Source organism: Chenopodium album, chromosome 14, assembly GCF_948465745.1.
Source record: "Chenopodium album chromosome 14, dcCheAlbu1.1, whole genome shotgun sequence".
Classification (NCBI taxonomy): domain Eukaryota; kingdom Viridiplantae; phylum Streptophyta; class Magnoliopsida; order Caryophyllales; family Amaranthaceae; genus Chenopodium; species Chenopodium album.
Window position 1 is genome coordinate 47,543,039 of NC_137847.1, and position 72,089 is coordinate 47,615,127.

A 72,089-nucleotide genomic window follows, 5' to 3' on the forward strand; every position below is an offset into this window, starting at 1 on the left:
GGTATAAAGGAAGCCCTTTCCAAAGTTCTAAGTCGGACGAAGGGCCAAAATAGAGTCGTACGTGTTAAACCCAGAAGGACTCCTCTTCCAACATACCAGCTCGGACCAAAAAAAAAAATATGTATATATATAATAATAATAATAATAATAATAATAATAATAATAATAATAATAATAATAATAATAATAATAATAAGAAGAAGAAGAAGAAAAGCAGGTAGACGGCCAATACCTCCTTGATCAGTTTGTACAACTGCTGGCGGGCCTTATACCGAGCTAATTCAAGCTCGGACATGTCTACATCCCCCTTTTGCTCTGGGTCTAGCATGGCTAGAGCTTCGTCTGTGCAAGAAAAGGGAAAAAGAGTTAGAAAAGTTATGACATAATTTACTTGTAGGTGGCTAAGGTACGAGTCTCCACCTTGGGGAATGTTTTGGTAAATGCCGCATGCCGACATAAATACCGCATCCCTGAGCCAGCTAGACAAAGGAATCTAGTTCTTAGGCACGGCCACCGACTTGCCGCCCCTAGTTACCCTCCTGACACCAAAGTAGTCAATTTGGTATGCGTAGTCAGGATGGATGGGTGGCTTGTACGTACGGTGCTGCCCTCGACCAAGCTGGATGGGAGCAGCATTGAACCTATTCATCCGCAAATTGAACTCCATGTTCTTCGTTTTAATGCGGTTGAAACGGTTCTTCCAGTCACGCCACTTGGATGGCCGGCCCATCACCACTAGATAGTCCTTAGTGGTGCATAATATGAACCAGCCGTTTATCACTTTGTCTAGACGGATCAAGGAGTGCATCTCTCAAAATATTGGGATGTCTGGCTTAAAGCCCTGCGTGATGCACGTCACCAAGTATCCGAATATGTTCAACGAGCTGTTCGGCATCAGCTGGAAGAAGGAAATATTATACTCGTCCAGGAGCTCCTGGACGAACGGGTGAAGAGGGAAGCGGAGTCCCACTTCAAGGGCAGTGCGGTACACGCTAAAGGATTGCCAGCGCGGCCGCTCATCCTTCCAGGCGGCCATAGAATGAGAGCGCTTTGGAGCCTTGAGCTTATATCCCTCTCCCAGCATAAGGAAGCTCTTGAACTCCTCCAGCCCATCATTGAGAAAGCCTAGGGCTGTGTCCCCAACATGACAGGCGTACAGATCTTTAAAATTATCCGCATTCGCCTCCTCACCGGCCTCCTCGGCCTCTTGATTTTCCCCCTCCCCTTCATCAGGGTGGGGGGCGGCCTCAAACTCTGAGGACAACACTATAGTGTCCAATTCTACAGCCTCGGCCGCCCTTGGAGATAGAAACTTCCTCCGGAACTAAGGGTCCTTTGCCCTTATCCTTCCTCTTGGCGTCCGCCTGATTTCCAGGAGGAGGAGCGCTGCGAGATGGCAGGTAGGTCGGTTCAGCAATCACTATGCCAGTCCTAGGCCTGGATGACCTGGTAGTTTGCGAAAAGGGAAGTTCAGAAATTCAAGCGAACGCCCCAACGTCCGCATGAGAAGGAGATGGAGGCTCTTTCAAAGACTGCAACTCGGCCGGATCTATGATCGAGTTGGCAAATTGGGGAAAGCGAAGACCCCGAGTCTGCCCGGACGTTTCCCTACCAGAAGAGACACCTTGCCTCTAACGCTCTTTGAATGAGGCGGTCACCTCGACCGCCGAACATTCGCTGCCACTAACTGTGGCGGTGTTTGTGTTGGTGTTTGTGGTGGTAGCAGTCTCCCCGTCCGTGTTATTCGAATCATAGGGCACCCTTGGGTTTACCAGACTGCCGTCTGGATTTCTAGCGGCGTACTTGTCGTACGTTTGTATGTTTCGAGCCATTTGCGACTGCAGGGACAGAGAAGAATAGGTGGATGTGAGTTGGTACACACTAGAAATGGACCCACTCCATGAGGGAGACGACTCGTCCCCGTCCACTCTATACTCCTCAGTCCCAGGAGAATGACCGGCCTCATGAGGAGAAACGGACGAAGCCGAGTGTTGAGCCAGATTTAAAAACAAAAAAGAAATACAAAGCAAAGTAAAAGAGGAAGAAAAAGGGGCAGGCGGTTACCTTCATCCGTGTAGAAAACTTGGGAAAATCTCGAAGGTTGACCGAAAAATTCAAAGACTCTGACCGGAAAACTCAAACGTACGGCGGAGCTCTTGAAGATTCAGGGAAGAAATCACTTTCTCTCTCTAAAAGCTCTGACTTCTCTCTAGAATTCTCAAATTTCCAAAGTAACAAAATGAAGTAAAACTTCCTATATTTATATGCAAAATTTATGGGGGCAAAACGGTAAATCTATCTTTCCTGCTCAAAAATTCAAACTGTTACTTTTTTAAAAAGTTAACCTAGAATTCAAATGGTTAAAAACCAATTCCGTCACTTTAAATGGAAGGGAAGGCGAACGGGCTGAAGGCACGTCAAAATAGACGACCAGGTCAGTAGAATTCAAACTGTTGTCTCGAAATCCCAAGCAACAGGTGTCCTCCCTAAAAAGATAGTCGTCCTGCTGCGTCCAACTAACCTCAAGACCCAGAAGTGTCCAAATAGAGGAATTACAGGCGAACTGGACTAAGCGTCCGACCCAAGGGAAAAATCCGCAAATAAGACAGACGCTACTGTCCGCATACCAAAGTAATGCTCAAATTCTACAAATACTCAAGGGAGGCAGCCCATAGAGTATGAGCCACCCCCTCTAAGGGGCAAATGTTTGGGGCAAAATTATCCCAAAACGTGGACCAATCCCCTAGTGACATGTGGCCCAATCAAAGGGCGACACGTGTCACTATAAGAAGATACCACGTATGCGAACCCTACTAAGAGCACCTGAAAAAGGGAGAAAAAGGGCTTCCTTACATCAAGAGGCCCAAATCCCGAGAAAACCGCAAAACCGCCCCCCCCCCCCCCCCCCAAGGACAGGTGTCCATGCCTGATTGCGTCGCTATTCTGAAAACGTCATTCTAAGTTAATAACCCTAAAAGGCACAAATCTCCACCCTTATAAATACCCCAATCATTTATGATGGGGGGGGATTATGACATAACATTCAATAGAGCGTTAAAAAACAGCTCCAACTTCTCTCTACTTTCTCTCTCTAGCCTTTCCGATTTCAGGTTACTAACTTAACTGTTGGAGGCAAATATTCCGTTAACGGAATATTCGTGTTTTGCAGGTGTCCGGGCCATCTGTCAGAAGAACGTGACCAGTGTCCCAAGGAAAATCACAAAATCACCCGAAACCTCTTGTATTGGCTGTAAGCTTTCACGAGACCGTTACGTAGCCGAATTATGGTCATATATGGGTCAAAACAATATTGTATGACCCCGAAATGCATCCCGTAATGTTTCGTGAATTTCCGACACCGAGTCCCGACACCTCCTAAGTCGCTCAGATTTCGTGTATTATAGCCTTCATATTTGTCTTCCGTATATCACTTTTCCACCCAGCCAGATTATGCATCTAAGTACTTCCATGGGTTTCCAAAGGATCAGTCATAAATAGTGTTTGAAACCATCTCATTCATCCTTAATCATCATGTCTTAAGACAAAGTCGACATACGTACCCTTAAATGACAAAAAATATTTCTATTGGGGGGGGGGGGCGCTGGGCGCCGGCACATGGAGAGGGGTGGGCTTGTGGATGAGGAGGGGTTGGGTTTTTTTTATATATATATAAATATTTTTGTAATAATTTAATTATTAAAACATATATATATATATATATATATATATATATATATATATATATATATATATATATATATATATATATATATATATATATATATATATAAACTAACTATAGTTATAATTTTTTATATTAAAATGGTTATTATAATTGGTAATCATTAACACAATATTAATAATAAAAAAAGTTGACTTTTTATCAAAGGAAAAAAGATAAATTTGGATTTTTTTTTTTTTTAAAATTTTTTTTTTGGTGGTGTTTAGTGAATCATAATGGCTAGTGCTGTCAAATTTCAAACCGAAACCGTTTAACTGTCCGAAACAAACTGATCCAAATGAGAACCGAACCGATTAAAAACCTTTTTTTAAAACCGAAAACCGACCCGAACCGTACGTGAAAGAATCCGAAATCGAACCGATCTGAATAACGTTACACCTTATAAGAACCGAACCCGTTAATGAACCGAACCAGTTCTAAACCGAACTCAAATCAAACCGAACCGAAAAAGAGCCGAACTGTTTCTAACCCGAAACCGTTTGAACCGGGATAAAAACCGTTTACAACGAACCGTTAACAACCCGCGACCCGTTTGCACCGAACTGTATATAAACCGAACCGTTTATTAACCGAACCGCTTGCAAACCGAATCGTTTTATGAACCGGACAACTTATAAACGAATCGGCTACAAACTAGTAAGATTGGTATGGCTAAACTTGAAACTGAACATGATATGTATTTATAAAATCAATGAGAATTTGTATATAATTTGATGCCTATTTATGAAATGATGAAGTCTCGACTAAATATAAAACTTGTTAACCAACAAAAGGTTAGCATGTACTATCAAATTTCAATCCAAAACCATTTAACTGCCTGAATCCAAACGACTCGATAAACAATCGATTTTTGAAACCGAAAACCGACTCGAACCGTAATTTAGTAAACTCGAAATGGAACCGATCCGAATAACGTTAAACCGTAGAAGAACCGAACCAGTTATAAATTGAATCGAAAAAGAACCGAACTAGTTATAAATTGGACCAAAAAAGAACCGAACTAGTTATAAACTGAACCGAAAAAAAACCGAACTGTTTTTAACCCGAAACCGTTTCCAACCTGAAACTGTTTGAACCGGGATAAAAACCGTTTACACCGAACCGTTAACAAACCGCGACCCGTTTGCACCCGTTTACTACCGAGACTGTTTACAGCCCAAATCGAATTAAAACCGCTCAAGAATAAACCGAAACCGAATCGAACCGATAACTATTTAAACCGAACTGAAACCGACCCGCGAGACACTTAAACCGATTTCAAACCGATCCGATTTAATACCGAACCGATTTCAAACCGAACCGAACCCGAACTGTCAAACCGTTTGACAATACTAATAATGGCGGATGATGAGAATCGATTTTAGGATTCCCTAGAACTGGATAGAAAGTTTTAACCACTTGAGTTATACCTCAGTCTCGCGATTAAATTTGATATTATTAAAGAAAATTTTCCTTTATTTTTTTGGCTTAAATAAAAACAAATGTTACTTTGCACTTCTACAGTGTAATAAATTATTATTTAGGTCTATGTTTATGTATGTTATTCAAGTTGTATAAAAGCTAAAATGTTCCAATTAAATAGGAACATAAGATTGTAAAGAAGAGTTTGAAAAGGCAGAGTTGTTAGTTGTTAGTTGTTACCAACAAATACTCGTAGATACCAATCATCATTTCAATCCTCAACCTTCTCCCACAAATCCCCAATACAATTCCCCAATGGCCTAACCTACTGATCTGCTCTTGCAAATACTTTGTTGGGTGTCGATTGTCCCACAAGTATAGATAAGAGAAAGTTAATATTATGTATTAGGAAAACATATATAAATGAGACAAAGATACGAACGAACAAATAATAAATAAGATGAAGAAAATCGGGCCTAATTTGAGCTTATCTTAACTAAATTTATCATTTTCTCAAAAAAAAAAAAAAAAAAAAAAAAACTAAATTTATCATAATCTATCTAAATTCATTCACTTATTTAGTTATTTTAATTGTAACTAGAACTTGAATAACCCTCATTAACCTATCAAAATCCTTATATTCCCCTTATTTTCACTTAATTTAGAAAAATAAATACATATAAGACTATAAGAGTTAAGAAGTTCAAATAAGATGAGTACGAAAACATATACTTACCTCCGGTTTTTTTTTTTTTTTATACGTAGTTCTTTTTAAGAAGTTTTTATTTTTTTTAGTTGACACATTTCCTTTTAGGGTACTACGTTTTTTACTTCGCATTTACTACCTACCCCATTTACTTTATTATTCTCTCTCACTCCCTCCTCTCCTTAATATATATGCATAAATTGAACGAGTTAACTAAATAAAAATGAAGGAAATATACATTGTGATAAAAATTAATATATGAGAGCTACATAAGGTCATTTTACAACTAAAAAAGTTCTAATAATGTTTAATTATTTCGAACAAGTTCAGATTATCAACCTCAGTTATATACATACTATATATCACATTCCATTTTAAAGAGAGAGTTGATATTTTGAAATCAAGTTAATATTTCCTAATAAATTATACTTCTTTTGTTCTGTTTTTTTTTTTTTTTTTTTTTTTTTTTTTTTTTTTAAATTATGCATTGTTCGCAAACTTGACATGAAAATTTTATATTCTTTACTTTTGTATAATGAATAAATATATGAGTGACAAATAATACATTGACAAGCGTAAAAACAAAAATGTGACAAGTAAAAAAAAAAAAAAAAAACCAAAAAAAAAAAAAGAGAGAGAGAGAAAGTATAACTTAAAACTAAGAAACTTTGTTTGTTCCATTATAATTCAATAGTGACAAAACAATAACGTGTGTATCAGCACGCTTACAATATAGTAGCCTATACTAGTAGGACTACTAGGATATATATATATTTAGAACATAAAGAAGTAACGTTGATAAACCAAGACCATATCAATCACTTGGTTATTATTGTATAAACACTCCAAAATCATACGAAATAGGGGCTCATTCAAAATTTCGACTGAAGCATCTTCACTATGTGTTCATCAAGCTGGAAGGCCTTGCTTAGTACAGCAACATTGATTGGTGGATCAGCCCCGAAAACGGCATTAGCAATGGTGACCGTACCAGGGTTTTGGCTGCTTAATCCAGCAATAGCAATAGCAGGGTATTTTCCAATATTGAATTGAAAATGAATGAGGCCTTGTGGAAAAACAAACACATCACCTTTGTTAAGCACCTTAGCGAATAACTTGTTATCGCCGTTAGCAAGGTTGGAAGTTACAAAGCCTACATAGAGGGTTCCTTCAATGACTGTAAGGATTTCGCTTGCACGAGGATGAGTGTGAGGAGGATTAAGGCCATATGGTGCATAGTCAATCCTAGCCAAGGATATGCCGAGGGTGTTGAGCCCTGGAAGTTGTAATGCAGAGACTAGTGTGACAGCAGATTGTACCCTATTGCTAGTGTTCCCGGGTTTATCTAGCCCATCCTTAAAGAAATCCTCGGGTTTAGCATCCATTGGATTCTTACAAAACAATCCATTCACAAACACTGCAAGCAAATTTATTAAATACTCCTTAATTAGCATCTATTTTAAAAATAAAGTACAAATCAAAATTATAATTAAATAAATTCACAACGTTTGTAATTAAATTGGACAAAAAAACATACGTTCACTATTTGGATCGTTCACCGCAACACAGAAGTCTTGCAGCTGAGTAGGATCGGTCGCATAGGCCATGTAGGAAGACATGGCTAAGAAAGTAAGGTAAACAAGAAAATAAGGAGCTTCCATCTTAGGTTTTTTATGCAATTGGTATGTTAAACTGAATAATGTATGTGAGTATTATTACAAAGTGCAAGTTATAATCTTCTTGCATGCTAAATGATCCCTTTTATAGTTCAAAGACGTGCATAGAATTGGTCATTAATTATCATGAAAATTCTTTTTTAATTGTTTAAATTTTCAATGAGGGTAGTTATTTAGTGGTTTAATTTTTTACTTAGCAGGTAATGACCTTATCAGTCTTGCATTATTGACATAGTCAGATCATGAAATATTATTTAAAATAATTAACTAAATCAACTAATGTTATAAGATTAGGTTAGAGTAGTATGTTTTACTAATGCAATATTCCAAATATTAAGAGTACGTAGGATGTTTTGATAAATGCGAAAAACAGATAAGCACAATCCAAAGTATATACTTCTTACAAGAGTAAGAATCTAAGATGCATGATTTTCTATCTACTACCTTTATTTTTGTAAAATTTTAATCAATTACAAACTCTTAAATGAATTTGGTTCACCTTCATTTGTTTTGTTGTGAACCACTAATACTCTGTATTAGAGACACTATGATTTTATTATTAAAAAAAAAATCACTATATTAACATAAAGATTAATATGTTAAAATAAAAATCATTTTATAAAAGTAATAAGAAATTTTTTAAATGAAAATTTTAATATACTCGTTGATAAATTTAAAGGGAGTAAGATATGCTAACATATTAAGATATACAGTATTTCTCAAAATTTTAATATGTTAGCATATCTTACTTCCTTCATATTTTAAAGTTCGATTCACTTTATGTTGTCATTCATTTTTGTTATTTTTTTACGATAATTTTTTTTTTATTTTTTTATTTTATTTTTCTTACAACAACAGAATGTGATAACTTTATATTCAATCATTTTTTTATCAACTAGTTCAACCTAGTTTGATGGCTCAATTAAATTAAATAAACCTCATACTCTATATCTCTTCTATTTAAAGAAAAAGTTGTCTAATACATGTTCCTTATTTACACTTCTCTTGATTTCTGTAGCTATTAGCGATGATAAGTCCTAGCCGCTGTGCTGTGCGCCTGTGCCTCTCCAATCCGATCCTTTTCTCTCTAGAATTTTCAAAACTCAATTTTTATACGTGAAAAATGGTCAATTAATTTCGAAAGTATAGTAATTTTTTACTCTCTCTTTAAGTAGTGTATGTTCTTGTTTTCTTTTTCAATAAAACTGCATTGTTTAAATATAATGAGCTCCTCATTGGTGGGAATTTAGAACAAGAGTATTAGTTTAGTTAAGTAATGATAGAGTCGGGGCCGTCTCAATGATTATGGAGGCACTGTACGGTTGAAATAAAACTAGGCCCTTTTGTTAATGAAATGATAGAATAAGCTAATGGCTTATAAATATATGTCATCCGATTAAATTTGAGCCCTCGTATAAATGCAACAATTTTGGGTAATAGATACTTTGTATTAGGTAGATGGAACACATCATTGGGTTTTGAGTTATAGGAAAAACGAATGAATGATAGCACTTTTGTAGAGTTTTTTTTTGGTTTATTTTTTTTAACAAAGTAGTACTCAATTAATAGCATTTTTGCTTCAAAAATTGATTAATTGCCTTTTAATTTAAATTTTAAAATAACAAAACAAAAAATAAAATAAAAATTGATTAATTGCCTTTTAATTTAAATTTTAAAATAACAAAACAAAAAATAAAATTAAAATAAACAGGATGTTCTGATGGGATTCAATCTCATGATTTCCTGTAAGCAGAAGAGCTCCTTACACCACTGAACCAAAGTTCATCTACTCATATTTATTTGCTGCAAATACTATATAAAAATACTATCGGACAGCCTCAATACGGCCCGCCTATGACACCCACGGAGTTCGGGAGTGCATATTCTTCGATGGGTCTTTCAAGTCCGGATAATGGGTGGTACATGGACTCGGGTGCTACATCTCATATGACTCATAATTCTGGTAATCTCTTGCCCCTTTTTAATTTAAGCACGAATAATCATATTTTAGTTGGCAATGGTCATCGTATTCCAATTACTGGTTATGGTCACACTACTTTACCCTATAATTCCCTTGCCTTAAAAGATGTCCTCCTAGCCCCTCAAATTATTAAAAATCTAATTTCAGTTCATAAATTTACTTCTGATAATTCGGTTTCTATTGAATTTGACCCTAATGGCTTTTCTGTGAAGGACCTTCGCACGGGGAGGGTAATAACGAGATGTAATAGCACCGGGGAGCTTTATCCAGTCACCTCAAATTCATCAAGCACTTGCCTAGCCACTACTCTCACTGCAGCTACCCCGTGGCATGATCGTTTAGGACATCCCGGGGCTTCCTCTTTAAGTTTTCTTAGGAGCAATAATTTTATTACTTGTAATAAGGAGCATGACTCCACTTTTTGCAATTCATGTCAAATAGGGAAACATGTTAGACTTCCGTTTTATGATTCAAATAATAATACCTTTTCTGTTTTGATATTATTCATGCTGATTTATGGACATCTCCTATTAGAAGTGTTAATGGTCATAAATACTATTTAGTGCTTCTTGATGATTTTACTCATAATGTGTGGGCCATACCCCTAGCTTATAAATCTCAAGCCTACCAATCTTTTCTTCACTTTAGACAATATGTGCAAACACAATTTGAACGTCCTGTTAAATCATTCCAAAGCGATCACGGTCGCGAATTTGACAATGACCTATTCAAAAAATTTTGCCTTGCTAATGGTATGGTTTTTAGATTCTCTTGTCCCCACACGTCCTCCCAAAACGGGAAAGCCGAACGTATGATTCGAACCATAAATAATATCAAACGCACTCTCCTATTTCATGCCTCATTGCCCCCTTCCTATTGGTCACATGCTCTAGAGACGGCCACTTATTCTCAATATTTTGCCCACTAAATCTCTTAAGCACATGACCCCGGCACAGGCTTTGTTTCATAAAAACCCTTCTTATGACCACTTACGGGTTTTCGGTTGTCTTTGTTTCCTTAATTTGTCTGCTACGGCTCCTCATAAGCTTGCCCCTAGATCCACTCCTTGTGTTTTTTAGGGATATCCAACTAATCACCGTGGTTATAAATGTCTTGACCTTGCGACTCGCAAAATCATTATTTCCCGCCACGTTACTTTTGATGAGTCAACATTCCCATTTAAAAACTTGGAGAACTATACACTTAAAGATTACGATTTCTTGGGATTTGATGAAACTTCACCCTTATTGACACATTACTACTTGCGTCACTATGCACCTCAAGCCCAGCCACAACAAGGCCCACTTGTGTCAAGCCCAACCCGTGAACATCATCAACCCATTAACACTCCCCCTGCCTCACCCTCACGTGCCACACCTCACACACAAACCCCTCCTGTCAGCCTACCTCACACGCACACCCCACCTGCCAACTCACAAACCGGCCCATCTACTCTTCACAGCCCACAACCCACTAACACATACACTCCACCTCCTTTAAGGGGCGCACCACCTATTAGGCCCACTCGTCCACCTCCTCCTTCTCCCCCTATAACCCGAAGTCAGAGAGGCATCTATAAGCCTAACCCAAAATACAGTTAATCTGCTTTGGTCACTTCGGGTCCACCTCTTCATAAATCTCCCCTTCCCAACAATTATAAACAGGCCTTAAATGACCATAATTGAAATGCGGCGATGAATGATGAGTATAGTGCTTTAATTAAAACAGGGACTTGGGAGTTGGTGCCTAGGCCTACGGGGGTGAATATTGTTAATTGTATGTGGCTTTTTAAGCATAAATACAAGTCTAATGGTGACCTTGAGAGGCACAAAGCTCGTCTTGTTTGTGATGGCAGGTCGCAGGAAATTGGTGTGGATTGTGATGAGACTTTCAGTCCGGTAGTTAAACCGGCCACTATTCGTACTGTTCTTAGTTTAGCTTTGGCTAAAAAGTGGTCGATACATCAACTAGATGTCAAAAATGCCTTTTTACATGGTGACTTGCAGGAAACTGTTTACATGCATCAACCTCCGGGTTTTGTTGATCGGAGGGCTCCTACTCATGTTTGTCGGCTCCGCAGGGCTCTCTATGGTTTGAAACAAGCTCCCAGAGCTTGGTACCAACGCTTTGCAAATTTTCTCGTCAAATTGGGTTTTGTCATTTCCAAGAGTGACAACTCTCTTTTTACTTTCCGGCAGGGTGATGATATGGCATATTTGCTCTTATATGTTGATGATATTATTTTAGCTACCTCATCTGACAGGTTGCGAACAGGAATTATTTCTCAGTTGCAAACTGAGTTTCCTATGACTGACTTGGGTCCTTTGAGTTATTTTTTGGGGATTGCGGTGACCCGCAAACCCTCTTATATGCTACTTTCACAGGAAAAGTATGCACAGGAAATTTTAGAGCATGCAGGTATGGCCTCTTGTAAGCCTGCAGCTACTCCAGTTGACACTAAGTCCAAACTTAGTGCAGATGCAGGACCACCTTTTCGGGATCCTACTTTGTATCGCAGTTTAGCAGGTGCTCTTCAGTATCTCACATATGCGGTACAACAGGTGTGTCTATTTATGCATGATCCCCAGGAACCTCATTATGAGGCATTGAAATGCATTCTGTGTTATGTTCAGGGTACCATTGATCACGGCTTACATTTATATCCTACTGTTTCTCATCGATTGATTACTTACACTGACGCTGACTGGGGAGGTTGTCCCGATACTCGGCGTTCTACTTCGGGCTATTGTTGTTTCCTTGGGGACAACCTCGTGTCTTGGTCATCTAAGCGTTAACATACTTTGTCTAAATCGAATGCAGAAGCAGAATATCGAGGCGTCGCAAATGTTGTCTCTGAGGCATGTTGGCTTCGTAATTTATTACTTGAGTTACATTGTCCTCTACGGCAGGCTACTATAGTTTATTGTGATAATGTCAGTGCTATCTACCTTTCTGGCAACCCGGTACAACACCAACGCACCAAACATGTGGAGATGGATATTCATTTTGTTCGAGAAAAGGTTGCTTTGGGGGAAGTACGAGTTCTACATGTTCCTACTAGATATCAGTTTGCGGACATTTTCACTAAAGGCCTACCACGAGAATTATTTCTGGAATTTAAGTCCAGTCTTAGCGTACGACCTCCTCCCACTACGACTGCGGGGGTGTGATAGATATTATATTTAGGATAATATTTGTCGCATATTATTAGGATATTAAATGTATATTTTGTATGTTTATCGTATCTAGGATTCCTAACGTGATTAGGCCTAGCATTGTAAACTCTATAGATTTGATCAATGGTACACACTCCAGATTAAGGAGTTTTCCCGAAATCTAACACTGAGGCCCCCAAACAAAGTTGGGTCCCGTGCCACCGCTCACCTTGCAACGGCTAAGGCCCGGGCCTAGATAGAGTACTATAAATTTTGCTTCTTGATAATTTCAACACCAACATAAGAGACGGGTTAGGTAATAATAGAGTTGTCAATTCGGGTAAACGGATCGGGTTTGAGTTCGGTAAGTGTGGGTCGGGTCAACTCGAGTCGGGTCAATTCGGGTTAATGCCGTAACCTATGCGGGTTGGGTTTGGGTTGGATCATGCTTGAGTCGGGTCACGTCTAGTCATACATCTTATCGGGTTTGGGTCGGGTTTAGGTCAGGTTAATAACAGGTCAGGTTATATTCGGGTCGGGTGAATAATAGGTCAGGTTTAATTCGGGTTTTCACGGGTTAGGGTCATTCTCGAGTTTGAGTCCGGGTTTGGTTCAAGTCAATAATTTGCGAGTTATAATCAGGTCGGGTTATTCTCGGGTTTAAGTTGGGTTCGGTTCAAGTTAATAATTTGCGTGATATATTCAGGTCAGGTCATTTCCAAGCAGAGTCATTCTTGGCTTCAAGTCGGGTTTGGTTCAAGTCAATAATTTACGGGTTCAGTTCAAGTAAAGACAAAATACTTTCAATATTAACATAGAGTAGTTTTAGCCTTACGAAGTTATTATGACTTTACAAGTAGATTACAATATATATAGCATATATATTCATCTAGCTAGTCAATATCTAAAATAATAAAGATGTATAAAATAATAGGTCGAGTTGATTTGGGTCCGGTCAATAACAAGTCATGTTGATTTCGGGTCTGGTTTGTAACAAATCGGGTTGAATTTCGAGTCGTGTCAGTGACAGGTCGGGTTGGGTTAAATTCGGGTTTTGACGGGTTAAAACAGGTTAGGGTCAATTTAGGTTCAAGTCGGGTTCGGTTCAGGTCAATAATTTACGGGTTACATTCGAGTCGGGTCATCTTCAGGTCGGTTCATGTTCGAGTTCGGGTCTCAAATACTCGGGTCTAGGTTGGTTTTAGGTCGGGTAAGATCGGGTTCAAGTCACCATTTTTCCGAGTTCAGACAGGTCAGTTAATAATCGGGTTCGGGTCGGTATTTCGGATCGGGTCAGCTTTTGACAGCTCTAGGTGGGTCTAGTGGTTTTGGAGGGTGATGTATGGTGTACGTGGTGTGTTTAGAATGATTTGGGTGGCTAGTGATGGCGGCTAGGTTGGTGGGTGGTGGTGTCGGCGATTGGGTAGGCTAGGTGGTGGTGTCGGTGTCGGCGTCGGTGGCTGGGTTGGCTAGGTTATGGTTTGGTGGTTTTGAGGAGAGAGAAAGTAATTGGAGAAAAAAGGGGAGAAAAAGAAAGGAAGGGTGCCAGCACGCGACCTTCACTTGATGGTTAACGCCGAGAATCCGAGTCAATCCCCCTTAAACCCCCTAAGGTGTGTTCTCGCAGAAAAAATTCTGGTTTTAGGAGTGTTTTAACAAAAAAAAAATTTATAAGGTGTTTTTTCACAACAAAAGGATTATAAAAGGTGTTATTTGACATATTTTCCTAAAAAGAATACAAATTTAATACATTATGAACATTAAAAATAATTCAAAATAAAATAAAAAACTAAATACAGGCCAATCAAATTTCGCCACATCAACAAGTTGTGGTGTCATTTTTTTTATTTTATTTTGTTTTTGAAATATTACGGTGTTAATTTTAAAGTATGACACTAGATTAGGTCCCGTGCCATGCACGATAACTTTCAATAACTATTTTTTCAATTTATATGAAAGATTATATTATTGCAAAATATATATTTTAAAATACTCATGTATGTATATTTATATATATTTCATTAACAAATTTATATCATTTTTTTCTTATTAACCAAAACAATATCTTAACAATACGTATTTGCACACTATTATTCCTTCTCTCTTATGTAGTATTTTTTTTTTTAATAATCAATGGGCTTAAAATATTTTTTCATTTCTTTTTTAGCAAGCTTTCCAAACATAATTAAAGCTAGACACAAATCTTTACAAAAAAATCCTTGTTTTATTAATGATAAAGTAGTATGTAACACTATATATATGTCACAAATTATGGTAAGAATTTGAATTTTTGTATGGTATCAATATATATTTTGGAAGGATACATTAATCTTTTCTAATAAAAAAAAAAAAAAACTAAGAAACACACCAGAAAATGACATGAATCACCAAATTTTTGTACGGTATCACTAAAATGCATGATTTTCAAACTACTACCTCTCATTAAATTTTAATTCGATTTTTTTTTTTTCTATATTCTATGCTTAACCATTTTATGGCAATCTTTTATTTATTACTCGTATTAAAAATTGTCTACTACCATATTTTGTATGTAGGACACTCAAATATATTTTACTCCATATAAAATCGATCTCGTGCTCTCTGCCTCTCTATTTCTTTCCTCTTTATAGTAAAACTACCACATGAGTAATCCCCATTTTTTGTTTTCCAAGATTTCAACTAGTACGTATATAATAATTCAAAAGAAAAAAAAATGGTACAAACTTGTATGTTGTACAGTAACATTTGTGGAATGGATTACTGCGTATTTTTATTTTTGGCAAAATTGCTGCAACATCTAAAAAAAAAAAAAAAAAAAAAAAAAAAAACCTATTTGCGTGTGCACTCAACAACACGACTTTAGTAAGTGGAGCAAAGTACAGCACAACCTTTCGGGGTGGGTGCAATTGTGCAAACGTGTAGTTAATGACATAAATGAATTTCAACAATGTAATTCCACGTGAAGTACGAATTCTTTTATTCCCTTCGTCCATAAATTACATTTCTAGTTCTATCATTTATTCCCCACATAATACACAGAAGTAAGAATGTAACTTAGAGACGGAGGGAGTACTATACATTTATATACACTTTTTGTATTTTATTACTTGCTTAGTTTTTTTAAATGCGGAGTTTTATAGAAAAGTAGAAAGTAATAAAATATGATAAAAGTGGTTTGGTGGATGAATTATAAATAAAAAAAATAGCAAAAGTAAGTATAACGTATAAGTGGGAGGAAAGAGAATATGAAAATTAAAAAATAATAAAATATGATATAAAGGGACTACTAGCTAGTGAAGAGGAAAAGTAAAATATTGTTAAAAGTTTTTTTTTTAAAAAAAAAATAAAAAATTGGGACAAGTAATAAAATACGAGAGTTAAGCAAAAATACAGAACTTATTAACATTTGGGATTTTTTTACCTTTAAGAATTTTTTCATCTTTAAGAATCTAACATTTGGTTTCAAGCCATAATTAATAAAAATTAACCCAAGTGTTGCTTAACTGACATAAGGTAATTATGACGGAGCCAACGGTGGCATGGGGAAGCGTGCCTAATGTTCGGAGGAAGTTAAATCCCCAATATTTTATTTATTTTCGAGAGATTGTTATATACACCCGGATATATGGTACACCCGGGGGTATTTGTTTGTTCATTTGATGATAAAATGTGCAATAATTATCGAAATGATGAGCAAAATATACTCTTGGGTGCACCGCGCATGTACCCGGGTGTATAAAACAATTTCTATTCATTTCCACATAAAAATCTTGGCGCCCTTTCTTTTCTCTCTTGTTCTAGAACGAAACACACCATTATTGGAGGTAAAAGCAAGGCGATTACTTGCAACTTCAAGCAATTTTAGGCCCTGTTCATTACATCTGCTATGCTGTGCTTTGTTTAATCCTGCTCTGCTCTGCTTTGCTTCAATCTAGTCTGCTCTGCTTAAAATAATAATTAATATTGAATTATTGTAATAATAATAATAATTAATATAATAATAATAATAAATAATTAATATTTAATAATAATAATAATAATCGTAATTAATATTTAATAATAATTTTTAATAATAATAAGAATAAGAACAACAACAACAACAACAACAACAACAATAATAATAATAATAATAGTAATAACAATAATAGTGATAATAATAATGATAATAATAATACTTATTATCAATAAAATGATAACAATAATAATAATAATAATTGAATTTTTTATAATAAAAATTAATATTTAAAGATAATAACTAATATTTTAAGATAATAATAATTATCAATTTTTAATAGTAATAATAATAATAATAATAAATAATATTTGATAATAATTATTATAATAATAAATAATATTTGATAATAATTATTATAATAATAAATAATATTTAATAATAAATTTTAATGATTATAGTAATACGACAATAATAATAATTATTATAATTATAATTAATATTTAATAATAATATTTAATGATTATAATAATAATATGATAATAATAGTGATAATAATAATAATAATGAAATTTGCTCTGCTTTTCTCCGCTAAAAGCTGCTCTGCTCTGCTGAAATCTGCTCTACTCTGCCTAGAAAATCAAAAGAACAGGTTAGTCGATATCCAGAATTTAGCAAGGTACATTCATAATTCCCTAATTTTAATTGTTTTTTTTTCGATTTTATGAGAAATTTTTCTGGGTAATGTTAGGATTTATGGTTTGTGATGATCGTGTGGATTTTTTTTTTCAAATTGTTTGTTTTTTGTTACTAAATAAGTTGTTAATTTCTGTATCTTAGGGGGGAGAAGTGGGTATGGGATTCTGTGTGTATGGGAATTTTTTTTTTTTTGAATTATTTGTTTTTTGTGGCAATTTAGTTTGAAATCTTGTTAGCCGGTAAGCCCAACCCTTCCCTCAGCTTGAAAACAACCCAAAGGATGGAGAATTTCCTACGGCCCCGATCCATCACCAGAGTCAATTCGTACACTCAATTTTAAGTAAAAAAGGGTTCTTTCATCGATTGGTTATTTTTCTTCGTTCGTATCTCTTTTTCCAATTTCGGTCTCGATTAGTTCACAAGATTGAATGGCCAATTCTCCTCCGGACCCTCGATTCGATTGTTTTCCAAGAATGATGGTTGAGCCGAGTATGTAAGCCATGTATCTGGAAAGAACTTCAAAGTAAAAGAGGGGCTTTCGGTTCTTTTCACCCTCTTTTGGTCTTGCAGCTATTAAGCTATTAAATAATTTTTTTTAATATAAAAAGTCGAAAAAGCCCCAAGAAAACTATAGCGCGTTAGCTCACCCGTTGCTTGTTCAATCATTCTATCAATTTTGGAAGAAATCCTATCTTCACCATCTTGGTTGTTGCACCAAGTATAGTAATTTCCAGTGGTATTCACCCCAAATAGCTCATTATTCTGCATACAATCAGTGAAGTCTTTAACGTCACTCTGAGAAACTGGAATACCATATAACCTATCATCAGATAGAAGAATGGTCTCAAGCCAATCCTACGTCCGGAATGGGATTGGGTCCTCTTTTTACGTCGAACCCTAGTTGTTGGTAGGCCGGCTTTTGATAGGAACCCCTTGCCTGTAGGAAAAGTGTTTCATTTTGGGTTCGGAACTTGAACGCATAGTTTTCTTTCCTCTCTCCCTATCACGTTGATTGGCTTAACGTGCCAAAGCGCGCGCTATAGAAGTCTTTGGCATTGGATTTAGGGAACTTCCCCGGCTAAGCTTAAACTTCCGGATGGAGCGGTAAGCCTAAATAAGTTGTTAATTTGTGTATCTTAGGGGGAGAAGTGGGTATGGGATTCCATGGGTATGAAAGAGAGTTACAACCCCTTAGGTCTGAGACTCCATGACTAAAAAAACTTAATCAAACAAAAAAAACTAGATGGAATGGATTCTAACTTCATTCTAACCCATTCCAAATGATCCCACCAAACGACCCCTAAGTTTCATATATAGCTACAGTAACTGAGTGGAATTAACTCATAATAACGCAGGGAGTATGTATTAGTGCTGGTACAATCTACCCAATACATTTTCATTTTTTTCATTACCCAAAATTAGTTTTTACATTATCCTATTTCATTTGTTCAAATATATTCTCTTCACCTGATTTATGTTGAATTGCAATTGTTTTTTTCTTAACATAGAAAAATAAGAGGAAGTATAACTTAAGCTAGAATCTTCATTCTATAAAACTTCAATAATGACATAACAAGGTACATGTGTGTATTAGCGCACTCGTACAATATAGTAGGAAGAATGTAGGATTACTAGGATATATTTAGAACATGAAGAAGTAACGTTGATAAACCAAGTAAGACCATATAGATCACTTGGTTATTATTTTATAACTATTATAGTACTCATAAATCATACGGAATAAGGGCTTGTTCAAAATTTCGACTGAAGCATCTTCACTATGTGTGCATCTAGCTGGAAGGCCTTGCTTAGTACATCAACATTGATAGGTGGATCAGCCCCAAAAACGGCATTAGCAATGGTGACCGTACCAGGGTTTTGGCTGCTTAATCCAGCAATAGCAATAGCAGGGTATTTTCCAATATTGAATTGAAAATGAATGAGGCCTTGTGGAAAAACAAACACATCACCTTTGTTAAGCACCTTAGCGAATAACTTGTTATCGCCGTTAGCAAGGTTGGAAGTTACAAAGCCTACATAGAGGGTTCCTTCAATGACTGTAAGGATTTCGCTTGCACGAGGATGAGTGTGAGGAGGATTAAGGCCATATGGTGCATAGTCAATCCTAGCCAAGGATATGCCGAGGGTGTTGAGCCCTGGAAGTTGTAATGCAGAGACTAGTGTGACAGCAGATTGTACCCTATTGCTAGTGTTCCCGGGCTTATCTAGCCCATCCTTAAAGAAATCCTCGGGTTTAGCATCCATTGGATTCTTGCAAAGCAATCCATTCACAAACACTGCAAATTAGTTAAACTGTTAACATCAATTTTGAAAAAAAAAAATAAAATAAAGTACTAATCAAAAATTTTTTTTTAAAAAAAAATCACATCGTTTGGAATAGAATTGGACCAAAAAAAAAAAAACATACGTTCACTTTTTGGATCATTTATCGCAACACAGAAGTCTTGTAGCTGAGTAGGATCCGTTGCATAGGCCATGTAGGAAGACATGACTAAGAAAGTAAGGTAAACAAGAAAATAACGAGCTTCCATCTCTTTTTTTCTTATGAATTGAATTTGTTACACTCAAATAATTAATGAGACTATGTGAGTATTACAAAGTGCTAGTTATAATCTTCTTCCATGCTAAATGATCCCTTTTATAGTTGAGGTTGGAGTAACTAGGCTATGGTTCGAAGAAATATATGTAGAATTGGTCATTAATCATGAAACTTTCTAATCTATGTGTTTAGTTTTTCAATGAGGGTAGTTAATTAATATTTTAATTTTCTTACTTAGCAGGTAATGACCTGGTCAATCTTGCATTGTATAGTCGTCGAGGAGAATGGTTTTATATAATCAACTAATATCGTAAGATTAGGTTAATCAGTTTGAGTTAGGACGTTTTAGTAATGCAATATCTGAATAGTTAGAGTAGGATGTTTTAATAATGCAAAATACTGTAATTTAACAAACATGTACAAATAACTAAAAAATGTTAAGTTTTTCTAAGCTTTGCCCCCCAAGTTATTGAATTTCTAACTTGTACCAATGCTTTATCAAAATTATAAGCTGTGATTTCCACCTTACGATATTTTATCAACAATACCCTTTGACAACCATATTCGTTAATGAAAGTTAAGTTATTTTATCAACAATGGTGTCGTGGCGTTATTAATTTGACACGTGTCTCGTTCTAACTGGTTTAACTTTAAAAAAAATTTTAAAAATCAGAAAATAAAATAATAATAAAAAAATTTATTGATCGATAACGTCAAAGGTTATTGTTAATAAAAATTAGTGAGGTTGAGGGCACAGATTAGACGTTTGAAAAAGCATAGGCACAGCTTAGAAATTAAAGAAGTTTGGGGGCATAACTTAGACAAACTCAAAAATGTTTTTCTAACTAATACTTTCAGGTTTTTATTTATTTATTTTTTTTTTGGGTATGTTTTACACTTTTACTTACTTTTTGTTTTCTTTTAATTTTTTTTTTTAAAAAATTCTACACTACGGGTCTGTTCACATTTACTAAATTGAGATGAGCTGAACTGAACTGAGGTGAAATGAATATTTTATGAGAGAAGGAAATTAGGAGTTGAAGTGAACTGAATTGAACTGAACTGATTGGAGCTGAACTGGACTGAAATTAAGCTAAAGTGAACAGGCCCTACGTACATGTATATGATAAATTATTATTACTCCATCTATCTCATAATATACTTGTCATATTTTTATGCTCAAATTTTGAAAACTTTGACCAATACTCATAATTCTCAATAATGTGTTTGATAATTTCATAGCATAAGGTCATGTTCTCTTCATTTTATTTTTATTGAATTAGAATTATTATTCATATTACTAAATTTTTTTTCTTAATTAAAACTTTCGTTTGTTAATTCATTATTGTATTTGTTCTTTGAGAATACTGATTTTTACTATATTAAAACTAATTTTGCTGAATTTAATTTATTTTTACTGAATTTATATTATTTTTAATGAATATTATCGTTCTAACATGAAGTGTAACAATTATTTAGTATACGTTTTGATTAATTAATTTATGGTCAAACAAAATACAAAGTAAAAATCATATTGATGATATTATTCAGTCACTACAAAAATATTTAAAAGCTATGACCTTTGAGCAGAGGATTGGATATGTACGTAACGATGGCAAGTAAACCTAAAAGTGTAATGTCACACAAACATGTTATTTGGATAATAAGAAAAATAATAAACCAACCTATAAGTACTTTTTCTGTTTCAGTGTCCAATTTTGACCGATACGTACTAATAAGGTTTAAAAAGTGAGCACCCGTACCATAGAACACATCATGGCACCAAAAACGCTAATGTCATGCATTACGCCAAAATTAATAAATTTTTCTCTTTTTCTACATCATGTTCTTTGAAGAAAAATAAATTAAAGTATTTGCACCTTCATGTATTTGTCACTCTATACATCTTTCATTCAGAAGTTAACTTTAACATTACTTAATAAGAAAGGTGCTAGGTAAGGTACTAAAGTGCCATATGCATTCCATGTCAAATTAGATCATGATTTTATTATGACTAGTTTTGTTCCTGGACATATGTTCGAATTGTCCTAAACTTTTTAACTTGAATGTTAAATACAATCATATACCCCTTTTGATAATATAAAATATTTAGACATAAGATATCATGTCGCTTACTATTATTTTTTGTAGTTTTATTCGTAAATACTTGATGTTTATGTTATTATTAACTTGATTTTTTTTTAATTGCACTTAAATTACTTTTTCTAATGAACTAAAAGTATTTTTATAAAACTTAAATTATTTTTTCTGACTAACTTATTTTTACTGATTTTCTATTTTTATTAAAATATATTATAAATGAATCTAATTTTTAAAGAATTTTTTAAAACGAATTTTATGATGGAAATAGTATTGATCTATAAGATACTTATTAAAAATTATAATTAATTTTGTATAGATGAAATTATAATACCTAGTGTGTGCCCGGGCAATGCCCGAATTATCCTAAACTTCATATTATTATCTTAAATATTTAGACATACGATATCGCTTATTTATATAATAATGTACTTTTTGTAGTTTTATTTGCAAATAGATATCTACGTTATATTAACTTGATAATTTTTATTACACTTAAATTATTTCTAATGAACTGAAAGTATTTTTGCTAAACAAAAATTAATTTTATAATTAAAACTTATTTTTACTGATTTTCAAGTTTTATTAAAATATATTATAAATGGAACTCATTTTAAAGAACTTTTTAAAACAAATTTTATGGTGGAAATAGTATTGATCTGAGTTATAAGATATTTATTAAAAGTTACAATTAATTTTGTATATATGAAATATTAGAAATATATCGATAATAAAACACTATACAACATTTTTATCTTAAAAAAATCTATCCAAAATTCACCTACTTAGCATCCTATGTGTTACAATAATACCTATTTGTCGCCTATGTGGCTCTTCGCTTGGCGAAAACACTTAAATGCCAAGTGTCAATATCTCATAACCTGACTGCGAAACTGACTTTATATATTAGTGATATGATTTGCAAATTTATTTCAATTCCTCTCACATAAGTTAATTTAAATTTTCGCCTGGCTTATTTCATAATTTTTCATTTAAGACTGCTCTTTGAAATTTGATTATGATGTGTCATGGCTCATGGGCATGACCGCATGGTTAATGTTAAAGGTTGGTTCGTCCAATCCTCCTATCAAATTAATTAAGACAAAGCACATTCAACTATGAACCATTTCATTCACTACAAAACTTTAGTCTCACAAATTTAATAACGATTCAGTGCATCACTTTGAGCTAATTTCTAGTTACGTTTATATATTTCAGTTAATTTAATGATAAATAAAATGAAAAATAAACCTCAACACTAACCCAAACCAACCCATTTAATTAAACGTGTGGTGTCGTGTTAACAAATTTCATTAAACATATTGGATCCACTAACATTAACCCGCCTTTTTCATGTTTGGTTCATAGTCATTATAATGTCCATTTGCCAGATTTAGGAAGTAACATGTGCTTTTAAGCGTTACTAAAAATGAGCAAGTATTAAAAAGATGTATCAAATTTTTAATTAATTAATCACTTTTTTCAAATCTTTATCTTAATTATGAAGTGCAAAATTGTATTTATAAATTTTATTTCACCCGAATTATCACCCGATCCACCCGATTGATCCATGGATGATAGATGGATCGGATGTGGATGAAGGTAAATTAGGTGGGTAGATGGATTGGATAACGAATGGATCGTTAGTGTATGAAGGCGGATGAAGCATCACCCGACCCACCTCCGATCCATTGCCATCCCTAGAAATGTAAAATGTATCATTATTATTAAAATAGTACTGTAAATAGTTAAAATTACACTAAAAATTGTTATAATGGTATACTTTTGAAGCTAATATATGTACCACTGGGTTGTGAAATGTCATGGTATAGTAGCAGTTGTAATGGTATTAAAATGACTGTAGTCGTACAATTAAAACCTGAAAATTAAAGTGATAATATGTGATCCCATCACCTTTTTGTTGTACTAAGTTACCATTATGACCCATGTTATTTATCAATAGGTATATAGCTTTCATCCCTTTAAAATGCCTCGATTAATGTCATATAGTCATCTCGTGTTTGCTTTTGCAAGTTGAAATTTTAGTTGTGGAAACCGCCTTGCTTTAGTTGACTACTGGCCTTGCCTCAATACCTTTTTTTTTTTTTTTTTTTTTTTTCTGACAACCTTGCGAGTCACGTTAGTTAGGCGGTGATTAACCCAAGACCAAAGTTTTGTCCTCCATCTTATATTAGCACCTTCAATTCGCATCTCTTTTCAAATCTTTAACAAAATCTTTGGGTAATTTGAGTGATTAATAATGGATGAATATCAAGAACTAGAGGAATTTGAGATGAATAACGATTTCGTCGATTTAGGTCAGTTTAGTGAGAATGAACCCTTTTACAGAAAACCCAAAAGAAAATTTGTTCAATCTAATGATGATACATTATTTGATAATTCAGGTTCTAACAAAAATGACAAAGACGAAATCTTGTTTAGGAAGAACATTAAGAAAAAGAGTACAGGTTTTGGTGGATTAACTGATACGTTGGTTCATCACATGAATCCTGAAGCATTCCGGAAGACGACTGAGGATGTGGCTGAGAAGCGGCGTAAGAGGTGTAAGGATGATTTTAGGGAGAATAATGTAGGAGGTTTTGAGATGTACACGAAAGGGATTGGGATGAAGTTGTTGCAGAAGATGGGGTATAGATGGACTTTATTATTTCTGGGATGCTCCTACGGTGAAGACTTTGAAGATATACGGGGATCATTTGATAGAGTTGTGGCATAAACGTTTGGGGTATCCGTCGGGAAATTACTTCAAGAACTTCCATTTGTGAGTCATAGTACTAATAAATTTAAATCATGTAATGTATGCCCTCGGGCAAAACAACATATGAGTAGTTTTCCTTTGAGTCAAAATAAACCTAGTCGGATTTTTGAACTAGTACACATTTAGATTTGTGGGGCCCTTGTAAGACCTTATCATCTTGTAGTGCTCATTATTTTTTAACCATCGTTGATGATTATTCTAGGGGTGTGTGGACTTATTTAATAAGCAGTAAAACGGAAGTTGAGTATATGTTCATAATTTTGTTGCTATTGTCAAACAAACGTCAATTTTCTCAAGAAATTAAAGTTGTTCGTAGTGATGATGGTACGGAGTTTAATTCTTTAAAGAAGTATTTTTTTTACAAATGAGATATATTTTGAGACCTCATGTATAGGCAAGCTTCAACAAAATGGGCGTGTTGAGAGAAAACATCAACATATCTTGAATGTTGCTAGAGCCTTGCGGTTTCAAGCAAATTTGCCTCTCGAATTTTGGGGGGAGTGTGTACAAGCGGCTTGTCGTTTAATTAATAGAAGCCTCTCCAGATTGCTTGATTATAAAACCCCTTTTGATATTTTATTTCACAAATCTCCTTTATATGAGTATATTTGAGTGTTCGAGTGTTTATGCTATGCTTACAATCAAAGAAGCAAGGGTGATAAATTTGCTATTAGAAGTCATAAATGTGTCTTTTTAGGGTACCCCTTCGGGAAAAAAGGGGTGGAAGGTTTATGATTTGGAGACCCGGGAAATATTTGTGTCGAGAGATGTGAAATTTTTTTAGAATGAATTTCCCTTCATAACTCCTAGTGTGAAGGATAATTCGGTAACATGCTCCGTGCCTTGTGTAAATGGGGGTGTGAGTGATGATGAGTGGCGTTTAGAGGATGAAGGGTGTAGACACCTAATTGTGTCTCCCCAAAACCAAACCCAGTGATGAGTACCTTTCACGTCACTTAATTATCGAACGAAGTGAAAGTGTGGAAAGTCTTGTGATGCGGTTGTTTTAATAAAAAATTCTTTCCTTCTGTTTTTGAAAATATACTCTATTTATTGAAAATGTCCAGTCTAATTTATTTTGGTCCATGGGTCCGATAATAGTGTAATTGGATTGGCTTCGAAAAGAGCTTTCCAACGATATATTTAAGCCCAATTCCGATGAATAATGAGGAAGTTATGGCCAAAATACTAAATTAGACCTAAAATGGTTTTGTGGCCCAATGATCTAGTGGAGGGCCCATTAATTAATATTCCTAAAAATTATTAGGATTAATTTTAATCCTCTAGAATAATCTAGGAGGGTTGTTTTGAGTTCTAATGGAGTTAGGATTAATAATTATATCTTTTATGAAAATAAAGAATTTAATTTGGAATAAAACAAGTGTTTTAAAAGAGATTAAATCTGATTTTCAAAGATAAGTACGGATGTTAATTAGTCTAATTTAATTAGATTAAGGACTCTGTACGGATTTTAGAAAACGCGTGAACCGTCGCGAAACGACAAAGCTGTCGCGTTGTGCTGGGCGCTGTCGCGCCGCGACAAAGCTGTCGTGTTGCACTGGACGCTGTCACGCCGCGCTGGACCTTGTCGCTATGCGACAGAACCAATTTTATTCCGAATCGAATTCTAACTCTTTTCTATCGTTTTCGGACTATTTTCTCTATAAATAGGGTCGATATTCTCCGTTTTAACATTCATCAACAATCATTCAACAATCATTCACAATCATCTTTTTCTCTCTCAAGCTAATAGCTTTTCTTTCTCCCTTTTTCTAAGCCTTCCCTTTTACAAATAAAATTCCGCATTCACGAGTTCTAGACACACCTAGCCAAGCTCGAAGTTGCCTTCGCCCTAGACGTGAAAGGTTGATAATTTCTGAGGGTTTGGTCCCAAATCCCTATTTCAATTATTTAAATTAATTGTTTGATTTAATATTTTCCTTGAAGTTACTAACGTGTGTATTATTTTGATAGAAAGAGATACAAGGCAACAAAGTAGGTTATTCAATTGCTCTATTTCTTTAAGAATCATGCTTAGATTATTTTAATTCCTAGTATCATGGTAGGATGTCTTTATGATTCTTAGTATCATGTTTAGGGTATTAACTAATATTTTTAATATCATGTATGTTTCTAGTATCATGCTTAGGTTGCTTCCTATTTCTTCTATCATGTTAGTATCATGTTAGGGATAAAGCTTTGATCTTTATTGTTTAGTGACATGCTAGGATTTGTTATTAATCTTGTTAGTATCATGCCTAGGATCTTGCTAATAATATTATTATGCTTTAATGAGATTGAGATTGAAAATTATGAATATGATGATTTGTTGTGTCTATATATTATTATGTTGCTTGATATATTATTATTGTTATTTCTTGATCACGCCCTCTCTTGCAGGATTAAAGGGAATATGTACTTAAAATCACGCTTAATAAGATAATTGATAATTTTATTTAGGCTAATATGATTTTAATTCAAGTGATCACCAATAACATATTTGTTAGTGCATTAATATTCAACCAACATAGATTAAACAGGTTTAGGATTAATATATTGATTGTATGTTAGTCAGAAAGCGCACATGAATATGAGAAGAAAAAAGTAGGGGCCTATTTTTAGGGCAGGTTCAATCTCTTTTAGGTTGGATTTATACCTTCATCCCCGAATATCCAGTCATGGTTCCAGACCACTATGGAGTTAGCGATCTCATGGATCGTGAAGGGGTGTAACCTTCACCCTGTGAACGGTTTACAAGTTCCTAAAACTTGTTGGCGACTTTTTTACTCTAGCTTCCTTCCCTTTAGACGCCACCATGCTTAAGTGTATGATCACAGTGGGGCTCAAGTGTGAGATGCTTGAAATATTCCCTACAAAGGGAAGTGCGTGAGAGATGTGGGAAATGATGTGAGATGCTTGGAGGATGAAGGGGAGTGCATGAGAGATGTGGGAACAGATGTGAGGACTGATGAGGGGGCAGCAGGGGATACCGCAGCCACCCTGCGGCAGGAGACTACAGCCTGCAGCCGGGCCGCGAGGGAATCTGCCAGGCCATCTGATTAGGTCGCTGACTCTCCAGCGGATGCCGGTGCGACTCATCAGTGCAGCAGCCTGCAAGGTGTTCCTGGGCAGCACGTTTTTCCTGCACACTCGCACCAAGCAGCAAGCCAGCGAGGTGTGCAGTACGGAGATAGCAGTGGCACAACTATTCTTGAGCAAGAAAACACAAACGAGGCCTTGGGTAAAGGCATGAGAACAAAGATTCCTTCAATTAAGCTTCGTGACTATGTGACACATACCATCCGAAATAAAATTCCATCTACAAGTCCAACTCATAGTTCACCTTCGACATCATCTCCCTCGGGTACTGTTTACTCTATAACACACTTTGTTGATCCTCATCGTTTTTCTGCGAAACATAGAAAATATATTGCTGCTATTATAGGAGGAAATGAACCCAAAAGTTTTCGGGAGGAAATGAAACATGAGGGTTGGAGAAAGGCTATGGCAAATGAGATACAAACACTCGAAGAACAGGGCACTTGGGTGCTACAAAAATTACCACCCAGTAAAAACGCACTCGGGAGTAATAGGAATTTACAGAGATTAAAGGTGAGGCTAGTTATCTTTGGCCATCATAAGGTTAAGGGACTAGACTACGATGAGACATTTGCTCCAGTGGCAAAAATGGTAACAGTTCAAACCTTTCTTGCAGTTGCGGCAGTGAAAATTTGGGAGGTCCATCAAATGGACATTCATAATACATTTCTTCATGGAGATTTGGAGGAAGAGGTATACATGAAAATTCCCCCCGATTTTGAAAATAATAATTATGATAAAGTTTGCAAGATGAAAAAATCATTGTACGGTCTCAAACAAGCTCCCGGGTGTTAGTTTGCAGAGCTAGCTACAACTTTGAAATCTTATGGATTTAAACGGTCGTACTATGATTATTCTTTATTTACTCTGACAAAAGGAAAGATGGAGCTTAATGTATTAGTATATGTCGATGATTTAATTATTGCAAGCAACGATAAATCTGTTATGATTAAATTTAAATCATATCTGGGAAATTGCTTTAAGATGAAAGATCTTGGAGTGTTGAAATATTTTTTGGGGCTAAAGGTAGCCCGGAATGCACAGGGAATTTTTATTTGGCAGAAGAAATATGTGATGGATATTATCACTGAGGCAAGTTTACTAGATGTTAAACCTGCAGACTTCCCTATGGAACAAAATCACAGGTTGGTTTTGGGGCAGGGTGAGGTTTTTCATGATATAGAGAAATATCGTCGTCTCATAGGTCGACTGATTTATTTGTCTATTACGAAACCAGATTTAGCATACTTTGTGCACATTTTATCACAGTTTTATGCAAAATCCCAGGATTGACCGTTGGGAAGCAGCTCTGAGAGTTGTCAGACATTTGAAAAAGAGCCCGGGACAGGGAATCTTATTGAGATTTGACAGTGCTTTTACAGTTAGAAGGATGGTATGACTCAGATTGGGCGAGTTGTCCTCTTTCTAGGCGTTCTTTGACTTGTTGGTTTGTGCTTCTTGGTTTTTTACCGGTGTCATGGAAAACCAAAAAACAACCTACTGTGACTCGTTCATCAGCAGAAGCAGAGTATAGATCTATGGCCGGTGTCACCTGTGAGTTGAAGCAATTGCTTGAGGATCTAGGTGTACGACATGAGAATGGGATGCACCTTTATTATGATAGTCAGTCAGCTCTGTATATTGCTCAGAATCCGATGTTACATGAACGAACTAAACACATTGAAGCTGTTTGTCATTTTGTTAGGGATGCAATTAATGATGGGACGATTAAACCTTCGGATGTCTCTACGACGATCCAGTTGGCTGACATTTTTACTAAGGCTTTGGGAAAGTCAAGTTCGATTTTCTCCTTTGCAAGTTGGGTGTCAAAGATCCGTACGCTCCAACTTGAGGGGGGTATTAGGATATACTTTAGGAGATGATAATATTGTGAAAATATATATTAGAATATATTGTGATATTGTGACTTATCTTAGGTTATTTGGCCTTGCCCTCCAAGTATAGTTATTATAAATATTGTATGAGGTTGATGTTGATCAGTGAGAATTATAGTGATGATTATTCAATTATATTTTAGCAGTCTGAATTGTTAATTAATAAATCTACATATCCATCAGTCAATACAACTCTTAATAAAGTAAATATTGTAGATCAATCAAACTTTAAGCAGCGAGATTGGATTATTTGTGGCGTTGTGGACTTGTGGGATGATTAAAGTATGTATTTTAAGACCCATAAGGGCCATAACAATAACAAGGTGCATATCATTTTGCCTAGCTAGTTTGGCTTTTTTGTGAGAAAGCATGTAAATGCGTTTTGATTGTGTCATGTCTCTCCTTTTTCATGATCTTGTTTTTTGGTTTACTCTATACATACATAAAAACAAGAAAAAGTAAATGTTTTTTTATACTGTTATGAGTAATATATTTATCTTGTTTATTTACATAATACACTACTCATGGTTTTTTTTATGTATGATTTCTCATTAGTAGAGTCAAATTTACGAAATCATGCTGAGAAATATTATGTATATCTAGTGGCGGATCTTAAAACTTTTTCTTTTAGGGGCCAATAACTTCCAACGTATAAAGTGTATGTATAAAACAAGAAAATAATAATATAAACAACCAATTTAAAAATATCATATGAACATATACAAGAATCTAACTTTAAACAATTAAACCTATAAAATTATAATAATATGCATTTTACATAGGTTCACATGTTCATTACTATTATCAATACAATAGAATCCTCAAATAACAAATATTGAAAACAAGCCTTTAATTGATAGGTATTAGAAAATAACAACATATGGTGGGCAAAAACTCAATACTTCTAAGTGAGATATCTATTAACCTCGAAATCATCTAGTGGCCTTACAATTATCAATTTTGATTTAAATGTTCAAATTAATCAAAGTAACATACCAATTTGATTGCACAAGAAAAAAAAAAAAAAAAAAAAAAAAAAAAAAAAAAACGAATTGAAACAATAATAATAATAAGATTAATAGCAAATCTAATCGAATATATAATTAAAATAGGCATTTTTCGGGAGCATTCGACGCGCACATAAGAAAAGGTATTATTTTGTCCAATGAAAAATTAGATTAATAATTTATTTTAGAATTAAAAAATTTACTCGCCACCTAAGCAAAAGTGACGAATAAGATTTAAGAATTTTGACACATATATAGGTAAAAACAACGAATAGTGAATAATTTAAATTTAAATTATTTAAAAAAATAAAATAAAAATAAAAACTAATGATTATCTTCTCTCAAAAAATAAACTAAGTAATAATTATCTTTTTTTACATAAATGAATGCAAATTTTTGATCGCAAATATCTTTAATCTCTCCCTAGCAAATATTATAAAGGTTTGATTTTAATAATGTACTCATGGAGACGAATAAAACTAAATCTATATAATTCCCCATAATTTTAAATAGTTAAAAGATTATAAATGAGAGTAACATTTTAAACATAACGAGTATATTAAAAAAAAAAAACTCATAGGCAAAAGACTTATTTTAATCAATAAAAAATAACAAGATTTGTCATTTTTTTTAATTAAAAATTTAAATTGTCATATTAGCAAAATAAATTAATAAGGTTTGAGATTTTAAATTCAAGCGTCACGTAAAATAAATAAAACAACAACAGATAACTTTAGTGTTAAAATTAAATAATTATCTTATGATATTAGGAATTTTATCCATATATCTAATGAATGATCTTCATAAATATACAAAATTTTAAATTAAATAAAATGATTTACTAGAACCGTGCATTGCATCGCACGGGCTTACATCTAGTATTAGCAATAAACGAATTCATTAAAATATTTGCAGAACAAAACGTGTTATGAGACAATTTTAAAAATCGATTCGGATGAGCATAGAATAACTTTTATGTTAAATAACTTATTGGTGGAGGAATGATGATAAGCTCCAATTTATCTATCGCAAAGAATAGAATTTGTAGCGCCCCACACAACTATATAAATCGAATATTTGTTGATCTTCTCCTACTATATAATGGTGGGCAAGCATGGCATTGTAATTTGCAAGTCACACAGACTACATTTACGTAGTATATATACAAGAAAGGTGATATCATTAAGGTAAGTGCCTTACCTTCAGTTAGTTTAGCTTCTTCAATTTGTCCATCTTAATTAATATATATGTAACGTTTAAATACTTATTCTACGAGTATCATTTTAATTAATTTAATTTATTGTGGCTTAATTTGTAGGAGAATATAATTAACTAGTACTGAAAAGATGGCAAGCATTCAAGAATATGCAGCAGTGAAGGTGATGTTCAGTGACAATGTCCAAGCTACGTTGAGTGTTAAGCTGATCAACGGAGATGGAGAGGATCCGGCAGACGTTTACGGAAATATAAATGGTCGATTTGGCATCGGTAGTCAATTTTCGCTATTTGATAAGCAACAAAGCCAGCATATTGAAGTAAGGCCTGGTGAATTCATTCCCTTGAAGCAGTCCGAAGTGCATGTGCCTGACGTAGCCAAGGAAATGGAGATTGAAGCTTACTTGATGGACTATGATTCTATTTCTTCCGACGATGAAATTGCTAATGGCAAAGCTATCTTTCTAGTCAAGGCTTCCGGTGAAAGTGACAAGAACACCATTACTGGAAAGTATGGCTCCATTGAAGTCAATGTACTTTGGGGTTGATCGCGCTTGGCCTATTAATTAATCAATCCTGGTGCAGTCTTAATTACTAGCTAACTAATTAAGCTAGTATAACTAAATAAAATTTCCCTGCAATAGTGTTCATGTTTCCTATGTGTTCATGTACTATTTCAATGCAATAATAATCTAAATCATATTGTTATGGTATGTTTTACGTACATGGATCGATATTGACATATATAGGACTTTTCTTGCTAAATTACACTTAAACTCAATGTCATGACCTTATATCAAACGGGCTGTAAAAGTGCGTACTAATGACCAGAATCATACTCCAACTCAGATGTGAAATATGAATCACATGGATGGAGGATAATACTTACAAGTAAAATAAAAATAAAAATAAAAAAGCGGAAGTAAAACTTAAGAAAATGCATTGTATATTATTCAAACTCCAATAGAATATACTATATCATTGTTGCATAACAATTCAAAAACGACATTACAAGTAAAACGTGTGTATTTAAAATATATTTAGAACCCATGAAGTAAAACGTAAATAAAACAAGACGACCATATATATCGATCACTTGGTTGTTATTGTATAAAATAATACTTCAAAATCGTGGCATAATCAATTAAAGGAGGTTCATTCAAAATTTCGACTGAAGCATCTTCACTATGTGTTCATCAAGCTGGAAGGCCTTGCTTAGTACAGCAACATTGATTGGTGGATCAGCCCCGAAAACGGCATTAGCAATGGTGACCGTACCAGGGTTTTGGCTGCTTAATCCAGCAATAGCAATAGCAGGGTATTTTCCAATATTGAATTGAAAATGAATGAGGCCTTGTGGAAAAACAAACACATCACCTTTGTTAAGCACCTTAGCGAATAACTTGTTATCGCCGTTAGCAAGGTTGGAAGTTACAAAGCCTACATAGAGGGTTCCTTCAATGACTGTAAGGATTTCGCTTGCACGAGGATGAGTGTGAGGAGGATTAAGGCCATATGGTGCATAGTCAATCCTAGCCAAGGATATGCCGAGGGTGTTGAGCCCTGGAAGTTGTAATGCAGAGACTAGTGTGACAGCAGATTGTACCCTATTGCTAGTGTTCCCGGGTTTATCTAGCCCATCCTTAAAGAAATCCTCGGGTTTAGCATCCATTGGATTCTTACAAAACAATCCATTCACAAACACTGCAAGCAAATTTATTAAATACTCCTTAATTAGCATCTATTTTAAAAATAAAGTACAAATCAAAATTATAATTAAATAAATTCACAACGTTTGTAATTAAATTGGACAAAAAAACATACGTTCACTATTTGGATCGTTCACCGCAACACAGAAGTCTTGCAGCTGAGTAGGATCGGTCGCATAGGCCATGTAGGAAGACATGGCTAAGAAAGTAAGGTAAACAAGAAAATAACGAGCTTCCATCTTAGGTTTTTTATGCAATTGGTATGTTACACTGAATAATGTATGTGAGTATTATTACAAAGTGCAAGTTATAATCTTCTTGCATGCTAAATGATCCCTTTTATAGTTCAAAGACGTGCATAGAATTGGTCATTAATTATCATGAAAATTCTTTTTTAATTGTTTAAATTTTCAATGAGGGTAGTTATTTAGTGGTTTAATTTTTTACTTAGCAGGTAATGACCTCGTCAGTCTTGCATTATTGACATAGTCAGATCATGAAATATTATTTAAAATAATTAACTAAATCAACTAATGTTATAAGATTAGGTTAGAGTAGTATGTTTTACTAATGCAATATTCCAAATATTAAGAGTACGTAGGATGTTTTGATAAATGCGAAAAACAGATAAGCACAATCTAAAGTATATACTTCGTACAAGAGTAAGAATCTAAGATGCATGATTTTCTAACTACTACCTTTATTTTTGTAAAATTTTAATCAATTACAAACTTTTAAATAAATTTGGTTCAGATTAATTTGTTGTGATGAACCACCAATACTCTGTATTAGAGACACTATAATTGTTTTATTATTAGAAAAAGGTCACTATATTAACATACAGATTAATATGTTTAAAATAAAAATCGTTATATAAAAGTAATGAGAGATTTTTTAAATGAAAATGTTAATATACAGTGATAAATTTAAGAAAAAATTAACAAAAATAATCCAAACTATTATCTCCCTTCTCATTTTAATCCCAACTAAAGTTTAAATTAAAATAATCCTAACTATAAGGGGTCCTTTCTCAAATTAGTCTCAACCTTTTACTAACCTATTAATCGGGTAAATTGAACAATGTGTCAATATATAATTGGTTTGATTATTTAACATTATTAATTAATAAAGTAAAAAAAAAAAAAATCACATACTCTCAAAACCCAAACTCCCACCACCACCCTCTGATCTCACCACCTACCTAAACCAAGTCCATCCATTAAACTACCTTTACAACCCCAGACCTCAGCCACCAAACGTATCTTTCCATCCAAACCACCCTTTGTGCCACCCGCCCACCCCAACCGCTAATCTCCATCAAGCACCACCAATCACCAACAATAATCTACAACAATTTCTCCTGCAACAACCACTCCAAACGACCGCAGAACTAGGAGATGATGGTTGATGCAGGTGGGGTCAGGGGGTTTAAGATGGGGGCGCCGCAGTAGAAGGAGGGGAGATGAAAGGGGATATGATTAGGGTGTTGATGACTGATGAGGTGGTGGACGGAAGGGGCGGTTGTTAGTGGTCGCAAGTTTTTGGGGTGAATGATGGTTATTGGTTAAGGGAATGGTGGGTGACAAACTGACAATGATTAAATTATATTAAATAAAAAGTAATTCTCACCAAAAGAAAAGAAAAAAATAAAATAAAACAAAATAAAATTAACCGGTATCACATGTTATAGGTAAGAGAGATTAATTTGAGAATATTCCCCTATAGTTGGGATTATTTTGATTTAAACTTTAGTTAGGATTAAAATGAGAAGGGAGATAATAGCTTGGATTATTTTTGTTAATTTTTCCTAAATTTAAAAGGAGTAAGATGTGCTAACATATTAAGATATAGAGTAATTCTCAAAATTTTAATATGTTAGCATATCTTACTTCCTTCATTTCAGATCACTTTATGCTTTATTTCATTTATTTTTGTTATTTTTTTTATGACAAATTTTTTATTTTTTTTAATCTTTTTTTACAATAATAGAATATGATAACTTTTAATTCAATAATTTTTTATCAACTAGTTCAACCTAGTTTGAGGGCTCAATTAAATTAAATAAACCTCATACTCTATATCTCTTCTATTTAAAGAAAAAGTTATAGTCCTTATTTATACTTCTCTTGATTTCTGTAGCTATTAGGGTCTGTTCACTTCATCTTAATTTCAGTTCAGTTCAGTTCAGCTCCAATCAGTTCAGTTCAGCTCGTAATTTCCTTCTCTCGTAAAATATTCTTTCAGCTATATTCAGTTCAGTTCAACTCCAATCAGTTCAGTTCAGAAAATGTGAACAGGCCCTTAGCGATGTTAAGTCCTAGCCGTTGTGCGCCTGTGCCTCTCCGATCTGATCCGATCCTTTTCTCTCTAGAATTTTAAAAACTTAATGTTTATAGGTAAAAAGTGGTCAATTAAAGTGTAGTTATTTTTTACTCTCTCTTTCAGTAGTGTATGTTCTTGTTTTCTTTTGTAATAAAACTGCATTGTTTAAATATAATGAGCTCTTGAGTATTAATTTAGTTAAGGAGTTAATACTACTTGAGAAGTTGAGAGTACTAAAATTTGTAAATAGTTTCACTAAAGGTACTGAAGTTATAAAAGTTTCAAATAGAGTATTTAATCCATAAGTAACCTAGTATAACAGGTAAATGTTTGAAAAAAAAAAAGGAAAATAAAAATACTGACATGACTGTAGAAGGTAAAAAAGTTTCAAATATGTATGTTCAGCATATTTCATGATAAAATTTATTTTAATTTGTCAAAAAATTATAGTAAAAGTTGATACATTAATCGTAAAACAAAGTCAAATGTGTTAATTATATAAGATAGAAGGAGTACTTCACAACATATAAACCTCGGGCACAAACCATGTTGGAATAAAGCAAGGCAAGATACGATACATTTATTTACCTCAAGTTCTAGAGGTTAAATTATTTTGAAAAATTAAAATAAAATAGAGTTATATGTAAGAGATAAAAACATGAAAATTTTATCATTTAAAATGGTCAGTTTTTTTTTATGTCATATCAAACATACTCCTATTAATAAAGGCCATGTTTTTTTTTTTTTTTTTCCTCTCTGCACCACTATATTGTATACCATCAATTACATAGTACTGTATAAGATTCATAACAAAAAGTAGATATTGTCATGTTGGAAATTACTCTCTCCATCCTTAATTAGTTTAAGCGGTTTGACTTTAAAATAACCATTTAATTTTAAGAAATTCTCTTCTTTTTTTTTTTTTTTTTAATGAAAAATTTGGAAAATTCTCTTTGGTAAAAAGTGAAAATTTTCATTATCATTGATAACATTGTATTAACTTACTTATAACATTAAAAATTAATTTTTATTAAATCTAATATATATAAATAAAGTAGGCATTTTTCGGGAGCATTTGGCGCGCCACATAAGAAAATGTATTATTTTGTCCAATGAAAAATTAGATTAATAATTTATTTTAGAATTAAAAAATCTACTCGCCACCTAAGCAAAAGTGACGAATAAGATTTAAGAATTTTGACACATAGGTAAAAACAATGAATAAAGAATAGTTAAAATTTAAATTATTTTTAAAAACCAATAATTATCTTCTCAAAAAAAAAAATTATCTTTTTTACATATATGGATGCAAATTTTTTTTGTCGCAAATATCTTTAATCTCTCCATAACAAATATTATAAAAGTTTGATTTTAATAATATACTAATCGAGAATAAAACTATATCTCATATGACTAATTTCCCATAATTTTTAATAGTTAAACGATTATAAATGAGACTAACCTTTTAAACCGAACAAGTATATTAAATAAACGCGTAGGCAAAAGACTTATTTTGATCAATAAAAAAACGAGATTTGTCATTTCTTTTTTGAATTAAAAATTTAAATTGTCACATAAGCAAAATTAGTGAATAAGGTTTGGGATTTTAAATTCAAACATCACATAAAATAAATAAAACAACAAAAGATAACTTTGGGGTTAAAATTAAAAAAATTATCTTATGATATTAGGAATTTTATCCATATATTTAATGAATGATCTTCATAAATTTACAAAATTTTAAATTAAATAAAATGATTTACTAGAACCGTGCATCGCACGGGCTTACATCTAGTTTTTTACTAAAGTTAGAGGTTTTTGGTTAGTTTTTTTTTTTTTCTTTTTTAATTATTAAATTATTATGAAAAAATAATTTATTTTTTTTAAGAAAAAAAAAACCAATATATAAAAACAAATGTTACTCTGCACTTCTGTAGTATGTAAGATATAATTTAAGTTTATGTTTATGTATGTTATCAAATAAAGTTGTATAAAACTATAAAAGCCAAAGTGTTCCACTTGAATAGGAACATAAGATTGTAGAAGAGTTTGAAAAGGCAGAGTTGTTAGTTGTTAGCAACAAATACTCGTAGAAACCAATCATCATTTCAATCCTCAACCTTCTCCCACAATTCCCCTGTGTGGGTTTACAAATTACAATTATTCCCTTTGTTTCAAAATAAATGTTCCACTCGATCTAATTGGCATAATCATCAATACGAATTTCGACAAATGATACTCCCTCCGTGTTTTAATAAGTGTTACAGTTTGACCAAACACGCATGCCGAGACACGACTTTGACCATTAATATATCTAATTATATGTTAGTAAAATCATATGAAATTTGATATTATGAAAGTATACATTATAATGAATCCAACAATGTATTATACAATAACATTTGTTTTTTATATATTAGAAAATTAATCAAGTCAAAGCCATTATGTGAATAGTGAAAAAAGTCAAACTGTAACACTTATTAAAACACGAAGAGAGTATAATTAATTATCCACAAGTATAGATAAGCGAAAGTTTATATTAGGAAAATGTATATACATGGGACGAGACGAACGAACAAATAACAAATAAGGTGAAGTGAATCGAGCCTTACTTAAGCTTATCTTAACTTAACTAAGGGTTTGTCCTGATTTACTGAACTAAGCTGAACTGAACTGAACTGAACTGAATTGAATCGAAATGAATTGTTTATGAGAGAAGGAAATTAAGAACTGAAGTGAACTGAAATTAAGCTGAAGAGAACAGGCCTTAAATTTATCAGAAACTATCTAAATTCATTCAAACTTATTTTAATTGTAAGGCCCCGTTCACTTCATCTTATTTTTTTACTGAACTTAAATTATTTTTACTGAACTGAAATTATTTTTACTGAAATGAATTTTTTTTTTTTTTTTTTTTTTTTTTGCTAAACTGGAATTATTTTTACTAATTCTATATTATATTTCTTCATTAGAGTTACTGATTTTTACTGATCTAGAATTATTTTTATTGAACCGAAATTAATTTTACTGAACTGAACTCATTTTTACAGATCTGAAATTATTTTTTTACTAAATATTATTTATTTAAGGTGAACAACAAGGCCTAACTAGAACTTGAATAACCCTCATTAACCTTTATCAAAAAATTTATGTTCTCCTTATTTTCACTTAATTCAGAAAAATATATATATACATATAAGAGTTAAGAAGTTCAAATAAGATGAGCTCGAAAACATATATATAAGTTATGATAAGTGTATATATATATATATATATATATATATATATATATATATATATATACTTCCTCTGTTTATTTATACTTGCAACACACCTTTTATCATCACGTTTATCGATAAGGTGATTAAACTAGGTGAACGAATGAATTAAGCTATGAAATTTGAACCGTAGAAACTTATCCCTTTCTTCTTATAGGTGTTAAAATTTTGTAAATTAATTCATCCATTTACCTAGTCTAATATCTTCCTTAACATACGTGCCAAAGGGGTGTGTTGCAACTAAATAAAAATAGAGTAAGTATATATATAAGGTCATTTTACAATCAAAATAAGTTCTAATAATCTAATGTATATGTATAAAGGGGAGTTTTTCCCCAACATTTTAGAGCGTCATGTAGGATTTTTATTTTGAAAAAAAAAATTAGAGCGTCATGTAAGATTATAGTTTTAAAAAGTGTCATGTAGGATTATAATTTTACAAAAATTAACTTGAATAAAACTTTTATTTTATTTAAGAATTTAAAAAATATATAATCGCCATGTAAGCAAATTAACGAATGAGATTTTTAATTTTAGATGTTAATAATGACGAATAGGAATTTTAGGATTAAAATTATATAAAAACAAAAAAAAATATCTTTTCACATAAAAGATAATCCTACGAATGACATAACATATATAAAATTAATTTATTTTTTAATTAAAATTAAAAGTATGTACAACCCTAACAAAGAAGGTCGCATCATAAATTACATTAACTTTTTGAATAGGCAATAGCAATTTATTTATTTATTTTATTTATTTGTTTATATTTTTGGTCAAAAATTGTTAAATAGTAAAATGAATCATATAATTACAAAAACAAATCTTAGAGTCTATCTAAGGGCCTGTTTCGATTTACTTAAAATAACTGATTTGAACTGAACTAATTGGGGTTTAACTGAACTAAACTGAATTGAACTAAATAGATCTGAAATGAATTGTTTATGAGAAAAGGAAATTAGGAACTTAACTGAAATTAGGGGTGTTCAAAATTTGGTCCGAACCGGGAAAATGGAACGGGGAAATGGACCGGACCGACCCCGGACCGGACCAGACCAAACTAATCGGTCCGGTCTTGGGATTGAGAACTTTTTTCCCCAGTTTTCAGTCCGGTCCAAAACCCTATAAAAACCGGTCTTGGACCGTACCTGTTTTTTTCTTTAAATTATACATAAAACTTTTAATAATGATTAAGATTATCCTTAATAAGCTTGAAAAAAATTAATCGTATGAGATTTTTTGTGCTAAACATACAAAAAAAAAACGTTAAAATATTGTTTTTCCTTTATTTTTTTTCGAATTTTCCAAAAATTCTTTAAAATTTAGAATTTTTTCGAATTTTCCAAAAATTCTTTAAAATTTAGAATTTTTTTTTATAAAATTCCAAAATTGGTCCAAACTAGTCCGGTCCGGGTTTTGGACCGAATTTTTCAATCAAGTCTGGCTCGATCCTAGCTTAATCGGTCCGGTCTTCGTTTCTTGTAATTCAATTTTTCGATCTTCGATCCGGTCCGATCTTGGACCAATGAACAGCCCTAGCTGAAATTAAGCTGAACAGAACAAGCCCTAAGAAATATACAGAGTATTTTTTTTTTTTTTTTGATATTTATGCAGTTCGTATATTAAAAATCCGTGCACACACAGACTTTCAACTAGTGTTTAATAATTTCAAACAAGTTTGGAGCATCAGCAACCTCACTTATGTATGTACTATATATTAACATTCCATTTTAAAGAAAGAGTTGATATTTTGAAATCAAGTTAATGTTTCCTAATAATTATACATCTTTCGTTTTTTGAACACTTTAACTTATGCATTATTCGTAAACTTCTCGAAATAAATATGAGTGACAATTAATACATTAACAACCGTAAAAATAAAAGTGTTGCAGATTTAAAACAACAAAAACAACAAATGTATAACTTAAAACTTAAGAAACTTCGTTTGTTTCATTATAATTCAATAGTGACACGTACATATAACAAGTACGTACGTAATGCACGCGCGTACAATATAGGACGGAGTAACTAACAAATGTGTATTTATTAGCATGCGTACAATATAGTAGCCTATACTAGTAGGACTACTAGGACATGTATAAATTTAGAACATAAAGAAGTAACATTGATAAACCAAGACCATATCAATCACTTGGTTATTATTGTATAAATACTCCAAAATCATAGAAAATTAAATTAGGGGCTCATTTAAAATTTTGACTGGAGCATCTTCACTATGTGTTCATCTAGCTGGAAGGCCTTGCTTAGTACATCAACATTGATAGGTGGATCAGCCCCGAAAACGGCATTAGCAATGGTGACCGTACCAGGGTTTTGGCTGCTTAGTCCAGCAATAGCAATGGCAGGATATTTTCCAATATTGAATTGAAAATGAATGAGGCCTTGTGGGAAAACAAACACATCACCTTTGTTAAGCACCTTAGTGAACAACTTGTTATCGCCGTTAGCAAGGTTGGAAGTTACAAAGCCTACATAGAGGGTTCCTTCAATGACTGTAAGGATTTCACTTGCACGAGGATGAGTGTGAGGAGGATTAAGGCCATATGGTGCATAGTCAATCCTGGCTAATGAGATACCAAGGGTGTTGAGCCCTGGAAGTTGTAATGCAGAAACTAGTGTAACAGCGGATTGTACCCTATTGTTAGTGTCCCCTGGCTTGTCTAGCCCGTCAATAAAGAAATCCTCGGGTTTGGCATCCATTGGATTCTTGCAAAGCAATCCATTCACAAACACTGCAAATTAGTTAAACTGTTAACATCAATTTTGAAAAAAAAATAAAATAAAGTACTAATCAAAAAAAAAAAATTTTAAAAAAAAAAAAAATCACATCGTTTGGAATAGAATTGGACCAAAAAAAAAAACATACGTTCACTTTTTGGATCATTTATCGCAACACAGAAGTCTTGTAGCTGAGTAGGATCCGTTGCATAGGCCATGTAGGAAGACATGGCTAAGAAAGTAAGGTAAACAAGAAAATAACGAGCTTCCATCTCTTTTTTTCTTATGAATTGAATTTGTTACACTCAAATAATTAATGAGACTATGTGAGTATTACAAAGTGCAAGTTATAATCTTCTTGCATGCTAAATGATCCCTTTTATAGTTAAGGTTGGAGTAACTAGGCTATGGTTCGAAGAAGTTAGAAGTATATGTAGAATTGGTCATTAATCATGAAACTTTCTAATCTATTTGTTTAGTTTTTCAATGAGGGTAGTTAATTAATATTTTAATTTTCTTACTTAGCAGGTAATGACCTCGTCAATCTTGCATTGTACATTCGTCAAGGAGAATGGTTTTATATAATCAACTAATGTCGTAAGATTAGGTTAATCAGTTTGAGTTAGGACGTTTTGGTAATGCAATATCTGAATAGTTAGAGTAGGATGTTTTAATAATGCAAAATACTGTACGTAATTTAACAAACAAGTACAAACAACTAAAAAAATGTTTTTCTAACTAATACTTGTATGTTATACACTTTTACTTACCTTTTGTTTTCTTTTAATTTTTTTTTCTAAATTCTACACTACGTACCTGTGTATGATAAATTATTATTACTCCATCTATCTCATAATATACTTGTCATATTTTTATGCTCAAATTTTGAAAACTTTGACCAATACTCATAATTCTCAATAATGTGTTTGATAATTTCATAGTTTTTTTTTTTTTTTTTTTTTTGAAACATGATAATTTCATAGTATAAAGTCATGTTCTCTTCATCTTATTTATATTGAATTAGAATTATTATTCATATATTTAAATTATTTTTGCTAAGTACCAAAAAAAATTCTTAATTAAAACTTTCTTTTGTTGATTCATTGTTGTATTTGTTCTTTGAGAATACTGATTTTTACTAGATTAAAACTAATTTTGCTGAATTTAATTTATTTTTACTAAAATTATATTATTTTTATTGAATATTATTGTTCTAACATGAAGTATAACAATTATTTAGTATACATTTTGATTAATATATATATGGTCAAACAAAATACAAAGTAAAAATCATATTGATGATATTATTCAGTCACTACAAAAATATTTAAAAGTTATGACCTTTGAGCATAGGATTGGATACGTACGTGACGATAGCAAGTAAACCTAAGAGTTTATATGTCACACAAACATGTTATTTATTTGGATAATAAGAGAAATAACAATACTAATCTACAAGTAATTAGTACTTTTTCTGTTTTCAGTGTTCAATTTTAATTGATACGTACTAAAGGTTTAAAAAGTGAGTACCCGTACCATAGAATTCATCATGGCACCAAAAAAGCTTATGTCATGCATTACGTCAAAATTAATAAATTCTTCTCTTTTTCTACATCATGTTCTTTGAAGAAAAATAAATTAAAACCTTCGTGTATTTGTCACTCTATAGATCTTTCATTCAGAAGTTAACTTGAACATTACTTAATAAGAAAGGTGCTAGGTAAGGTACTAAAGTACCATATGCACTCCATATCAAATTAGATCATGATTTTATTATGATTTGCAAATTGATTTCAATTCCTCCCACATAAATTAATTTAAAATTTTGGCCCGGCTTATTTCATAATTTTTCATTCAAGACTGCTCTTTGAAATTTGATCATGATGTGTCATGGCTCATGGGCATGGCCGCATGGTTAATGTTAAAGGTTGATTCCTCCAAATCTCCAATCCTCCTGTCAAATTAATTAAGACAAAGCACATTCAACTATGAACCATTTCATTCACTACAAAACTTTTGTCTCACAAATTTAATAACGATTCAGTGCATCACTTTGAGCTAATTTCTAGTTACGTTTATATATTTCAGTTAATTTAATGATAAACAAATTGAAAAATAAACCTCAACACTAACCCAAACCAACCCATTTAATTAAACGTGTGGTGTCGTGTTAACAAATTTCATCAAACATATTGGATCCACTAACATTAACCTGCCTTTTTCATGTTTAGGTAATGTCGAAGGAGTAGAAATGGAGGAATGTTATGTATTTGCTGATACATAACATGACAATTTGTAAATATTATAAAAATTAATATTAGTACCACTGAGAAGTGAAATGTATCATTGTTATTACAATAGTACTGTAAGTAGTTAAAATTACACTAAAGATTGTTACAATAGTATACTTTTGAAGCTAATATATGTACCACTAGGTTGTGAAATTATGTCATTGAAGTGTAATGGTATAATAGTAGTTGTAATAGTATTAAAATGACTATAGTGGTACAATTGAAACCTGAAAATTAAAATGATAATATGTGGTCCCATCACGTTTTTGTTGTACTAAATTACCATTATGTCCATGTTATGTACCAATAGTACGGATGACAACGGGTCGAACTCGGAGCGGATTATGATAAATCCGACTTCGACTGTACAAGAAGTCGAAGGCTAAATATGACTCTGACTCTGACATCCGACTCCGACTCCGAGTTTTTTTTCGTTATACAATATTACTTTGAGAAATTGGGCCATTTGAGACTTTACAACCCACACCCAATGCCACCATGACCCACACAAAAATCCACTATCTATCGGAGTCGGATAATCCATCAGAGTCGGACATTTGTCGGAGTTGGATTTTTTGTAGGATCTGACTCCAACCCTCCTCCGACTCAGAGTCGGATTATTTTAATGGAGTCGAACTTGGATTACTTTTTTCTCAGACTCGGAGTGGATTTTTTTACCTCGGATCGAGTCGAATCCGGACTGAATTGTAATCCCTAACCAATAGGTATATAACTTTCCTCACTTTAAAATGCTTCCGTTAATGTCGTACAGTCATCTTGTGTAAGCTTTTGCAAGTTGAAATTTAGTTGTGGAAACCGCCTTGCTTTACTTGACTTGCCTTAATACATTTTTTTTTTTTTTTTTTTTTTTTTTTTCGGGGGGCGACCTTGCGAGTCACGTTAGTTAGGCGGTGATTAACCCAAGTCCAAAGTTTTGTCCACCATCTTATATTAGCACCTTCAATTCGTATCTCTTTTCAAATCTTTAACAAAATCTTTGGATAATTTGAGTGATTAATAATGGATGAATATCAAGAACTAGAGGAATCTCAGATGAACAACGATTTCGTCGATTTAGGTCAGTTTAGTGAGAATGAACCCTTTTACAGAAAACCCAAAAGAAAATTTGTTCAATCTAATGGTGATACATTATTTGATAATTCAGATTCTAACAACAATGACAAAGACGAAATCTTGTTTAGGAAGAACATTAAGAAAAAGAGTAGAGGTTTTGGTGGATTAACTGATACGTTGGTTCATCACATGAATCCTGAAACATTCCGGAAGACGACTGAGGATGTGGCCAAGAAGCGGCGTAAGAGGTGTAAGGATGATTTTAGGGAGAATAATGTAGGAGGTTTTGAGATGTACACGAAAGGGATTGGGATGAAGTTGTTGCAGAAGATGGGGTATAGTGGTGGTGGGTTAGGGAAGAATGAACAAGGTATTGTTGCTCCAATTGAGGCGAAGTTGAGACCTAAGTTAGAAGGATTAGGGTATAATGATCATAAGAGGGAGACTGAAGTATTGTGGAAAGAACGAGGTCGAGTTCGTGTTCGTGCTGAGAAGGTACATCAGGATATTGTTGTTCCGGAGGGAAAAGACAGTGATGATATGCCTATGCAGGAGTTGCAGTATAATGTAGGATTGGTATCAGACTTGGCGAAGCGTGATGTCGAGAATGTGGAGAGAAAATTGAGGTTGGAGAAACAGACTGTCGTTTTGCTGCAGGAAGAGAAAGGAAGGTTTCAGAAAGAAGCTGAAGATCAAAAGAATCAGATTGATTCAATGGAGGAGATAACGCAGGTTTTGGACAGTATTGAGGAGGAAAATGCATCAGGGAAATTGACTTCAGAGTCTGTTGCAGAGTCCTTCAGAGACCTGCAGAGGAGATTTCCTGAGGAGTATAAACTCGGTAACCTGTCCTGTGTCGTGTGTTCTTTTGCTGTTCCTCTGTTGATCAGAGTGTTTCAAGGATGGGATCCGCTTCAGAACCCGTGGCATGGTATGGATGTCATAGCTTTGTGGAAAGGTTCGTTGCAGGGAGACGGCGAGGGTCATGACATGTTTGAGGATGCAACAGGTCCGTACTCACAGTTAGTGGCCGAAGTAGTGTTTCCTGCAGTCAGAATAGCAAGTCTAAACTCATGGCAGGCTAGAGATCCTGAACCTATGCTTCGTTTTATTGAGTTATGGGAGGAATTGCTTACACCTTTTGTGCTGCAGTCACTGCTTGATATGATTGTGATGCCTAAGTTGTCTGAAGCTGTTAATTATTGGGAACCTTTACGCGAAACAATACCAATTCATGTCTGGATGCATCCCTGGCTTCCATTGCTTTCGCGGAAGCTTGAGACTCTTCATCAAGCCATCCTTGTAAAATTTGAAACTGTTCTCCATGAATGGCATCCTAGTGATATGTCAGCTTACACTATCCTATCCCCTTGGATGACAGTATTCGATTCTGCGAGTTGGGAAAATCTGGTTGTCAGGTCCATTCTTCCTAAGTTAAAAGATGTGATGCAGGAATTTCGAGTCGATCCTGCTAATCAGAAACTTGAACAGTTTAACTGGGTTATGACATGGGCTTCTGCAATTCCCATTCGTTACATTGTTAGTTTACTGGAGAATCACTTTTTCAGAAAGTGGCAACAAGCTCTGCACCACTGGCTTTGTACAAGCAAAGACTTTAAAGAGATTGAGCAATGGTACCTTGGATGGAAAGAGCTTATTCCTGCTGATATTTTGGCCACGGAACGTGTTAGGTTCCAGCTAAGACTAGGCCTGAAAATGATATATCAGTCTCTAGGTTCGGAGGTGGTTCACCCTGGTGTAGAGGAGAACATTAGCCCTTCGAGGGTGCCTGATCAAAGGCAATATGCAGCTCAACAACATGTTACAGCTGACGCGGACAGTGAGCCTAAAAATTTGAAAGAAATTGTTGAGGTCTATGCACAGCAACAAGGCTTGCACTTTAAGCCTAAACCTGGGAGAAGACACAACGATCACCAAGTATATAGCTTTGGCATTGTAAGCATCATTGTGGACTCCTTCAATCAGAAGATTTTCGCTCGAGTCCAGGAGAAATGGTCTTTGGTAACTCTTGGACAACTTGTACAGATGCAGAACATCTCTACTTCGAGGCAGCGCTGAACCTTGTTGTAAGTTGGTGCCTTGACTTTATTTTTGTAGCTGTATGAGATGTCTGTTAATTGTGATCACATAAATAGTAGAGCATGTTCTTGCATTAGGACTTGAAAAACATTGAACAAACTCTTTGAGCATTATATGTTTGAGCCTTGATTTTTCTATCTTCATTTTATTCTGTGTGTTCTCTTAATTGTTCATCAATTTCAATTCTTTTGAGGTATGCAGAGGTTGACTGTATGGGAAAGTTCACTTTTGGATTTGGGTCATAGTATTGGCTTAGTGCTAGGCATATATCATCCATACATCATGCATCCGAATTCTAATTTTATGCTTTCACCGTCTCAAGAAAGAGATAGAAGGCTGACCCAAGTGGTATAATATAATGTCCAATGCATCAAAGAAACTGAACAGATTTAAAAAGCAAAAAATCAGATTTCTTGATATGTATGTACTAGTAATTTGGATGAGGGCATAGCTTAACAAAGATTAATTTCTAAAATAACAGATAATTTACTCTTAAATGCGATATTATGATGTAACAAACCCTACTCCATCAAATCTAATAAGCATCAGGGCTTTGCTTCTGGTTCAGAACATGAAAATTAATGAAGGCCAGAACATTGGACTCACAGTTCAGTTCATCACTCATTCTCAAACACGCTAATGCTTCATCTGTCATAATTAAGTATAATAGCCATTTAGAAGTGCTTTATTAAGGTCAATGGTGAAGTCTGAATCATTACAGAAAGACTGCTGTTTGATAAATATAAATAAGCTGTACCAGTATTGTTAAGTTTCTTGTTTCTTTATTTCTATGCAAAAGTTTTCTTTTCTAATCATTTTTGCTTAATTTAGAGTTGGTTTGATATGGTATTTGAATTATCAACTAATACCCTGATCTAATATAGTTTAGTCTACATATTTTTCTCCTTCCCTGATATGTATGGTGTTGCTATGGTTTGTAGGTATCATGTCGAGTAGAAACTGATAGAAACGATCAATGCATTAGGTTAACTTAATTTTGGAAAGAAACTGATAGAAACGATTAATGCATAAGGTTAAGTCCTATTCCTTGTTCCACTATCTTTTATGAATAATTGAATAAGTATTATGCAACTACTAATGAAAAGAGTCTAGGTATGGAAAAAGGTTCACTTCTGATCTATGACTTTGCTGTGAGACATAGATTTTGTTCCTGTTCCTGAAATAGTGATCATTTTATGGTGATATCCATGCTATCTTTGACCTTTCATGTCTGCTAATCATCGAATTACTGCCTTAAGGAGGAACGACAATGGTACTCTGAGGTCTCTGACCTACATGCGCCTTTTGCAGTTTCTTGATGGACTAGTCAGAAATGGACTTATGTGATCTGATGAATGTGAGAGATGACATGCTGAAAACAGCGAGTTTGAACCTTCATGTTATTTTGCTAATAGTTTTGTTGATTTCAGCTAGAATATGGTCCTTGAAAATTTTAGCTGGGGGTTCTTGTGTCACTACTGAGTGTAAGTTGCAACTGTCAAACAATGTTTCGAACTTCAGGATAGGCCAATTATGAAGGTAAATCTCTTTCTCATTTGCTGCTTGGGTTCAGTCTGTTTACCCTTGTATTGCATTTGGTGTTTATCAGGCCTCTTCACCAATTGGACTCAACCTCTCCACCTATGGTAGTCGCCGTGCATCTTTTGGAAGTTCTGTAAGTTAAATTCAACCTTGAATCAAACTTTGTTTTCTTCTGACATTGTGTTGATTTTGAGCAGATCTTGAACAAATATTGGAATTGTCTACTGTATTACTTGGACGTGGGAACAGTATTTGTACACTTTATGATCGTTGTAAAATTCTTTTTTCCTACTCTGCTAACATGGATTTTATCTGTTTTTTTTTTTTCAGATTTCCAACAGATAGTCATGATCTAAACTTCCCCAGAAGTGTCTGGTTCATAACAATTCTTTCATTGTCCTTGGTCACAATTATCATGAGCTTGGCAACCCTCCTAACCACCCCCCCCCCCCCCCTCCCTAGTTTTTTAGACCAGCCTAATTGAATGAAGCAGTTGCATACTATGACTGTAGTGCAAGCTCTTCTTGTGTTCCGCCTTCAACAATCCAACTTCCCTAATTTAGCTGCCCCTTTACGCTGCAATGGCAGCATAGAGCCTGGAACTGATAAGCAAGGTGGCTGCTTTATAAGTTTTTGATCTACTGTTTTAATTTATAAGTTCTTTACAATCTTGATGTTTTTAATATCATTTGCAAACTCTAATAGTCTGTTAGTGTGAGCTTGGCAGGATCTAGAGATTTGTCTAATGGATGATGAAGCAATCACCGGCAATTCAGAGTCAGTGAACACTTCAGGGATCAATTTGGCAAAGGTTCTTGCAGTAGCAATTATGGCTCTAAGTCTAGAGAATGGAAGTTCAGTAAGTTCATGCTACTGCAAGACAAAATACTCTTGTTTTTGTTCTTAGTTTTGACTCCTATTTATACAAGCTAATAATTGAACATATGAAACTTGGCTGTCTCTAGTATTGTGGTTTTTTTGTTCTTAATTTTGCTCCCTATATTGTCTTATTTCGTCTCCCTTGACATTGAAGAATACTAGCTGACTTCATGCTAATATCGGTTTTTAATTTTTCGAAACGGAATTAAGTTTATGTCAAATTTATCTTTCTAACTAACAAGTACTTGGATCAGATGGTAAGAGATTGTTTTAATTAAAACAAGAGATTTTGGTTTCAACTCGGATTCTTATATGGGAATTACATTTACCAAGAACTTGTCAAAATCATTCTGGCATTTCTGAAAATTATTTTTGGGCTCAGCCTTCATTGATGGTAGATGTAAAAATTATTGAGCAGTGGGTCATACTCCTGCAAATTACTGTTGATTCCTCAGAAAAATATCTACATTGGAGCAGACCTCATTAAATTGTTACTTTGATGTTATTTATATCTACAAATGGGCCAATAAGGCACAAAACTTATTGCTAGACTTTCAAGTCCAATGAGATTATAGTGGAAAAAGTAGCCATTTCTTTTCTTTTTATGGTGCAAAAGGGAAGGTATCCTTTTTCTTTTTTCTTTTTTTTTTCTTTTTTTCTATAATATTTGTACAATCGATTAGTCAATAATCATAACATGAAAAGTTTGGTCTAATTAGTTTTTCATTTTATTTGGACTTGTTTAGGGCCTAAACATGCACTTTAATGGTCAAAATTCATTAATGTCAATAAAGGTCAAAAATGTCCACCTTCTTTATGTAATCCAACCAAATATACTCAATCATGTAATGTATTATTTTTTGGTCTAATTAGTAATTGTTAGTCTTTAATATCACCTTTAGACTTTGCAAATTAAAGCTAAATTACTGTTAAATTATTGGTACTGAAACCTAACTTGTTAGAATTTATTGTATACTCGTATATGGGTAACTTTAATTAGTCCTATTCTCTTATAAAAAATTTGTTTGGAGTTATTGAGCATAAACTTACCTATATAGATTCATTAAACCGTGAACTTAATTTTTATGAAATTGGATTTTCTTAAGTATAAGCGAAAATAAGGTGTTGAGTGTTAACCTAATTAACCAATTGAGTTTACAATTCTAATCTTACAAGATACAAGTTTATGGAAGAAAATGACTATAAATACACACCGGTGATATTGTACAAGAAAGTTTTTCTACTCCCTCCGTCCCTAAATTACATTCCTCCTTTGTATTTTTGGTATTCCAAAATTACATTCCTCCTTTCTATCTTTGGTAAGTTTTTTTTAGTAAATCAACTCTCTTTTTTTGTTTTACATTTAATGCTTTCTCACTCATCCTTACCTAATCTCACTCATAATCCTAGTGCTAAATTACAATGAATATGATTGGTTAAAAATTTTCAATTAGGAGCATGTGATTGGTCCTTTTTTTTTGCAAAGGATTGATGTCATGAGTAATAACTATTCTATCTTTGTCCTTCCCATTGCATTATCTAATTATTGTTATTTGTCTTATTCTTTTCTCCTTAATTCCCGTGCAAATTTCCAAAGAGGAATGTAATTTAGGGACGGAGGGAGTACTAATTATTATTCCCTAGTATAATTTCATAGCAATTAGGCCGAAAATACTTTTAACACCAAATCTTGTTGACATTTGCCTTTTACACTAATATTCACCTTAATTTAATTAATCAAGGGATCAAGCAACTAACCCCAATGATGAAATCCTTTCACAAGCAGGACCACAATCCACCATTAAAGTCCATCTTAATATTAGTACACCAATTTATTTCAACTAGGTTAAAACCTATATATGCTATAGTTATACATAAAGACCCATTATTTTGTTAAAGAAAGTAGGAAGATATTAGGGTACCCTACAAATACACTGGCATCACCATAACTACCCTTAATTTACCAGCTAAAATAACATGACATAGCTGTACCATTGCATTTAAGGGCTATTGGCCTAAATTTGAAGGGCCAAATCAGCCGTTGCAGATGCCAAAGCACAGTTACCCAACTAAGCATTTTTACCACTTTTATAAAAGAACAACAGAGGATTTACAGTGGCAAAGTGTAGTCTACTGCCCTACTTTTTTTGGGGTTGTTACATCTTTCTTCAACTATCATATCCCCCAGATTAAGGGTATGTAGTTATTTTTTACCATTGGGGTAAATTTCACATTAATTTTATCTGTGTCACCTGAGACTTGCCAGTAGATAAATATAAGTCAGCAAATCACATCACATATTAAAAATAAATAATGCATAAATTTGGAAAATGTAGATTGCTTCTGAATTTTTTTGATAAAAAACTCTCATTGGTCAAACAAATTTACAATGTACAGCAGCAACTTATAATTAATACTTACTACAGTAATTAATACTACTACTCTAACCCTATTTATCACTTCCCTCTCTTTTTTCTTTAAAAACTTTTGAACTTTGTTTCTTGGAAATATTTTCCTCCTCACTCAATGCAAACAAAATGACACTAAAATTCCATTTTTTTCTTGTAGACATGGAGTATATATGAACCACTGACCCTCCTAAACTACACTTCCATGGTCGGAAGCATCTTCGTAATAGTATGGTGTCAATTTACCGTCTTTCTTCCCTGCTTTCGACATGGTCTCACCGCTCACTTCTTGCAACATTTTCACCACTCTTCTCATCGATGGACGGTTGATGGGAAGAGGACTAGTACAAAGTAACCCTATGTTAAGTAGCTTGCACACATCTTCCTTGAAACAAGAATCAAGCTTTTGATCAATTACATGGTCCACACCCTTCTGGTCCACAGTGGTGCACACCCACTTGACCAAGTCTTTCTCGCCATACTCTGGGTCCACGGGTTTCTTTCCGGTCACTAATTCCAGAATTACCACCCCAAAACTATAGGTGTCACTCTTCTCGTTTACTCGAAGTGTGTATGCATACTCTGTATAACAAAACACGCCCACACAAAATTAAACATTATCCTGTAACATTAACTCGATCGATGTATTGTAGAAATTGCCAACAATATAGATCGAAAAGAATAATTACTCCGTATAAGATTATCCTTGACCCAAGAAAAAACCCATATTTAGCCAATTAATTAACAAAAATCGATACTCAAATTCGCTGAACAGGATAGTAATGAACACTCAATCACACATGGGGATACGAAATAAGGCGTATATTAGTAGTACTACTCATAAATTGAACAACATGGGTATTCCTTACAACTAAAGCATAGTACATGTAATTAATGGTATGTTTATTGTTGATAGCAACATGCATTTGGAATTGTCAAAGTAGGCAACTCAATTACTCAATTGGATCTTCAACACAATAAAATCAGACAGTACCATTAGTTATTGAACAGAATTCATTATTATTCCTACTACTACTTTGATATGACTTCCAACAACTAAAATTCTGAATCTATTCCGGTAGTTCCAAAGAAATTATACTACATACCCAACTAATAATAATTGCATAAAACTATTTATTCCATATCCTTTTTCACTTTCTATAATTATCCACAGCATTTATGTTAATGACAGAACATGCTACTATATTAAGTACCAAATATGCAACAAAAATTATTATGAGAAGCAAAGAATTTCAATAATTTATGACTAGTTGATTAATTATACAATTTAATAGGAGTATAGGACTCACCAGGAGCAATGTAGCCACAGGAACCGGCAATGACCGACATCGATTTCGTTCCTTTTCCGATAGCATCCACCACTTTCGCAACCCCGAAATCGGCCACCTTAGCACCAAACTCGCCGTCTAACAAGATGTTATTTGATTTCACATCCCTATGAACAATAGCCGGGACACAATCATGGTGCAAGTAAGAAAGGCCTTCAGCAGCATCGAGGGCGATTTTGTACCTAGTAGGCCAATCTAATAACCCTGATTTCGGACCATGTAACAAATCACCCAAACTACCATTTGGCATGTACTCATAAACAAGCAATTTACAATCCTTAGTCTTGCAACAACACCATAACCTCACTATATTCTTATGCCTAATCTTCCCTAGTGTCTCAACCTCGGCCTCGAATCCGTTGTCCTGAACCACCCCACCGTTCTCTATATCGCCCCCTTCGGCGAATTTCGACATCGCCCACAGCTTCTTCACCGCAACCGCCTCACCATTGCTAAGCACAGCCTTGTAAACCTTACCCGAAGCGCCCGATCCGATCACATTATCCTCATCCAAGCAATCCAAAATCTCGTACTCACTAAAACCCAATTTGTGAAACGACATCAATGTCCATTTCGACTTATCAATTGAGCTCTTAACTTGCTTGAAATTCCTGTACTTGTAATAAAACCAAACTACACCCACTAAGAAAACAATTGCAGCAAGAACAAATATTGTCCTTAATACCCAAAGATACCTTTCTCTCTTAACTTCCACCTTACTATCACAAAGGCCTGATATATCGCCGCATAAACCCGGGTTTCCGAGGAACGAATTCTTGTACATTTCCTTGGCGTAAAACGGCGGTAGTTCACCGGAAAGATGGTTGCTCGACAAATTGAACTCATTCAACTTCAGATTCTGTAATTCACCCGGGACCGAACCCGAAAGCCGGTTATTCGACAAATCAAGATAGTTTAGCGATGTTAATGTACCAATTTCCTCCGGGATTGAACCAGACAAATCATTGTTTCCTAAATCAAAATCATTTAGCTTCTTCAAGGACTTAATCCCAGGTGAGATTTCACCGGATAATTGATTATTATTCAAATGTAACCGCTCTAATTGTGGCAACTTCAGCATTGAATCTGGTAATGACCCAGAAAATCGATTATTATCCGCCATGAAACTTACTAAATTGGTTAACAACCCGATTTCTTTCGGAATTTTCCCTGAAAAACTGTTGTTAGAAATCAAGATTAAAGACAAATTCGAAGCAGAAGCAATAGATTTCGGTATCTCCCCAGTAAACTCGTTGAACTCGAGTTCAAGTAGTGATGTTCGAGGGAGCCCCCAGAAACCCGAAGGTACATTCCCGGAGAATCGATTTCCGCTCAATCGTATCCGTGTTAATGACTTGCACTCAGACAAACTCGCCGGAATTTCACCGGAGAACGAGTTCCCGATCACCAGAAGCTCAGCTAAATCACGCTTTGCGCACAAATTCGGAGGTAGTTCGCCAGTGAAGTTGTTAAACGAAACATCAATGAGATTCAACGGCGAGTTCTCACCGAGTTTCCGAGGCAGCTCACCGGTGAATCGGTTGTTGTAGATCTTGAACTCGTACAAATTCGGCGAGTCCGCTATACTCTCAGGAACCACCCCATGAAATTGGTTCTGGTACAAGTTGAGAGAAGCGAGTGGGAGCTGAGCCAACTCGTCGGGAATCGTCCCGGTAAGATTGTTCATCGCGGCGTCAAATCGTAACAGAGATTTCATGTTCTTCCACCCAAGAGGCAACTCGCCGGTGAATTTGTTCTCGTAGAGCTCAATCTGAATCGCACTGGTCATTTCAGTGAGCGAACTCGGGACTTTTCCGGTCAAATGATTCTGCGAAACGTCGAAATTCAGCACATTCTTAAGAGTACCGAGCGAGTCAGGCAACTCGCCGACCAGGTTAGTTTGAGTTGCCCAGAAATACTTGAGATTCGTGAGTTTCCCGAGTTCAGGACCGAGTCGACTCGGTTGAAACGTGTTGAAACTCAGATTGAGTGTGTTTAAAGTAGAAACGTTGCTAAAAATCATGGGAAACTTTCCATTAAAAAAGTTATCCACCAACGAAATGACCTCGAGTTTCTGGAAACTTCCAAAAGTCGCCGGAACTTCTCCGGTAAAGTTGTTGTAGCTCAAGTCCAAGTACTCGAGCGTCGGGATTGAGGACAGAGAGTCCGGCAACTTCCCGGTGAACCCATTCTGGGAAAGGTCGAGGTGCCGGAGATTCTGACACGTGGAAATATCCGGCGGCAGAGACGAGTTCAGATAGTTATCGTAGAAAGAAAGGTATTCCAGGGAACGGAGTCGGCAAATGATGACCGGGAAAGGGCCGAAAAGGTTAGCACTGGTGATTTCAATGGAGGTGACAGAACCGGAAGCCGAGTCACAGGTGATTCCGGTCCAATTACAGGGGGTGCGATGAGAGTCATTCCAACCGGAAAAAAAGCCGTTTGGATCGTCGAGAGATTGTTTAACGTGTTGTAAGTAGAGACCTTCTTGGTTGATGGAGAGAGTTGGTGGTGGGAGAGAGAAGAGGAGGAAGAAGATAAAGAAGGTTAGCATGTTTGGTTATGGAGGAGAGAGAGTGTGAGTGAGCATGGAATGGGAGGAGAGAAAGTGAGAAGGGGAATGAGAAAGAGGTGGGAACAAGAGTGGGTGGTTTTTTTTGGGTGAATTTTGAACGTGGTGTATATAAGGGAGTTAGTAAAAAAAAAAAAGTGAGGTGCGTTTTTTTTTTTTTTCCACTTTTTGTGGGAGGGTGAATCATGTTTGTATGTGTTGCCCTTGATGTTTTGATGATAACACAAGTCAAACAAGGAAATTGATAAATGTTGTGAGTCTTGCAGTTTGTATATAAGTCACAGGATTCACTGAAGCCAAGGGAAACAAAGAGCTAAAATTCCAAGAGATCAGCTGAAGAGTTCCTGGAAAGGAACTGGAGCTTCGGAGCAGAAGCTAAGGAAAGAAGACTCGAAGAAGAGACTTCTAAGAGAAGCATAAAGTCTGAAGTATTTTTCTATTTTAGATTTTGTGTAAGTGAAAATTAATTAGGATTAATGCCTAGTGGAATGCGTTTGAAAAAGGATAATTATTGACTTGCTAAAAAATAGAGAATCTGTTTCAGATAATCTTTCACTGATTTTATCTTTTAAACGCTAAGTTATTTTCTGAAAAGTATATCTTTGCAAAACTGATTTCCTAAACTTGCGCTACTGGTTGTTTGATTAAGTCCTTCCCACTAACAAAGATATTGCTTCCTTAAGTAATAAACGTGCCCTGGTTTTTAGGACACGATTTAGAACTCTGGAAGTGGTATTGAGTAGTGGAGAGGATATGAAACGAAGGTGGTGCAAGTGGTGGAGATTATGGCGTTTTCTCCAAGCAACATTCTTCTATAAATATCGAAGTTATTTTCTGAATAATTTCACCCTTGCTCAAATACTTTTATCCATCTTTTAAAGAGTCAAGTGTCGCATTCCACTAAGTGTTTTTCTTAATTACTTTCATTAGAGTTTGTCATTGAGTTGTAATTTGGGAATTGGGAGTTTGAGTGAACTCTTAGAGAAGTTTGTTGAGAAAGAGAGAGAAGAGAATAGAGAAGAGAAGAGTAGCAAGTAGTGGGACTTGTTGCTGGGAACTTCGAGTTCATAGAGGAACTTGAAGATTGATTCTTTAGCTTGTAATAGGTTGTTTGCCCTGTTATAGTGGAGAATCTTTCCTAAAATCCCAAGTGGTCGTGGTTTTTCCTCTTGTTAGGGCCAAGAGGTTTTCCACGTAAAATCTCTCTGTGTTCACTTTAAGTTCCTTTAGCTTAATAAGTTTTCAATTCCGCAAAAATTAGCTCAATTCTCTTAAACTACAATTCACCCCCCCCCCTCTTGTAGTATTTTTCTAAAGTAACAATTGGTATCAGAGCCTAATCCTCTCGAAATCAGGACACCCTGAAGAGGAGAATCTTGGCAAGATGAATACTCATGAAAAGCTAGAAGAAGGGTACTCTACGCAACGACCTCCTATGTTCAATGGGAAATTCTACACCTATTGGAAAAACAGAATGGAGATCTTCATCAAAGCAGAGAACTACCAAGTCTGGAGAGTTATCGAAGTAGGAGATTTCGAGGTAACTAAAACCAACGCTCAAAATGAGGTAATTCCTAAACCTATGTCTGAGTATGAGAAAGAAGACTTTAATAAAATGGAAATCAATGTAATGGCTGTAAAACTGTTTCACTGTGGACTTGGACCACATGAACACAATCGTGTTATGGGGTGCAAGAACGCAAAGGAAATTTGGGATCTTCTTCAAGTAACTCATGAAGGAACTAATGAAGTGAAACGTTCTAAAATTGATTTACTCATGTCTAAGTATGAACGTTTTGAAATGCAACCCAAAGAATCTATCCAAGAAATGCTTACTAGATTCACTAACATTATTAATGAACTAGTTTCTCTTGGTAGAAAAATTCCTACTGATGAGCAGGTTAGGAAAGTGTTGAGAAGTCTTCCTCAAGACGAGCGCTGGAGAGCTAAGGTGACAGCCCTACAGGAAACAAAGGACTTTCTGGTTCTCTCATGACACATGAGCTCCATCTAGGAACCAGTAACAGTGAAGGAATCAAGAACAAAGGGCTGGCTCTGAAAGCTGATCAGGAGGAATCTGAAGTAGACGAAGAAGAAGCAGCTATGTTAGTTAGGAGATTCAAGAGAATGTTCAACAAGAACGGAAGGAACTCCAGGAATTTTCAAAAGAAATCGTCTAACTCCAAACCAGACTATGGATGTCACAAGTGTGGATCAACTGACCACTTCATCAGAGATTGTCCTCAATGGGATATTGAGAAAGGAAAAGGGAAATTCAAAGAACAAGGAAAAGAGAAATACAAGACTCCTTTCTCAAAAACCGATGTCAAGAAAGCCATGATTGCTGCTTGGGGAGACTCTGAAAGTGAGGAAGATGAAGATCAACCTGAAGAGGAAACTGCCAACCTCTGCTTGATGGTAAACTCGGATGACAGGCGAGCATACCTCAAGGAACTTGAAAAGGAGGTAAGTGAAAGTAACTTTGATAATGCAAAACTTAGGTCCTTGTCCAAAGATGCTTTAATTGACCTTATCGTTGAAATGGAAATAAATCTAAATGATGAGTGCATGCAAAGGAAAGAGTGACAAAAGGTTCTTCAAATCTGGAAAGATCATAGTACCTGGCTGGAAACAGCAAGGAATGATATCCAAACCAGATTTGGAGAATTACATGAAAAATATCTCTTAATGTCTGAAATGCTTGAAAATGTTAAGAAAAAAAATGTCATGTTAAATGTCGAGCTTTCACAATACAAACTTGTTAATGCTGATATTAATTCTAGTAGTTCCTCTAATGATTCCATGATGAAATTCAATGCTGATTTTGAAAAACTCAAGCTAGATCTTGAGAATTTAAAAACTGACAAAGATAAACTGGAAAGAGAACTACAAGGTAGAAAGAATAGAAGCATTGATCCAAATGCTACTCCAAAATGGATTAAGGATGCCCAAGTCAAAAGAACTGAGGGACTTGGGTATGAGTCCAAACGGAAAGGAAAACAGAAAAAATATGTAGACCTTCCAAGTAGCAGAGTGTGTACTTTTTGTGGAAAGACAGGACACCTACATCCTGACTGTAGAAAGAAAATGTAACATGATAAAAGAAATGTTAAGCAAGTATGGGTAAAGAAAACTGATATTGCGTCAACGTCAAAGGAACCCAAGGATCCCGGGGTTCCTGAAACTAACACCTAAGTTTTCTTGCAGGTCCTAGTGAGGGGGAACAACCTATGGTACCTCGATAGTGGTTGTTCAAAGCATATGACTGGAGACAAATCAAAATTTCTTTCACTAGAGACCTATCCAGGGGGAACTGTGACTTTCGGAGATAACAAGAAAGGAGAAATCATTGCTAAAGGCAAGATAGGAAAGTCATCCTCCCATACAATTGAAAATGTGTTCCTGGTCGAGGGTTTGATGCACAATCTACTCAGCATATCACAATTTTGTGATAAAGGAAATTCGGTAAGTTTTACTTCTGATGAATGTCATATCTTCAATAACAGTTCAGGTAAGGTTATTCTAAAAGGAAAGAGAAGAGGAAACACCTATGTGGTTGACCTTGACTCAATCTCAAAGAGTAGCCTCACATGCTTGAGTGTTATTGAAGATGACTCTCTACTTTGGCACAAACGCTTTGGACATGCTAGCTATTCTTTAATTGAGAAACTCAGGTCAAAGGACTTGGTTGTAGGATTACCCTCTATCAAGTTCCTGAATGATAAAATCTGTGATGCCTGTGTAAAAGGAAAGCATGTCCGAAGTTCCTTTAGATCTAAAAGAATGGTCAGTACCACTAAGCCATTAGAATTAATTCATATGGATTTGTGTGGTCCCATGAGAGTCCAAAGTAGAAGTGGCAAGAAATATGTGTTAGTTATAGTTGATGATTACTTTAGATTTACTTGGGTGATTTTTCTAACAAGTAAAGATGAGACTTTTGATGAATTTGTAGCATTTGCCAAACATGTGCAGAAAACAAGTGGATTCTCTATAATCCATCTAAGATCTGACCATGGTACAGAGTTCGAAAATTCAAAGTTTGATGAGTTTTGCAGGGAACCAGGGATGAACCATAATTTCTCTGCCCTTAGGACTCCTCAACAGAATGGAGTGGTTGAAAGAAAGAATCGAACGCTGGAAGATATTGCAAGAACAATGTTGATAGCAAACTCCCTGCCAAGGAACTTCTGGGCTGAAGCTGTCAACACCGCATGCTACATAATCAATAGAGTAACCATCAGAGCCATAACTAACAAGACTCCTTATGAATTATTCAAAGGGAGGAAGCCAAATATCTCTCATCTCAGGCCTTTTGGATGCAAGTGTTTCGTACACAACAATGGGAAAAGGAACTTGGGAAAGTTCGATGAGAGAAGTGAAGAGGCTATATTCCTTAGCTATGCCTCAAACAGCAAAGCTTACAGAGTTTATAACAAGAACTCATTGTGTGTTGAAGAAAGCATTCATATCATATTTGATGAAACTGACTCTCTTATGAATGTGCAGGAACATGAAAATGATGGTTTTGAAATTGGATTGGTCAGGAACAGGGATGAAGATGAAGAAGCCTACAAGCAAACCAGAGAAGAGCAAAGAGATCCAAATGAAGGAAATGCTGAAGATCCTCAGGAAGAAGATCAAGAAGCTCAAGCTGTTGGAGAGCAGAATAATGAAGAACAGATTCCTGAAGGACATAAAGCAGAAGAAGAAGATGGAAATGCAAATAAAGAAACTCCTCAAATCGGAGTTCCAGCAAGAGAATTCCATCCTAAACCCTTCAAATATCAAGGATCTCATCCCACTAATTTGATAATCAGTGATATAGGCAGAGGAACTCAGACCAGATCTCAAATGAGGAACTTCTGTGCATTCAATGCATTTCTCTCCATTTTGGAACCTTGAAATCATCAAGAAGCCCTAGAAGATGCTGATTGGATTGTAGCAATGCAGGAGGAACTAAACGAGTTTGAAAGTAACAAAGTCTGGCATCTTGAAGTCAAGCCCAAAGAGAAGAAAGTGATTGGTCTCAAATGGGTATTCAGGAACAAGCTAGATGAGTATGGAACTATCGTGAGGAACAAAGCTCGTTTGGTGGTTAAAGGCTAAAATCAACAGGAAGGTATTGATTTCGAAGAAACCTTTACTCCTGTAGCTAGGTTAGAAGCTATTAGAATTCTAATTGCTTTTGCTTCTTACATGGGTTTCAAACTTTACCAAATGGATGTGAAATGTGCTTTTCTTAATGGTTACTTGATGGAGGAAGTATATGTAGAACAACCTCCTGGTTTTGAAAATCCAAAATTTCCAAATCATGTGTTTAAGCTTGACAAAGCCCTTTATGGTCTTAAGCAAGCTCCAAGAGCCTGGTATGAGAGGCTCTCCAAGTTCCTTTTACAAAATGATTTTAAACGAGGAAAAATTTGATAAAACTCTGTTTTTGAAATCAAAAGGAACTGATCTTTTAGTTGTACAAATATATGTGGATGATATTATTTTTGGTGCACTAACGATGTCTTGTGCAAGTACTTCGCTGATCTTATGAGTGGTGAATTTGAAATGAGCATGATGGGAGAATTGAACTTCTTCCTTGGTCTACAAATCAAGCAGACAGAGAAAGGAATCTCAATTCATCAACAAAAGTATATCAAGGAACTCCTGAAAAGGTACAACCTTGATCAAGCAAAAACAAATCACACACCCATGGGAACAGGCACAAGATTGGATGATGATCCATCAGGAACTAGTGTGGATCAAAAGATGTACAGAGGTATGATAGGTTCCTTGCTATATTTAACTGCTAGTAGACCTGACATAGCTTTCAGTGTTGGATTATGTGCCAGGTTTCAATCGAATCCTAAGGAATCTCACCTCACTGCTGTAAAAAGGATTCTGAGATATCTGAAAGGAACTGACGAGTTATGTATCTTTTATCCTAGAAGTGATTCTTTTGAGCTAAAAGGTTTTGCAGATGCAGATTATGCAGGAGACTTAGTCAATCGAAAAAGTACATCAGGTATGGTCCAGTTCCTAGGGCCATGCTTAGTCTCATGAGGTTCTAAGAAACAGAACACTGTAGCTTTATCTACTGCTGAAGCAGAATATGTAGCTGCTGCCGCTTGCTGCTCTCAAGTGTTGTGGATAAAACAACAACTCAGAGATTTTGGTATGAAATTCGATTGCATTCCCATTTTCTGTGATAACACAAGTGCAATCTGTATCTCCAAAGATCCAGTACATCACTCTCGTGTTAAGCATATTCATATTAGACATCATTTCTTAAAGGATAATGCTGAGAAAGGCTTAATTAAATTAGAATTTTGTGATACCACGAATCAAATTGCTGATATTTTGACTAAGCCTTTAAATAGAGAAAGACATGAGATGATGAGGATGGAGCTTGGAATGATTAAGTTGTGTTAAGGAAAAAGCCTTGATGTTCCCTCAGGTAAAAAATCTCCAAACTGATGTACATTTTATCTCACACAAATTGGATATGTTTTATTACATAGATATGGCAGATGAATTAAGCATGTATGTTCAAAGTTGTGCATAAGAGTATGATATTTCTTGAAATCCTTGACTGATGGCATGAGCTATGTTAACTTGTTCCGTGCATTAATTTGTATATTCATAAGTTTATCCTTTCAACAAATTTAATTGTTTTGATAATTTCCTTTAATTTTTATCTTTATTTTATCAAACACGGTTTATCTGATGAATTCAATTAATATTCATCCTCTTCTGTTGAAATAATCCCTTTACATGAAAAATACATTTCATCTTCTAGAGTTATCTTTTATTTACCCAAGGCTATAAATGCAAGTGGCGTATCATCATAATTCACCTCACCTATCCTATATCCTGAAGCGACACCTCACAATTACTCCAGTATAAAGGTGATGGAAGACTCAGAAAAATTTACACCGCTTAAATCAGTCATAACTCTCCCTTTCAAAGAACCTCACTCATATTCACCCATGGACATCTCACCAAAAGACCAAACCCTAACCCCAGAAAATTCCTCTGCTGTCAAAATCCAAGAAATTACCACAGATAAAACCTCATAAACTCTTCACCAACTTCTTCTTGAATATCCTCCGTCACCAGAAACTACAAAAATGGAAGAGGAACAAATTGAGCAGCCCAAAGAAGAAGAGATCGAAGAATTGGGGGTTTCCTACAAGAACAAGATAGCAGCGATCAAGCGTCTTGAGGATAATGCAACTCACTTCATATCAAGTCTGAGCTTGAACCTACCCTGGTGTAAAGCTAGTAAGTTCAATGAATTTCTTGAGTTAATTGAATTTCAGAATTGGACTTTTCTGTTAAGTGAATGCTTTAATAAGCCTTTGTATGCTGATGCTTTGAAAGATTTTCATGGATCTTTTTCGTGTGATAAAGGAAAAATAACATGCACTGTGTTAGGGAAGTCTATTTCGTTTGATTCTGAGTATTTAGGGGAGTTGTTTGAAGTTCCAAATGCTGGGTATGAGCTGTATTTTAAAGGATCTGTGCAGAAATCTCTTCCTAACATATCAATTGAGTCAATTGTTGAGCATTTCCATGGAAACCCTAAAACCACCTATGTCAATCACAATAATTTCTCCCCTCTCCAAAAATTGCTGTTTGAAATTGTACACAATGACATTGTTCCCAGAACCCAGAAAAGAGATTCAGCCAACAAGCTTGACTGTATCTTCATGTACTGTCTCGAACACAAAATCCCCATAAACTTTCCTTCAATCATGATCCAGCACCTAGCCCATTGCGTACCTAGAAACTGGAAAATTGGGTATGGTAACCTCCTCACCACTGTTTTTGAAAGCTTCAAAATAGACCTCACTAACTGTGAACCCCTGTACCTACAGAACAACCAGTACATTCAAAGCACATTTCTTGACAATAGGGGTTTGCATGTGGTGTATGGGTGTTTGGAAGTACTGCCTGCAGTTTTTGAAGGAGAAGAAGAGGCTAAAATTGAGGGGGAAGTGGAGGTTGAGGAAAGTAAACAAAGGGGAGGAGAAAAGAAAAAGAGAGAGAGGGAGAAGGGACACAAATCTGGTGTGCAGGAAGAAGTGGGCTTGGAAACAGGGGGAAGGAAGAGAAAGAGTTTAAGGTTGTCAAAGAAGCAGGCTCCTAAGGAAGTAGAACATGTTCTCCCTGATTTAGGGGAACAGGACTTTGTGAAAGAGCCAGCAGTTCCTAATCCTACAGAGTCACCCAAATCAGAACCTAAGGGAACTGGATTTCCTGAGATGAGTTCCCCAGCTATGCTGAATGAAGCTGTCACTCTTGAACTTCAAGAGATTAAGAAGATGCTGAAGGATGTTGTCTCAGAAGTTAAGACAAATTCTGAGAAGGTGGAGACTCTAGAGAGAGCTGTTTCAAGCTGTGCTGGTGATGCCAAGTCACTTCTTCTCCAGGTTGCTCAAGCCCGAGATGAAGCAATCAAGCAGGTAGTGGAGAAGATTGCTCTCAAGCTTGATGATCTGACTACTGAAGAAGTCTGATCCTGTTCTTTGCCCAGCCTTTTATGATGATAATGCTACTGTGTTTCTTTTGCTATGCCTGAACAATTTTCTTTTATTCTGGGTCTGTAACTTAAAACAGGGATTATATTTTTTTGTGAACTTGTGGATTTGATGCACTTTTGGCCGATGTCTTCATTAGTCTTGGATGATGGTTTATATATATATTTTTGTGCACATTCTCTGCTTTGAATTGCTTATATGATCTCTGCCTTATCATTAAACCATGCTATGGTGATGTGTTGAGATAATTTGCTATATACATTATGTTTTTGATAATGCCAAATGGGGGAAAGTATACAGGCAAACTACTTACACACTTATCATCATCCATCTCTGCTTCAAAGTTTTGTGTCTCTCTGGATCTCAGTAAGGTATAAAACTTGTCTTCTTTTAAGTTTTTTTCTTTTTTTAGGAAATTTACAGTAGTTTCTCTTATCTCTTGGTTTATTTTTGCTCTAATGTGTTTGCCTTGTTTGTCATCATCAAAAAGGGGGAATATTGTTGCCCTTGATGTTTTGATGATAACACAAGTCAAACAAGGAAATTGATAAATGTTGTGAGTCTTGCAGTTTGTATATAAGTCACAGGATTCACTGAAGCCAAGGGAAACAAAGAGCTAAAATTCCAAGAGATCAGCTGAAGAGTTCCTGGAAAGGAACTAGAGCTTCGGAGCAGAAGCTAAGGAAAGAAGACTCGGAGAAGAGACTTCTAAGAGAAGCATAAAGTCTGAAGTATTTTTCTATTTTAGATTTTGTGTAAGTGAAAATTAATTAGGATTAATGCCTAGTGGAATGCGTTTGAAAAAGGATAATTATTGACTTGCTAAAAAATAGGAGAATCTGTTTCAGATAATCTTTCACTGATTTTATCTTTTAAACTCTAAGTTATTTTCTGAAAAGTATATCTTTGCAAAACTGATTTCCTAAACTTGCGCTACTGGTTGTTTGATTAAGTCCTTCCCACTAACAAAGATACTGCTTCCTTAAGTAATAAACGTGCCCTGGTTTTTAGGACACGATTTAGAACTCTGGAAGTGGTATTGAGTAGTGGAGAGGATATGAAACGAAGGTGGTGCAAGTGGTGGAGATTATGGCGTTTTCTCCAAGCAACATTCTTCTATAAATATCGAAGTTATTTTCTGAATAATTTCACCCTTGCTCAAATACTTTTATCCATCTTTTAAAGAGTCAAGTGTCGCATTCCACTAAGTATTTTTCTTAATTACTTTCATTAGAGTTTGTCATTGAGTTGTAATTTGGGAATTGGGTGTTTGAGTGAACTCTTAGAGAAGTTTGTTGAGAAAGAGAGAGAAGAGAATAGAGAAGAGAAGAGTAGCAAGTAGTGGGACTTGTTGCTGGGAACTTCGAGTTCATAGAGGAACTTGAAGATTGATTCTTTAGCTTGTAATAGGTTGTTTGCCCTGTTATAGTGGAGAATCTTTCCTAAAATCCCAAGTGGTCGTGGTTTTTCCTCTTGTTAGGGCCAAGAGGTTTTCCACGTAAAATCTCTCTGTGTTCACTTTAAGTTCCTTTAGCTTAATAAGTTTTCAATTCCGCAAAAATTAGCTCAATTCTCTTAAACTACAATTCACCCCCCCTCTTGTAGTATTCTTCTAAAGTAACAGTATGTTTATGTGTATGTCTCTCGTGATAATATTGTTGGTACGGTGTTATCATATGACTTTGACCGTAGATCTTATGAGTATTGTTTGTAGATTAAGTTATTGGTAAGAGCAAGTTTAGCCTCAAGTATTAACACTTGAATGTAACATTATTTTTGGTGGTCCCCATTGAAAATGATGTCATTAAATTCATGTCAAGACTCACTAAAACTTACACAAATTTATCACTTTAGCTCTAAGATTTAAATATTTGACATATTATATGTAGAAAAGTGCAAAAAAAAAAAGATAATAAAAATAAAAGTGAAGTGGGTCCCAATCTCAAGTCTTAAATTGAGTCTTGGAATTTCAAGACTCGACTTGAGACTTGCTTGAGATTTTTGAAGAAAAATGAGAAAAGTCTTAAAACTCAAAATGATGATGTCACCCCAAGTCTTAAGACTTGGGGCTAAACTTGCTCTAATAGATGAAAATTAGTCTTTTACGGATCTACATGAAGAGTTATAGAATTCAAAAAATTTTGAATAAAACATATTTAAAAGTTGAAAATAAACTAAAATGTTGACGGGTCTTACAAAAAAAAATGTTCAATTAGACAATTTGACATGAGTCTTGCTAGATAACTTTTATTATGAAGAGAGGGGACTTCACTTAGAGCATGTTCTGATTTATTGAGCTGAAATGAACTGAATAGAGCTGAAATTAATATTTTATGAGAGAATGAAATTAGGAACTGAACAAAACTGATTGCAGGTGAACTGAATTGAAATGAAATTAAGCTGAAGAGAATAGGTTGGAATGGGAATCGAACACCCCTCACAAGGGAAGGGTTTCTACTCTCTAGCCACTAAACCAATTTTAATTCTCGATCGGTTAAATAACATGAATCATGTACATTGTAAGTTAAGTATGTATATTAATATTGTATGTTGACTACTCATACATACCAATATACCATACCACACCATACGCGTTAAGAGTGAGCATGGGACGGGTACCCGTACTATTAGTACTAACGGTTCGGGTATCTGATAACCAATATCACTAAGAGTGATATCCATAAACCGAACCGATAAGTTCGGGTACCTGGATTTTCAGATCGGTTATCGGGTATCCAATAGTGATAATTAAACTTAATAAATTAGTTATTATGATATCTTTTAACACTAATTAACAGCAATACCACATGATCTTGATCAAATTATTAATAATATTACTAATCATTGATATTATATAGTGATTATGAAGTAAAGTAAGAGTTTAAATATTGGAAAAATAGATTTAAGTAGGAAAAAAACACAAAAAATTACTTATCGAATCGGAACGGGTATCCGAATCATTATGGTTATTGGATCGGGTATCCTAATTTTCGGAACGATAACGGAACGAGTTTTCGATTTTTCGGGTAGTTTTGCTCAGCCTTACTGCGTAGTTTTTATAGAATGGGTAATGTACTAACGTGCATTAAGTAATTTCAAATTTTACAAGTTATTGAGAAAAAGAAAACAACTAAGCTTGTTTTTTTTTTTTTTTTAACGGAGTACTATTAAATTTGATACTTATACAGAGTCGAGTATTTTAATTTAGGTGTATTCGGATACCAAGATATAGGGAATATATTTTTTTTTTTGAGGACAAGATATAGGGAACATATAAGTATATAACGGCTTGTCACTAGGTACAATAGATTTTTTTTATTTTTTTTTTTTCAAATGGGTAAATTGTACTCGTAAAGATTATGAAGTACGGAGTAATATTAAATGAAAAAAACAAGTGGGTTTATTTTGGAAGCGGTGTGGTGGGTCAAAGGAGGTGAACTTGTTCGTAGAATCGAAGAGTGTATGTTTGGTTTGATGAGACGATTCACGAGGTGTCGTTGATGATATCAAAGGGTTGATGTTTGATGTTTGATGTTTGTTTTATGTTCCCAATTCTTGGAAGCTCGTAATTAACAACTTCTTTTTGGAAACATGGTTACTTTTTTCTTTTTATTACAAGGGTAATAAATTAGATACGGAGAAGCATCTCTACTTTGCCTAGTTTTTACTCACTTGAGTAATATTATTTTTTGTACTCCCCAAGTGTTATGGTCAATCCCGGTTTTTACCTTTCACATCATACATTTATCTTATTGTACATTTTTTTTTATTATTATTGTTAAATTACTCCCTCCGTCTTCTTTTAATAGTCCCTTATGGGCATTTTTCACGGGAATAATAAACACAAATAAGAATAGTTAAAGTATATTAAAAAAGTAAATTGACATTGGGTATGCAAAAAAGTAGAGAGATAAAGTAATAAAAGTGCATGGGAAAACAAAATTTACATGAGAAAGTTAAATTTGCACAAATATTGTTGCAAATTGGAGAGAATTTTGGTAAAAATTCAATATTAATGGTTGTTGAAAAAAGCAAATGGGGTGAACATTTTGGGACTAAAATTTATTCATAAGGAACTATCAAAAGGGGACGGAGGGAGTAGGAAGATATTCAACTTCTTTGATTAGACTTGTATATGTAATGTACTACTCCAATACAATGTACATTCAACTTAAGATACTTTGTATTATATGAGCTCTCCTCACAAATAGAAATTCCTAATGTAATTACTACTCGTAGTATATTATTTATGTAACAGCATAAACATCAATAAGGATATATTTCCTTATAGCTAACTTTTTGAATGGCTAAAAAAATCCTTATTGATGCTTAAATGGCTAAAAGGATCTTCTTTAAAAAAAATGATAGATCCCTCTTTCTGAAGAAGAAACTGATCCTCGATTCCTATGTTATAGTTTTGATTTTTTTTTTTTTTTTGTTTTTTGTTTTTTGTTTTTTTTAAAAGGTGTTTCACTTTTTTGTTGTTTGTTTTTGAAATTACCACGAGTTTAATAAATTTGACTATATTTTTATTTATTATATGACCTGTCATATGATTTTAAAAAACAAAAAACCAAAAAACAGAAAACCACATTGATGCCAAATGTACCCTAATACTTCCTCCGTTTTTTTTTTTTATTTTATTTTATTTTATTTTTATAGTTGTAACAGTTTGACTTTTACACTATTCATGTGTTTCACTTTGACTAGATTTGACAATTTATACTTAAGTAAAAACATAGTCATGTGTGATCTTGTTAGTTTCATCTCGATTTATACAATTTTAATATAAAATGTTTATAATTTTAACATATTGGTAATTAAAGATCAATATTAGCAATTGAACACATGCATTGGCAAGCGTAAAAAAGAGAAGTGTTACAACTATTAAAAAAAATAGAGAAAGTATTAATTAAATACTACCTCTGTTAAATGTTATGTGTAACTTTGGGTTATTATTTGTGAGATATAAAATATTTCAAAGTTGCACATAACATTTAACGGAGGTAGTACATTAATATGATCTTTTCAAAAAAAAAAGGTACAACTAGTATACTAATGGGGGGTGTTAAATACCGCCAACAATATTTATCAAAACCGCCAACATTTGATGTGATGAGACAATAATACCCTTACTCTTTCTTTCTTTTTTCCTCTCTTTGACCATCCACAATCACCATTGTTGTCAAGTGTCAACCTGTCACCAACTAACATACAACCACATTGGGCGAAGGTGAAGGGCAGCGGCAGCACAACAATGTAGGGAAGTGGCGGTGCGTCAATGTAGGGTATCGACGATAGTGGTTAAAGATTTGTGACAGTAAAGGGGTCGGCGAGTAAAAGGCAGCGGTGATCGGCGAATACAACGGTGAAATGATTGATGGGACTGAAAATCGACACTCACCGGTAACTGGCGTCCAAAACTGGTTGTCGTGCAGGGTGACCGATTTTGGCCTCTGGTTATTCACGGTTACCGGCGTCCAAAACTAGTCAACCGGCACGGTAACCGGTTTTGAACGCCGATTACTGTCTCGGTTGACTGGTTATGCGCGCCGGTTGTTCAGATCGCCGGAAAAAGCAACACTACCTTCCTGCCGATGAGGGAAGGTGGTGGATCGGCGTTTTTCGACGAATGTTGTCTATTGGGCTACATAATCTCCCGGTGGTTGTGGGCGTTGATGGTGGGTGGTGGTGATGGTGGTGGTCGTGGACTCGTGGTGGTGGTGGCTGTTGACTCATAATGGTGGTGGTTGCTTTTAATTTTGTGGTGGTGTGGGTGGTGGTGGTTCACGTTTGAGTTTGAGTTTGAGTTTGAGTATTCATGGACTAAGGAGAGAGAAAACCAAATGGGGATGAATAAGGGTAATTTTGTCCCTTCATTACTTTTGCTGGCGGTTCGATAAAAAACGTTGGCGGTATTTAGTAATTCACATATTAATATGATTGAAAATATATAGTGGGATATATGTAAATAGGAGAAAGAAAATGAAAATAGATCCTCATTGATATTGAAAAAAAAAATAAAGAGGATGAGAAAAATGATTGAGATTATAGGTAATGATATGGAGGAATGAGAGTAGGATGTGTCAAATGAAGGTAAGAAAAGAGTAAATGATAATGGATATATGTTGGGGTGGTACCGGACTAGATTGGACCGACCCAGGATCGGGCCAGATTGAATTAATCGATCTGGTCTTCAGGTCAATAAATTTATTTTCTAGTCCGGTTCAAAACCCTAAAAAAAGCGGTCCTGGACTAGATCGATTTTTTTTTTACTTAAAATTATGCGTGAAACCTTAAATAATGGTTAAGATTATCCTTAAGTTTAGAAAACTTTAATTTTATGAGCTTTTTTTTTGTACTAACATACAAAAAAAGACGTTAAAATATAGTTTTTCCTCTACTTTTTCGACTTTTCCATAAAATTATTAAAAATTTAAATTTTTTTTGAAAAACCTAAAATCGGTCCAATGCGGTCCACTTCGGGATTTGGACCGATTCTTTTGGTCCGATCTGGTTCGATCCCAACTTAATCGGTCCAGCCTTCATTTTTTAAAATTTTAATTTTCGGTCTGGTCTGGTCTTGAACCAATTAGCAGCCCCAGATATATGTATCCTCTACATTGTTCAAGTTTTAATTAAAGCTACATTTTTTTTTAATATTTCAACAAAAAATTTATTAAGCGGATAGTTAAGACCTGAAATATGTTTTATACTCTATCAGCATTTTAGTAATAGTTTATATTATTTTGATTACATTTTTAATCAAAGCACTTCTTGTTTATAAAAAGTCAAATATGACCAAACCAAACTAATAAAAAATCTCATACGAGTTGTTCACAAACATTAATAAATCAAACACAAAAACAAATTCATCACGATTAAAGGCAACTTGAACTTCTTTTAAAAACAAATTATCAGTAAAAGCTTTTATATAATTAAAGTTGGTTAGCAAATTCAGTGACAAGAGCGAGGAAACGTAGATGAATAAGCAATAAGCATGATTGTAAGGCTAGTGGGGTCATAAAAGAGAGAAAGCGTTGAAGAAGTAGCGACAGACGACAGTAGTACGTACAAAGCAGATGCCTGTAAAAAAAAAACTTGTGATGAATCTACAAAATAAGCGTGATCTGATTGCTTGTGTAAGTAAAGAAGATGATTGACTAGTGAAACATAGTAGAAGTTACAGCATAAACATTTGAATCTAACGCAATGGCCTCCAACGCACACTTCATGCCGCATTATGTATAGAATATAGATTAGACTCTATTCCACTATACTCCACAGCTACTCTTGTTTTGTTATGATACATATTGCATGCA

General features: G+C 34.5%; 5 protein-coding genes and 1 pseudogene across 5 annotated transcripts; 1 reads left to right on the forward strand and 5 right to left on the reverse strand.

The window, feature by feature from the left end:
• Nucleotides 1–6,721: 6,721 nt before the first annotated feature.
• LOC145579379 (germin-like protein) lies at nucleotides 6,722–7,510 on the reverse strand. The gene is made up of 2 exons (XM_081636619.1): nucleotides 7,387–7,510; nucleotides 6,722–7,266 (listed from the first exon to the last, which is right to left on the reverse strand). The coding sequence occupies exons 1-2, from the start codon at nucleotides 7,508–7,510 to the stop codon at nucleotides 6,722–6,724; spliced, it is 669 nt and encodes a 222-aa protein (XP_081492745.1).
• An 11,554-nt stretch (nucleotides 7,511–19,064) lies between these two features.
• LOC145579380 (germin-like protein subfamily 1 member 17) lies at nucleotides 19,065–19,864 on the reverse strand. Its single transcript, XM_081636621.1, has 2 exons — nucleotides 19,741–19,864; nucleotides 19,065–19,609 (listed from the first exon to the last, which is right to left on the reverse strand). The coding sequence occupies exons 1-2, from the start codon at nucleotides 19,862–19,864 to the stop codon at nucleotides 19,065–19,067; spliced, it is 669 nt and encodes a 222-aa protein (XP_081492747.1).
• Nucleotides 19,865–33,126: 13,262 nt separating this feature from the next.
• On the reverse strand, nucleotides 33,127–33,915 carry LOC145580310 (germin-like protein). Its single transcript, XM_081637741.1, has 2 exons — nucleotides 33,792–33,915; nucleotides 33,127–33,671 (listed from the first exon to the last, which is right to left on the reverse strand). The coding sequence occupies exons 1-2, from the start codon at nucleotides 33,913–33,915 to the stop codon at nucleotides 33,127–33,129; spliced, it is 669 nt and encodes a 222-aa protein (XP_081493867.1).
• A 7,572-nt stretch (nucleotides 33,916–41,487) lies between these two features.
• On the reverse strand, nucleotides 41,488–42,290 carry LOC145580309 (germin-like protein subfamily 1 member 17). Its single transcript, XM_081637740.1, has 2 exons — nucleotides 42,167–42,290; nucleotides 41,488–42,032 (listed from the first exon to the last, which is right to left on the reverse strand). Exons 1-2 carry the CDS (start codon nucleotides 42,288–42,290, stop codon nucleotides 41,488–41,490), a joined length of 669 nt encoding a protein of 222 aa, XP_081493866.1.
• A 3,039-nt stretch (nucleotides 42,291–45,329) lies between these two features.
• LOC145578200 (septin and tuftelin-interacting protein 1 homolog 1 pseudogene) lies at nucleotides 45,330–47,462 on the forward strand (annotated as a pseudogene).
• Nucleotides 47,463–52,218: 4,756 nt separating this feature from the next.
• LOC145580312 (receptor-like protein kinase HSL1) lies at nucleotides 52,219–56,323 on the reverse strand. The gene is made up of 2 exons (XM_081637742.1): nucleotides 53,623–56,323; nucleotides 52,219–52,894 (listed from the first exon to the last, which is right to left on the reverse strand). The coding sequence occupies exons 1-2, from the start codon at nucleotides 56,213–56,215 to the stop codon at nucleotides 52,503–52,505; spliced, it is 2,985 nt and encodes a 994-aa protein (XP_081493868.1). The 5' UTR covers nucleotides 56,216–56,323; the 3' UTR covers nucleotides 52,219–52,502.
• Between the last annotated feature and the right edge of the window lie 15,766 nt (nucleotides 56,324–72,089).

Excerpts from the sequence above, each read along its gene's own strand:
- LOC145579379 (XM_081636619.1), bottom strand. The coding sequence starts at position 7,510 with ATGGAAGCTCCTTATTTTCTTGTTTACCTTACTTTCTTAGCCATGTCT. Across the intron at positions 7,267-7,386 it reads GAACGATCCAAATAGTGAAC|TGTTTGTGAATGGATTGTTT; the intron begins GTATGTTTTTTT and ends ATTTGCTTGCAG.
- LOC145579380 (XM_081636621.1), bottom strand. The coding sequence starts at position 19,864 with ATGGAAGCTCGTTATTTTCTTGTTTACCTTACTTTCTTAGTCATGTCT. Across the intron at positions 19,610-19,740 it reads AAATGATCCAAAAAGTGAAC|TGTTTGTGAATGGATTGCTT; the intron begins GTATGTTTTTTT and ends ACTAATTTGCAG.
- LOC145580310 (XM_081637741.1), bottom strand. The coding sequence starts at position 33,915 with ATGGAAGCTCGTTATTTTCTTGTTTACCTTACTTTCTTAGCCATGTCT. Across the intron at positions 33,672-33,791 it reads GAACGATCCAAATAGTGAAC|TGTTTGTGAATGGATTGTTT; the intron begins GTATGTTTTTTT and ends ATTTGCTTGCAG.
- LOC145580309 (XM_081637740.1), bottom strand. The coding sequence starts at position 42,290 with ATGGAAGCTCGTTATTTTCTTGTTTACCTTACTTTCTTAGCCATGTCT. Across the intron at positions 42,033-42,166 it reads AAATGATCCAAAAAGTGAAC|TGTTTGTGAATGGATTGCTT; the intron begins GTATGTTTTTTT and ends ACTAATTTGCAG.
- LOC145580312 (XM_081637742.1), bottom strand. The coding sequence starts at position 56,215 with ATGCTAACCTTCTTTATCTTCTTCCTCCTCTTCTCTCTCCCACCACCA. Across the intron at positions 52,895-53,622 it reads CTGTGGCTACATTGCTCCTG|AGTATGCATACACACTTCGA; the intron begins GTGAGTCCTATA and ends TTTGTTATACAG.